The sequence below is a fragment of the Medicago truncatula genome, chromosome 4 (genome assembly GCF_003473485.1).
Source record: "Medicago truncatula cultivar Jemalong A17 chromosome 4, MtrunA17r5.0-ANR, whole genome shotgun sequence".
Classification (NCBI taxonomy): domain Eukaryota; kingdom Viridiplantae; phylum Streptophyta; class Magnoliopsida; order Fabales; family Fabaceae; genus Medicago; species Medicago truncatula.
This window is the reverse complement of record NC_053045.1, coordinates 14,657,060-14,718,007: the sequence shown is the minus strand read 5'-3', so window position 1 is coordinate 14,718,007 and position 60,948 is coordinate 14,657,060. Positions and strand designations below refer to the sequence as shown.

At 34.2% G+C, this 60,948-nt stretch overlaps 4 protein-coding genes and 1 long non-coding RNA gene across 7 annotated transcripts; 1 reads left to right on the top strand and 4 right to left on the bottom strand.

Annotated features, from left to right (window-relative positions):
• Positions 1-791: 791 nt before the first annotated feature.
• On the bottom strand, positions 792-3,993 carry LOC25491964 (MDIS1-interacting receptor like kinase 2). Its single transcript, XM_013600013.3, has 2 exons — positions 1,421-3,993; positions 792-1,293 (listed from the first exon to the last, which is right to left on the bottom strand). The coding sequence occupies exons 1-2, from the start codon at positions 3,945-3,947 to the stop codon at positions 995-997; spliced, it is 2,826 nt and encodes a 941-aa protein (XP_013455467.1). The 5' UTR covers positions 3,948-3,993; the 3' UTR covers positions 792-994.
• Positions 3,994-16,256: 12,263 nt separating this feature from the next.
• LOC112420785 (uncharacterized) lies at positions 16,257-27,101 on the top strand. The gene is made up of 4 exons (XM_039832646.1): positions 16,257-16,431; positions 26,134-26,273; positions 26,472-26,723; positions 26,877-27,101. The coding sequence occupies exons 1-4, from the start codon at positions 16,257-16,259 to the stop codon at positions 27,099-27,101; spliced, it is 792 nt and encodes a 263-aa protein (XP_039688580.1).
• A 7,688-nt stretch (positions 27,102-34,789) lies between these two features.
• LOC25491960 (uncharacterized) lies at positions 34,790-35,470 on the bottom strand. The gene is made up of 2 exons (XR_003011101.2): positions 35,311-35,470; positions 34,790-35,190 (listed from the first exon to the last, which is right to left on the bottom strand). It is a non-coding gene; the product is annotated as an uncharacterized lncRNA (long non-coding RNA).
• A 5,883-nt stretch (positions 35,471-41,353) lies between these two features.
• LOC25491959 (uncharacterized) lies at positions 41,354-42,076 on the bottom strand. Of its 2 annotated transcripts, none has more exons than XM_024782959.2 (3): positions 41,915-42,076; positions 41,711-41,791; positions 41,354-41,637 (listed from the first exon to the last, which is right to left on the bottom strand). In XM_024782959.2, exons 1-3 carry the CDS (start codon positions 42,054-42,056, stop codon positions 41,546-41,548), a joined length of 315 nt encoding a protein of 104 aa, XP_024638727.2. In that variant the 5' UTR covers positions 42,057-42,076; the 3' UTR covers positions 41,354-41,545. The 2 variants fall into 2 exon arrangements, with proteins under 2 accessions (XP_024638727.2, XP_013455462.2); XM_013600008.3 differs by having other exon boundaries at positions 41,357-41,637; positions 41,711-41,797; positions 41,915-42,074.
• A 15,024-nt stretch (positions 42,077-57,100) lies between these two features.
• LOC25491958 (uncharacterized) lies at positions 57,101-57,967 on the bottom strand. 2 transcript variants are annotated; one of them, XM_024783082.2, is made up of 3 exons: positions 57,799-57,967; positions 57,595-57,675; positions 57,101-57,376 (listed from the first exon to the last, which is right to left on the bottom strand). In XM_024783082.2, exons 1-3 carry the CDS (start codon positions 57,938-57,940, stop codon positions 57,285-57,287), a joined length of 315 nt encoding a protein of 104 aa, XP_024638850.2. In that variant the 5' UTR covers positions 57,941-57,967; the 3' UTR covers positions 57,101-57,284. The 2 variants fall into 2 exon arrangements, with proteins under 2 accessions (XP_024638850.2, XP_013455461.2); XM_013600007.3 differs by having other exon boundaries at positions 57,218-57,376; positions 57,595-57,681; positions 57,799-57,958.
• Positions 57,968-60,948: the final 2,981 nt, after the last annotated feature.

The following is a 60,948-nucleotide window of genomic DNA, read 5'->3' as shown; positions in this document are numbered from 1 at the left end:
AGTCAAGAACCTAGTGTGGAAAGCCTGCAGAGACTATTTTCCTATGCGTGTATGGTTGAACAACAGAGGCGTCAACTGTCCATAAGCATGTGTCACGTGCAATGATCCCCATGAAGATAGCTACCATATATTTTTTCACAGCAAGACATCCATTGGTGTATGGAATGCTGCTAATGTTTGAAATCTGATTGCACCATCTCTGAATCATTTTGATAATGCGCCATAAATCATATTCAATTTGATGCATCAGTTGTTTGCAGCTCAAGTGGAGTCTATTGTTTTAACAAAGGCAAAAGAGATATCACCGAGTTTGGCTCCATTATGGATAAAAGTATCCAGTTTTGTAATTCATTTTTAACATACTCTCATGTTAAGTTTATTAGAAGGCAAACAAATGAGATTGTCCATGAGTTAGCTAAGGCAGTCACATTCCTTCCTAGCTTCTGTATCAATGATAAAATTCCAGCATGCATTACTGATTTGATATTTAATAAAAAGATATAAGTTATTTTCCCTAAAAAAAAAAGGATAAATGAAGAATATGTTACAATTAAACAAGATAAAATCAGCTTTCCATGATGATAATTTTTGCAATCATTCAACTTCTTTTGATTCCTCCTAAAAAGATAGAAGTGTGAAAGGAGAAAATGGCGATGGAAATAACAAAAGGTGAGTTATAATAAAATATATTTTTAACAAAGTTACAATATATTTTTTTTATTAAAGTTACAATAAAGTATTTATAAAATATAATATAACAAAATTATTATCGCTTTAGATCTTCATAGGAATTAGAGTAAACAAAGGAGAATCATATATACCTGCAATGGCCTTACATAATTCAAAAGTTTCTAATTATTTCATTGTTTATGGTGCCTTTTGAGAAAGGGAATAACAAATAACAATGATATAATTAAAGCCCTATAATTAATAAGCGTCTAAATACCAAGCAAATGGACCAAAGGAAAACCGTAAAGTACTTCAACTAAGAACTTTATTTGGTCTCCCTTTCTAGAGATTGGGCTACACTTCTCATAGTAGGTCTAGATTGAGGATGTGTATGTAAACAAGAAAGAGCTAAATTTGCAACCAATTCCAATTCCTTCAAAATGTTCCTTGGAGGAGAAGGTAAACGAGGGTCTAAAATTTTTTTGAAGTCAATCTTTTGATCATTTGATGTTTGTCTGTAAGAAACAAGATCACCAGGGTGCTTTCCTGTTAGAATCTCAAATGCTAAAACACCAAAGCTGAATACATCACATTTTTCAGTCACTGCCATTGTGTAAGCAAGCTCTGTAGTAGCCATAAGATAGTGAAAATTAGTACATTGCAACATTTGGTATTGATAAATGCTATCATAACACACTCAAGTACATATCCAAAATAAGAATTCAAATATAAGAAAGATAAAAAATATCACCTGGAGCAGCATAACCATATGTGCCGGCAAATGAAGTCCAAATAGGCGAATTTGGCTTAAGAAATCTTGCGGTACCAAAATCTGAGACATGAGCTTCAAGATTTTTCGATAACAAAACATTCTTGCTTGATATATCTCTATGAATCAAAGCTGGAGAACAATCATGATGCATATATGAGAGAGCACTCGCAACGCCTTTAACAATATCAAACCGTTTAGACCAATCAAGTTCCAAAGCTCTCTCATCATCAACCAACATATCCTCTAAACTCCCTCTATCCATGTACTCATAAACAAGAAATGTGTGCATCCCTTTACAACAAAATCCATATAGCTTCGCAATGTTTCTGTGCCTTGTTTCTGTCATAGCTTCAACCTCACTTTCAAATGTTTTTATACTCTCAGTGTCTAAGTTTTCTTTATCACATTTTAGCTTTTTCACCGCGAATATTTGACCTCCTTTCAGTTCGGCTTTGTAAACATTTCCAAATGCACCTTCGCCAATGCAATACTTATTGTCAAAACTGTTGGTAGCTTCAATTATGTCATTATATACAACTCTTCCATTGAAGTACCAAATTGAAAATGGATCTTGTATCTTAATTGAAGACTTTTTTAAAGATCTTGATTTTTTCTTGTAGCATAACAAAAATATGCCAACAAATACCAATGAAAGAAAAAGTGCACCTCCTAAAGAGGCAACAATTGGAATCACAACCTTTTTTTTGTGTCTTGATGAAACATTACAAGGTGTCAAACCTTTGAAACTACCACATAGACCTTGGTTGTTGCTCAAGTCAAGTGCATGAGAAGAGTTTAATTTGAAAATGCCACTCTTAGGAACATTCCCCTCCAAATGATTGTAAGAGAGGTTAAGACTTGACAAACTCAACATTTCACTAATTTCATTAGGTATTTTACCTGACAAATTGTTGTTTGAGATATTCAAGCTTATCAAATTTGAAAGCTTATCAATATTAGAAGGAATTTCCCCTGAAATTGAATTGTAACTCAAATCCAAAAAGTCTTGTAATGATCCAAGGTTTCCAATTTGGAAAGGAATTGTGCCATTCAAGTGATTGTTACTCAAATTTAAATTCAGCAAATTGGAACAATCACCTATCTGAATTGGAATTTCTCCTAAAAATGCATTCATTGAAAGGTCTAAATATTGCAAATTTGAAAGCTTTCCAATTTCAATTGGTACCTTACCAGAAAGCCTATTTCCACCCAAATTTAAATGATACAAATTTGAAGCATTTCCAATTTGTGAAGGAATAGTTCCTGATAATTGGTTATAGGATAGATCAAGCTCTTGTAATTGTTCCAATTGAAAAATCTCACTAGGAATTTTTCCATTCACCGAATTACCAGCCAAATTCAGGAATTGCAAGTTTTTACAGGATCCCCATTTAGAAGATAAAACACCTTGGACCGCATTATAGCTGAAATCCATGTAAGTAAGATTTGGATAAACTCCAAAATCTTGATCTGCGTAACCGGTTAACTGGTTGTATTCAAGTCTAACTCTATACAAAGAAGGGCAGTTTCTAAGACTTATTGGAATTGGACCAGTGAAACTGTTAAAGGATGCACTGAAATTCAAAAGTTTGCCACTTTTGCAAACTTGAGGTGGTAACTCACCAATGAAATTGTTCTCAGCAAGATGTAAAACAACCAAAGATGAAAGGTTTCCAAATTCTTGTGGCACAGTGCCATTTAGGTTATTGGTGAAAAACCTTACATCAGTTAGGTTGGTCAATTTGCCAATACTTGGTGGTATTGAGCCAGATAATTGGTTTTCATTCAATCTTAGAATGCTTAAATGTTTACAGTTTCCTAAAGATGAAGGAATAGGACCAAAGAAATTGTTTCCATCAAGTGCTAGTACAGTCAAGTTTTTTATGTTCCCTAATTCGTTCGGTAATCGACCGCCCAAAAAGTTATCTTGGAAAAGTAGATTCCTGATGCTGATAAGCCCAGAACTGAGTTTATCAGTGCCATCAGGAAACAAACGATGGTCTAGTATACCAGATACGTCGTTTCGTGAAACATCAAGCTCATAAACTTGAGTCATATTAGCAATAGAAAGAGGCAAAGTTCCATTGAGATAATTTGTAGAAAGATCAAGAAATTGGAGTTTTGAAAGAACACCGATGTTTTCAGGTATGACACCGGTGAGATTGTTTGCTTTGAGATCAAGACGAAGAAGGTTTGGAAAAACTGACAAGTTTAAGTGATTAAGAGTACCTTCAAGTCCAGTAAATGCCAAGTTTATGATTGTAACACTTCCTTTAGAATCATCACAAGTGATACCTCTCCATAAACATGGTGTTTGTGTTGAACTAGAGTTGTTAATGATCCATGAATCAAGAATTGGTTGTTGAGGGAGACTTTGTTTCCACTTTAACAAGGCTTCAAATTGTGTCAGCCCTGAAGTGATTTGGCATAGAGCTAGCAACAAAGAAACCAATACAGTAGCTTGAATTGGAAATGTATGCATATGATTATGGTTAAGGTTGGACATTGTTTGGTGATTACAAAACTCAGAAAATGACTTCTTCAATTGCTTTATTTATTCAATGAAGAGTTTTTTTTTTTTTTTTTTGTGTGCAAGGCTAAAACAAAATAAGAAAAAAGAACAAAAGGAGAGCTACTCTTCATTGGAGCAGGGAAATGTTATGGTTAATCATACCTTTAGGAAAGGGAATCAATGTGCCAATTTTTTGGCCAAACTTAATTCCTCTTTTAATGTTAAGTTTCTTCAATAGGAGTCACCTAAAAAATTAAATTCAAATGCATTGATTACAACCAAATATTTCTACTTTTGACTCATTACCTTTGCCTTAAAGGTACAAGTTAACATTTTCCTTTATTTAAAATATCAACAGGTATTATTAGTATGAGTAAGTTTTGCTTGGTCACAACGTTTGTGCACACTGGTAAGTAGGGATGATCGCTGATGACAGTCTATCATTTCATATTATTACAGTCTTTTATTTATTTTTTGAAGAAGCTAAATTAACCCACCTAAATTAACATTAGATAGAATTGAACTTGAGACCTCAAGGAGGAACACACTCCCAGGTCTCAAGCCAATACCACTAGACCAACCCAAGTGAGTTCGATCTTTTATTTATTAAATCAAGTAGTGTATTATTACTACTATTGGTCAATTAGTGGTTAGTAAAAAGAATAAAACAAAAACATGGTTGTATAAACTAATGTGATTGTCCGAGGAAAAAGATTATAAATTGAAACAAAAAGAAAAGAGACCACACATGTAACATGAGGGTGTAGGAATAAATGAACCAATTGAGTCTTTTGACCAGATATGGTTATTAATGACCCGAGAGCAAAAGGTTAGGGAGAAAAGAAAGAAAAAGGATAAAAAAAAAGGGGAGAAAATTGCTTTTTTGACATCAGTTTTTTTCTAAACACACATGGAAAATACCTGAATATCTCCAGCGATAGTTAACTACCGCTACGATCAAAACTAGCGGTAGTTAACTACCGGTACGACTTTCCCACCAAAACTAGTACAACAACCCACACCCTACCTCCTATTCATCTATCACCTTGCGTCACCATACCTAAAAAACCTTCCAAAAAACATTTTCCCCCAAATCTTGGTTTCAAATCATTGGAGAATGATTGCTAGAAGGTTTCTACACACATTTGACGTCAAGAAAGGTAATGCATCATTTTAGTCTTTTCAAAAAAAGAAAGGTAATGCATCTTTTATCCCGTTTCCATCGATTCATTTTTCTGACTTTTTTTTCCTCTTCTGACATGCAGCGTAGCGCTAGTTCACTACCGATGTGATTAGAACCCACAAAAAAAAAATTGGCAGTGCTCACTTTCTAATTTTTTTTGTTTTGCTTTTACTTTATATTAGATAGATGTTAATTAAATGTTTTTGTAATTGTTGTTTATTTATAGTTATGGTTTAAAATCCGGATGATGATCTGGTTGATCCAAAACCTAGTTTTGTCGAGATTAAACCCCCCAAGGTTGAAGCTTCTGTGAAAGTTGAGGCTTTACATGTGAATTCCGGTGTGTCCAATCTTCGTGACAAAAAAGTGGACACAACTTTTTTCTTTTCAAGCCAAGATACATTGAAAGATAAAGATGAATTGCTCGGTTGGGTACGTCAACAAGCAAATAGAGATGGATGTACGGTTTTCATAAAAATCTTGTGCAATACTAAATCTGATGTTGGAGTTGGTATATGAAAGGAGTGGAAAGCACAAAGTACCGAAGAAAAAATTGAAGCATGAAGCAACGAGATCAAGAAATTATGAGTGTTTGTTCAAGGTGCATGGATATGTTATTAAGGAATTAAACGCTTGAAAGATGGCTATTCTTACTGGTGTTCACAATCATGAAATGTTGCCATATTTAGAAGTGCACCTTTTTGCGAGAAGATTAATGGAGGATGACAAGAAGATTGTACGTTGTAACACCCCGTTATCCAAAAGCAATTAAATAATAAATAATCATCAGAGTATATCACCAAAACGGGCATGTCACACTACTTTTCCAAATTTTCTTAAATAGAATATAAAACTATTTAATGAACATCCTTCATAAACAACAATAATTTGCAGCGGAAATATTTCTCAACATTAAACTCCAACATCAACATTAACTCTTGGCACAAAGACCTCAACATAAAATCATCAACATTGTTCAATTAACAATAAAAGGGCTACATCAGCATGTTCCAAAAATTGATACATAGGAATGAAAAATAAATAAAGTAATCACATCCCGTACGTATCAGAGCCCTAGACATTGAGCCACCACCTACTACTCAGGATCACCTGCAAGTTACCCATAGGAAGGGCAACATTTTCAAGCAGAAGGGGTGAGATTCACAACAATAAATATAGATATAAAAATTCATCAATTGAATCTAACACCCTAACATAATAATAATTATTCAATATAAATGTATATTTCATAATCAACACATCAACAACAATGGTATTTACAACCAACAACAATGACTCATGCAACTACTCGACAACACCGCTAAGACTCCTCGACAATGCGACAATACGACAATGCATGTGGTACCAATTTACAGGGCAGAAGCCCTCACCGGATATTGAATGGTTAAAGCATTCATCAGGGCATAAGCCCTCACCGCTTTGAACAATTAAAGTGTTCTAGGACATGAGTCCTCCCGCTTTGAACGACAAGGCGTTCCAGGGCAAGAGCCCTCCCGCTTTATATGCTTATGTAATGGACTCCACATTTGTGTATATCTACATACAACTCAACGACAACAACAACCGCTACGGAATAATGCATATCTGAATATGACTTATCATCACCATGGTCAACTATGACGCAACAACCTTCGACAATGAAATTCAACAATTTGTATAATTTATTTAAGTGTAATTATACACAAATCAACAATTAGTCATGCTCTTGGTAAATAATATAATCATATATAATCATTAGTACAGCCAAAAGAATCAACCAAACAATGCGTACAACTGGGTATACAAAACTCAAAATATGGTTCAGTTCTGGGCACTTTCGTCAGGCGAACTACTATTCTCGCCAGGCGAAATTCAACAAAAAGGCTTTTCGCCATGGCGAACCAATGGCGAGGCGATGGCGAACTAAGGCAGTGTTCTCGGGAAACTTACTGGGCACTTTCGCCAGGGCGAACCAATGGCGAAATTTCGCCAGGCGAAAATGGCTTCGCCAGGGCGAGTCGTGACAGTTCTGACTCGTGAATTCTGCATTTTTTCACCAAAAATCCCAATTTTCCCCAATTCAATCCCCAAAACTGTTTACAACATTATTATGAAATCCTAAAATTGGCCTGAACACAATCTAAGTTCAATTAACATGGTTCCTATACATTTTCAATTTAAGAAATCAAAATCAAAACCCATTTTTCCCCAATTCACCAAAACCCTCTTTGTTAGAATCAGAATCAGAATTCAATCTATACTATTGAAAGTAAACCTCACTCTTACCTTAATTCAGATGAACAGCTCTACAATCTCAGAATCTTTCTCTATTGGCTCTTCTTGGCTCTTCTCCCTTGTTCCTGGTTTTTCTCCCAAAACTGATTGTACGTGTGATAACACGCAAAATACATTGTCTAAATAGTTTAATTTTTATTCATTTTAGAGTCTTTTATTGTGTTATGCATGTCTTCTTGCTAGTATTTTGTTATGTTTCAGGTAACGAGGGTGTCAAAAGTAAAAGAATCAAGAAGAAGGTGAAAAGAGCAACTTGAGCTAGTAATGACATCATGCTGATGTCACACCCAATTGAGATCAGCAAGACAGAATGGTTACGCGTTCAGCAACAAAAGCTTCCTAAAAAAATTGAGGTTTTATCCCAATCCATTCCCACATCTTTGGGCACAAGTATGAGGAATCCAGTTGCAGATTGAATGATATAAAAGAGGCTCAGCTGATGAGAAGAAGGGTCACGTTTTTAGCTATAGTTTTACCATTCAGCTCTAGTTTTTAGTATTTAGAAACCTTTTGGCTATCGTACAATTTTATGTTTTCAGAAACCCTAGCTGCCGTAACTAGTTTCAGAACCCTTATTCCATTTTGAATTCATGTTAGCCACCACATAGCGCAATAATTTATGTGAGTGATGGAAGTCGACGGAAACCGTCGTTTTGGTCTCTACCCGTCAATTAATTAATTAAAAACCTTTTTATTCCGTGCAAATTCCAACATATTCTTATCTCACCTTAGATAAACAACATAAAGCGGTACTTGTTAATTTGGTCTCTATGGATACGATACTTTTTATACTAAAACCGACATAGCCGTGCACTTGCGGCCCTGTCAAGTTTTTGGCGCCGCTGACGTGAAACAGTTTTCTCTGACTCTCCCTTATTCTTAACTCCCAAAACTTAACTCCCTTTAATTTCTTTAACTCCCACTTAATTTCTATTAATTAAAATAAAACCCCCAAGACTCCAATTAATTATAATTCTCACATTATTCTAGTTATTATCAAAATAAATCATATAATAAAATATAACACACCTCCTAAATAACTATGATTATTTAAAATCATATAAAAGACTCTAAATAAATCATAAATAAATAAATAACGACTAGGGCGTTACATACGTGACTTGACCAAGAGTTTAGTAAACCCAAAAAATATTTTGACAAATTTGAAAGGAAAAAGACAAGAGCCCATTACAAATATAAAAGCAAGTCTACAATGAACGTCACAAATTCAAAAAGGCAATAATAGGTGACATGACAGAGAAGCAGTATCTAGTGTCAAAGTTGTAAGAGTCCAACTATGTTTATTTCATAAGAGAAAAATGTGAGAGTGATACTATTCAATACATATTTTGGGGTCATCCAGAATCGGTTAAGTTGTTTAACAATTTCTCGACTGTTTTGATCATGGATTCCTCGTAGAAAACCAACTTGTACATGATGTCATTGTTTGAGATAGTTGGAGTCACCTCACCCGATATGACATATTCGGTGGGTTTTGAATTTATGACGACTGAGAAGGAGGATAACTTTACCTGGGCTTTACAGATGTTGCTTAAACTTTTTAAGTCAAAGAGTGATATGCCTAAGGTGATTGTGACTGACAGGGATACGACTTTGATACTTTGATGAATGTCATAGCAATTGTTCTCCCTAAAACTAGTGCAATACTTTGTTATTTTCATGTTGGAAGAAATGTTAAAGCAAAATATGCATCACTGATTGTAGAGTGAAACCAAAGGTTGTCAAAGTGGATGGGAAAGAGAAGGTTGTGAACGAGGTGAAGCCAAGTCAAATGGTTGATACCATATTTAGAGCATGAGAAAGTATGGTTGAATCTCCTACTCAAGAGTGATATGCAAGTAATGTAATGGAATTTCAAGATGTTTGTAAAAAAAATTCCAAAGTTTTTGACTATGTCTAGAGTACAATTTTAGACACTGATAAGGAAAAAATTGTGAAGGCATGGACATACCGTGTGTTGCATCTTGGCTGCAGAACCACCAACAGAGTTGAAGGGGCTCACGCTAGAGTGAAGAAATATTTGAGCACTAGAGTAGATGATTTAGGTATTTGTCGGGAAATAATACATGAGATGGTAGTAATCTAGTTAGGAGAGATACAAATATCATTTGGTAGGAGTTGTACTGTCTTGGAACATAGATACAAAGACGTTGATCTGTTCGGTGAGAACAGTTGAGTTGCAACGGTGGCAGAGGATGCTGCAATGAATCAATAATGCTTTCCGGTACGGCGGTGATGAGACTTTGCGCTGGAACGAAGGGTGCCTGCAAGCACGTTATCACTCAAACGCTCTAGCCAGTAAGGGAACTGAAAGAGATTGTATAAGAAGTGTTGTGGAAAGTGATGTGTACCTTGAGGGTAAAGAAAGTTCACCCTTATATAGACGCGTCTTGACCATAACCGTCTCCGTGAGACGCAACATGTGATTAGGCAGTTACGGAACACATGTAACGTGAACCCTGCGAGGAGGCGTGCTCCTGTGTGGCACGATACATGCAAGTTGGCGTGCTCCTTTAATTGTGTAGCCATAAGGTGGTGTACCTTAGTCCACGTGTAACCGTGTGATTCGTCTCATGATCGGTCCAGAACAGTTGCCCACCCAAGTCGTTGATGCCTTTATGGCTTTAGCAGCAAAAAGAGGTGTTTAATCAAAGGTGTTCGTTAACAACTTAGCTCGGCTGCCCTAGATGAGTTTTTTTGTGGAACTTAAGTCCGCCCACAAAGAGTTGGCGTCCGTTGATGGTCTAAGCCAGACGACTGCGTTTCGTCAGGAAACTTTAATTCTGCCTGCAAGTGGGTGACGCCCGATTATGAGTTAGTGGGAGTACTTGGCATTTAATGCTTTAGGTGGGACGTTGGCGATGTGCTGGATCTTCAGTCCTACTTACCACGTGTCTGGTTCGTGTGTTCCTAGAAAAATGTTACACGCGCGCGTAACTTTGACTGTGTTACGTTTTTTCCAAGACCAATGTCAGCCGTTTCGATCGTGGCTTTTTGATTTCGCTCGATCTGGTCCGTTGATGTGGACAATTTCGAGGCTATTTGAGGAGAAGCTCTCTTTGTTTTCCTCTGTATTTCATTGTTTCCTTTGGCGTTGTTGTTAGGAAACGTTTCTCGTCTCTTACATGTAGACCCATTTCTCCTCATTTTCTCTCTAATTTTGAGTGTTCCTCTTTGTTTAGCGTTTTGAGTCCGAGCAAGTAATGACCTTCTTCTTTGTGGGCCGTAGAGGGAAATATCATGTGTTTTTCATGGTGATTTGTAGTAGTGAAGAAGAGATTGAGTTGTTTGAAGGGTTTTCCACTTCTGGGTTAGAATGGATGACCCGGGATGTGACCGTCGTCATTCTTCAAGAAGCTTCAGTTACCATTGCAGATGTCGTTGTTGAGACGAAGAATTCACCCCGTTACGACGAAGGCTCGCCTTATTTCGCCCTGTTACCCAGGTTGGCCAGAGAGTGGAACTAGGCTTCCTTCTGGCGAGCTTTGTACCCCCAAGCCGCTTCTTGGGTTTTGAGGATTTGAGACTCCTCTTGGTTAGAGGCGTCCTGCTTGGATGTGCCTAGTCTTCTTCAAATTGGACCATTTTACAACCAGACTACCTTTGTCAACCGGTGGGCAGGACGATCCAGCTCGCACTCTAAGGTCCCCGATTGCGCCCGTCCAAGGTCCGGAGTGGTTCATTCCTCAGACATTTAGATCTTGGTGGTTAGGAAAGAAGTCTATTTTTCCATCTGCCGTCGCCCGTGGTTGAAAATAAGCTTAAAAGCCTTTTTCGTTTAGAATCATTTTTCTTTGTGTAGCTCCGCCTCAAAGGCCCCTCTTGTAATTGACTTGAATGTCTCAATGAAAAGAAGCTTAAAAACCTTTTTCTTTCCTTTGTCGTTGTTTTTTTTTTTTGTTCCGCCCGGGCTCTTCCTTTCCCTTTGTGTTCGCGCATTTTATTTCATGCCACATTTTGTATTGTATGCATTTTTATTTCATGCTACGTTGGGCAGGATTATCCAAGCGTTTCATCTAGGTCGCACTGATGCATTTTATTTCATGTGTGGTCCAGTTTGTTTAGTCTGTCCGAAACATTTTGTTTCATATGGCGGTGGGTGCGATCTCCCGGCGCCTTATCTCGTTGATGCATTTTGTTTCATGCGGCAACATATTTTCTTTTGGTCTGCATTGATGCATTTTGTTTCATGCAGTGGCACCTTCTTTGCTTTATGCTTAATTGGCTGCCCGGGGGAACACGTCCGGCCAAGGCTTAGTTTCCCCTTTAAGGCGTTTAGGGGCGAGACACTCTACCTTGGGGTGGCTAGCCCTTGAGGCGGATCCCGCAATGGGTGCATGACTTTTGTTTTACTTGAGAGTAGAAGCCTTGACATCCGCTCTCCACGAGGGTGCTTCCCTTGCTTGCGGCATTGAGTCCTGTTAATCATGAAACAAAGAAGCAATCACAAGATCTCAAGGCTATGATGGCAGATATGATGTCCATGATGAAACAGCAACAACAACAGAAACCTTAGATTGTACACAATTTTTTACTATTGTCTTTGTTTTGTCTATGCTTCTGATATTATGTTTCTTACTTCATGCCTCTGATAACTTGTGTTTCTAGTACTCTATTATTTTGCTCTGATATTATTATGGTTGTTATGCACTGTTTTGATATGTTTATTAATCATTATTACAACCATGCTATGTTTTGATACTTAGGGTGTGTTTGTTTCATGGAATGAAAATGTATTCCTAGGAATCTAAGGCTGGAATTAAAGATTGCTTTGTTTGGTAGATGGGAAAAACAAAAATATGCCTAGGAATACATTTTTCCCAGGAAAGCAGCTCCCCCACGTTCTCCCCCACGTTCCACATATTTTTTCTCTCTTTTATTCCCATCTGATAGCTTGGGAAACTTTTATTCCCAGAAAATGTAAACCCATGATCTATTTAAAAAGCCATTTATGCCCCTGCAATTCTCGCTTTTCTTTCTCTGTGAACTCCTCTTCCCGCTAAACATTCCACCTTCCTTGATTTGGTGTTCATCAACTGCTTGTTATTTTGGTTCTGGATTTCACTCTTCTCTTCAAGGTACCATCAAATTTCTTTTCAATTCTTCCATTACTCAACATAGATTTGGTGATTGATATCATTATCTCATTATTTTTTGGTCTACTGTTGTTGCTTATTGCCTTCTATCAACTCATTTTTGTTCCTGTTTTGAGAAATTTAACCCACCTTTGTTTTGGTAAGCTAGTAACATGGATATTGTTGATTTTGATTCGCTTAATCTTCTCTTTTAGTTTTTTGAGGGGTTGATACTTATTTTTATTGTTTTTTGTTTTTCAATTCTTCACCAAATTTCGTTAAAAAAAAAAAAAACACTTTCTTTGAAGTATTAATTTTCATGTTTTTTTTTCGCACCTTCCAATTGTATCAATTGAAGAATCTTGGTTTTTTAAAGATAAAATAAAATAATTTTGCAAATATATAATTTTTCAGATATAGGACAAGGTTCATGAGTAGCGAGTTAGGGTGTATGCCTCAGTTCTTGCTACTCTTAAATATGCCGCAGCTTCTAAACTATAAACATGGGATAACTCTACAAGGCAAACACAAACAAGAATCTCAAAGTGCTCCTATTTTAAGGAGATTTTTAACTGATGTTCTGTTTTTCATTTGGCATAAATAATATTTAAAACACTTCATCCTTTGCAAGGAGTTGATATTCACTGTTGTATTTGAAAGAGTAACCAAAAGGAACCAAAAGTAACCAAAGTAAGTTGACAGAGAAACTCAATACTGTACAAATATTTTCGAGCAAACTTCAAGGAAATGAAACAAGTTTGTGTGCTCGTTATAAGGTGGACTGATTGGACAATGTTCCGCTAAAGAATTATTGTGATGAATAAATGGAAGAAGGATCGTAAATGCAATGAGAATGAAGGTAATTTCCTTGATGATTGAAATGATAGTGCAATGCTTAGATTTTTTAAAGTTTTTACAATAGGGGTATTTATGTAATTATAATGTTCATTCCTAGGATTCTACATCTCAAACCAACCATATTTCACTTATTCCTTGGAATTATTTTAAAAAAAGTTTCCAGGAATTAAACAATTAACCAAACACTTTTTTTTTTTATATTTTCTTGAGAATACAAGTTTCACCTTCACATTCCTGGGAATAAGTTTTGAAACCCTCAAACAAACACCCCCTTAGAAATAATCAATGTTTTTCCTACTTCACTTTTTGGTTCTTATTTTATACTTTTTGTTTGATTACAAAATGGGGAGTAGATATAGTACATTTAGGCCCTGAGTCCACTAAATTAAAATTAAAATTAAAATTAATTTAGGAGAACCTGCTTCTCAACTCTTAGGTACTGTTTGGCCCGGCTTTTTTTCAGCTTTTCTACGTTTTTAAGGAGAAGCTAGGCCAAACACAATATCAATAAAGTACCTTCGAAAAAGAGTATTTTTTTTAGAATGCATAAAATTGAATGGAACGAGCTTTAACCAAAAGTTGTTGAATGCTACTTCAAAAAACTATTTCTCCCTAATTTATTTCACAAGCACCTCTCTTCAACTCCCGCCGGCAACCTTTTGTTTTATTTTTTCAATACGCTTTTTTCATCCATTTTTTTTTTATTTTTTTTAACCGGTCCATTTAATTTTTTAATGAGGTTCCATTTAAGTTTATTATCTATTTTTTTAAGGAATTTTATTATCTTTTTATCACTTATATATTAATTTCAATATCTTTTGATCATCACAACCACGCAAATATTTGTATTCACGCTGTCAATGAATGACACCGAATATTTTTATTCCCTTTCTTCAACCACGGAAATACACACACACATTAGTGTTTGGAGTAATACTTTATGTTCCTCTTTCTATTTATTTTTTTTTTGTTATGCTAATGCGTATAATTTTTGTTAGTGTTATGTAATGCGTATAATTATTTTTATAAAATTTTGATTTTAATTAAAAGTACAAGTGTAGTTGCCTAAGAAAATTATACTTATATATAATTTACACATTTGTATTGTAACAAACTATGCATATCTTTTTCTTATTAAAAAACTAAACATATCTTTTTCAATGACACCAGCAATGTAACAAATATAATATTATATATATAAATTCTTATCTTTTTGACCAACACTAAAAATATGGTATTCTTATAACAAAATTTGTTATAGAGTATAATTGGAAAAGAAAAAATCAATTATTCTCATTATATATACACATATACATATTATAGATATGATTGAGCGTGACGAAGAAAGCAATATAAATGAAGAAATCAGTTCATATAATCCAGGAAGAGTGCAAGATGGAGGCTACATGAATAAAGTTAGAAATCAAATAGGAGTTGCGTTGATGGAGAGTAGAAATATTTGAGTTTGTGATGATTTATGTCTTTAAAAAAAAATGATTATTGTTTTTAATTTTCCAAACTACTTTGATATTATTTATGTTATTATTTGAGCCTCCTTAAATTATTTATCCTATTCAAATATTTAACAAGTCGTTTATATGATGATACAAATTTGTATTCATGTTACACAAAATAAACGTCATTGAGTAAATATAGTATTGGTAAAAATATATCTTTTATATTTTAAACATTTTTTCCCTTCAAAAAATATTTTAGACATTTTTTTATTTATTATGTTAATTCATAATGAATTCAAAGTTTTTTTATTTATAGACAATGCATAAATATATGCAAGGTCCCGGGTTCGAACCCCAGACACCACCAAAAAATAATAAATTCAAAGTTTTGTACAATATTTTGCCAAACAGCTTTTAACTCAAAAATAACTTTAGAACTAAAAAAAAAAATAAAGAAACCAAACAGCTTTAACCTTTTCCTTAAAGAGCTTTATTTTAACTTTGTTTTAAAGTAGCTTTTAGACCGAAAAAAAGTCTGGCCAAACGGTACCTTAGTCTTTAATTTCATGTGAGACTATTTCTGAGTGATTTTCTTAATATTAAAATGAATTTAATTAACATGGATAGAACTCAGGGGGAGCTTACAAACCTCACCTTAAGTTCTTGGAATGAATTTGAAATTGTTCCTTCATAGAACAATAACCAAATCAAGCAACAGATCATTGGTGATTCTCAAGCTTCTCAACGACTCTTTTTGATGTGCTGACAATCCTCAACGTATCTTTCACACCTCTATATAAAGGAGTGAAGACTTGTAGATTAAAGTGACTCACAACAATTTTACAAGTGCCAAAACTCTGCTGAAATTGTTTTCACATCAAATTTCACTTAGAATTTCCAAACAACTTTCATATCTTAGAAATTCTAGAGTCTTAAAGAGTTTGTATCTGATTTGTATTGTGAACACCACTGATTGTATATCAAGTGTTCCACCTCAAACATATTTCTGTGTAATTGTGTTTGTTTAGAAGACTCTTGCTTTTGTGCTTGAGCATAGGAAGACTATTGTGTTTGTGCTTGAGCATAGGAAACCTCTTGCTTTTGTGCTTGAGTAGTTTGAAGTCTCTTGCTTTTGTGTTTGAGCAATGGTAATCAGATATTGATTTTAGTGAACTCTCCTTGGAAGTACAAGGGGGACAAAACTACTTTCGAATTGTGGAAGGAACATGTATAATTGCTTTGTGTCTTTCTCTTCTCTCTATATCTTTACTTTATCCACTACATAAGACTCTGAACTTTGTTCATGACTCTGAACTCTATCAGACTCTGAACACTGGACTTAGTTTTAAAAAGAAGAAAAATCTAACACAATTCAACCCCCCTTCTTTTATTTTTCTCACCTTCATATTTCAACATGATAAATGGTCCAAGCTATGAAGAACTAGTTAAGGATTTCTGGGTTAGGGAAGAAGTCTATGATAAGGAAGCCGCTAAAATGGAGGAATTTGAGAAGATAGCTGGTGATGAGAGTCTGAAAGAGAAGAGAAAGGCTCAAATGGGTTTGAAAGAGTTCAAAAGAAATAGATCAGGTATGCTGTAGTGGGAATTCCAGTCACCATTATAGAAGACATAGTTGCAAAAGCTACAAGATGCTCCAATGAAGGGAAGTTTCAGTGGAATCTCAAGAAAACAAGCTCCTGGGTAAACATAGTCAAAGAGGTATTTCACAAGGATAGACCAAAAACCAAATTATGTGATATGTTGGATGAGTACATGGTACTTCATAAATTGGTATTTGAATGCTTCCTACCAAGGGGTGGTGGCATTGACACAATGTCAGTGGACCACAGTGTGTTCTTGTTTTTCTTAATCAATCAAGAAAAGGTCAACCTCCCATGATACATCTTCAACCATATAATATGGGCTATCAAAGAGATTCAAGGAACAAAGAAGAGAAGACATATACCTTATGGCAGACTCTTATCAGAGATCTTCCATCAAAGCAAACTGCTTCAGGATAAGTCAATAATTTAGTGATTTTAAGTATTTATTTTATTAAGATTTTATGTGTTTTTAATTACTTTCTAGAACTATTTTACTTCAATTTGTTGTTATTTAATTTCAGGAATAAATAAGGTGAAAGATTGAGTATTGGAGCAAAAGAAAGGGTTTTGAAGCATGGTTAAGGAATGGAAGGATCTAGAGCATGATTTCGAGCTGATTAAAACCAAAAATATGAAGATTCTATGCAAAAATATCAGGCATGGCCGTGCCTGACAATGCCCAGACCGTGCCTCCAATGATTTCAAACATGCCAAAAACCAGAGAGACAGGCACGGGCCTTGCCTACAGGCACACGGCCGTGCGCGATACTTTGTGCCCTTTTTGTTGTTTTGTTTCAAGACTTGGTGTAACGCCCTAGTTGTTATTTTATTTATTTTTGATTTATTTAGAGTTTTTTATATGATTTTAAATAATATTTGTTGATTATGTGGTGTGTTATATTTTATTATATAATTTATTTTGATAATTAATTAGATTAGGTGAGAATTATTATTATTTTGGAGTTTGGGGATTTAATCAGAATTAAGAGGGAGTTAAATGGAATAAAGGGGAGTTATGTAAATGGGAGTTAGGAAAGAAAGAGTCGAAAACTGTTTTTACGTTGAAACAAGAGTTTTTGGGAGGAGAGCCAAGGGAGAAAGATTCTGAATTTGTAGAGTTCATTCATCTAAATTAAGGTAAGGGTGAGGCTAACTCTCAATGATCATAATGTATAATTTCTGAAAATTGATTTAACATGAATTGCTTTGAGATAGGAATTGTGAATTAGGGTTCTGTTACTGATTTTGAAGGGAAAAAGTGTAGGAATCATGTTAATTATACTCAGAAACCTGTTCTGATCGATTTTAGGATGCTGTAACATTGTTGTAATCAGAATTGGGAAAGATTAGGATTGTTGGAGAATTTTGAGAGAATTTACGAGAGTGTTGAAATAAGCTGAATTGTTGTAGTTGATGCATGTTTTATGTTCCTTTAGATGCCTTATTATATACTGAACCTGTAAACGTCTTTTGGAATATGTTTTGGGTGATCAGGGGATTAAAATTGGGTTTTGGAATGAAAAAGGGTTTGAAACCCGAGAGTTTTTGCACTGCCCAGATGAATGGTCGCTTAAGCGAACGACCCGTCGCTTAAGCGAGCATTCAAGCAAGCAACCCAGAATTCTGAATGTCAGTTCGCTTAAGCGAACCATGAGCGAACCCGTAAGCGAAAAATTATTTCCTCTCTGTCAGAAGTTTGCTTAACCGAACCGTGCGTGAACCATTAGCGAGCAGAACGCCAACTCTCTGTAAGCCGGTCGTTTAAGCGAGCCAACCGTCGCTTAAGCGAAGAAGGTCTTAGTCAGCCACTTTTGAATTTTGCTTCGTGCACTAGGGAATCCTTTTGAACATTTTAAAAATGTTTCTTTCAACTTGTATAACCTTTGTAAATGCATTGAATCCTACTGAAACTCTTTGGTAATCGAATTAGTTGAATCTTGTGAATTTTTTGGATATGATTGAGTATGAAACTATGTGAATATATATGTACTATGTTGATGAATCTTGTTGTTAAGAGTCGTTGTGTCATAGTTGACTAAGAGGTAGAGTATGTCATAATTAATTATGTACATTTGTTGTTGTCGTTGAGTTGTATGTAGATATACACAAGTGGAGTCCATTACATAACATATAAAGCGGGAGAGCTAATGCCCTGGAACGCCTTGTCGTTCAAAGCGGGATGACTCATGTCCTCTGGGAAAGATTAGGATTGTTGGAGAATTTTGAGAGAATTTACGAGAGTGTTGAAATAAGCTGAATTGTTGCAGTTGATGCATGTTTTATGTTCCTTTAGATGCCTTATTATATACTAAACCTGTAAACGTCTTCTGGAATACGTTTTGGGTGATCAGGGGATTAAAATTGGGTTTTGGAATGAAAAAGGGTTTGAAACCCGAGAGTTTTTGCACTGCCCAGATGAATGGTCGCTTAAGCGAACGACCTGTCGCTTAAGCGAGCATTCAAGCAAGCAACCCAGAATTCTGAATGTCAGTTCGCTTAAGCGAACCATGAGCGAACCCGTAAGCGAAAAATTATTTCCTCTCTGTCAGAAGTTTGCTTAAGCGAACCGTGCGCGAACCATTAGCGAGCAGAACGCCAACTCTCTGTAAGCCGGTCGTTTAAGCGAGCCAGCCGTCGCTTAAGCGAAGAAGGTCTTAGTTAGCCACTTTTGAATTTTGCTTCGTGCACTAGGGAATCCTTTTGAACATTTTAAAAATGTTTCTTTCAACTTGTATAACCTTTGTAAATGCATTGAATCCTACTGAAACTCTTTGGTAATCGAATTAGTTGAATCTTGTGAATTTTTTGGATATGATTGAGTATGAAACTATGTGAATATATATGTACTATGTTGATGAATCTTGTTGTTAAGAGTCGTTGTGTCATAGTTGACTAAGAGGTGGAGTATGTCATAATTAATTATGTACATTTGTTGTTGTCGTTGCTGTCGTTGAGTTGTATGTAGATATACACAAGTGGAGTCCATTACATAACATATAAAACGGGAGGGCTAATGCCCTGGAACGCCTTGTCGTTCAAAGCGGGATGACTCATGTCCTCGAACACTTTGTTGTTCAAAGCGGTGAGGGCTTAAGCCCTAATGAATGCTTTAACCATTCAATATCCGGTGAGGGCTTCTGCCCTGTAAATTGGTACCACATGCATAGTCGCATTTGTTGAGGAGTCTTAGGGGTGTTGTCAAGTCATTGCATGAGTCGTCGTTTGTCGTTGGTCGAATTTCCATATTATTGATGATGTTATTGATTATGAGGAATATATGTATATTGGATATTCATTGATATTTTAGGGTGTTAGATTCAATTGATGATACTATATGTTATTATTATTGTTTGTGAATCTCACCCCTTCTGCTTGGAAATGTTGCCCTTCCCATGGGTAACTTGCAGGTGATCCTGAGTAGTAGGTGGTGGCTCAAGTGTCTAGGGCTCTGATACGTACGGGATGGGATTACTTTATTATTTTTCATTCCTTATGTATCACATTTTTGGATTATGTTGATGTAGCCCTTTTTGTTGATTGTTGAATTAATTGATGAGGCTTTTACGCCAAGATTAGTTTATGGAGAATTAAACGGTTGACATTGGTTGTTGTTTTAATAAAAATATTCCGCTGCAATTTATTGAGGTTAAATTAAATAGTTTATATTCTATTTAAGAAATTTTGGAAACGTTGTGTGACATGTCCGTTTCGGTGATTTACTCTGATGTTTATTTATTATTTAATTGCTTTGGGAAAACGGGGTGTTACACTTGGCACGATCCATGCTAAGCTGAGCACGGCCGTGCCAAGGTTCATGTAACACCCTAAACCCCACATATTATTTTCTAATAAAAATATAATAATTATTAAAGTACGTAAGGGTGTCACACATCTTCATCAATTCAAAAGTACTTTATTTAGATTTTAAAAAAACGTCGCAGCGGAATAATTTTCAAAAACTTTAAAGTATACATCTCATCATAGTTTCAACAAAAACTGAATACAATAGAATTCAAAAAGATAGTCTTAATAAAATAAACCCCAATCCCTAGTGTCACAGATCAGAGCATCGACTCGATAAAGACTCCCAAAAGCGATAAGTAAACGAGGCTCTAAAGCCATCCTGCAAGACTCACTGCTACTAAACTTCTTCTTCCTGCAAATCTACACCACAAGGGTGCAGGCGTCCAACCCGCCACTAGAGGGTGAGAATATATTCAACATAAGAAATGCATAAACACATGTATAAATCCAGGTAAAAGAACACTTCAATTACATTTAGGTATGTATATATCACAGACACATAATATGCACATTTAAACATGTAACTTCATTTAATAAAATCAATAGGCATTAATCAACATCTTATATAACATACAAGTATCAACACTATTTAAGTATATCAAGTATACATTTAGAAAAATACAGATCATTCACACATAATCATATAGAAGCTCATCAATAAATATCACATCTTTAAATAGTCACACATCTTTAAATCACACATCTTCAAATAGCACATCAATTTCTTATCATCAAATAATACATCAATTTCACATCATCAAGTAATTCACAAATTATATTTAGTCAAATAATTCATCATCTAAAACTTTTTCCACATGAATTATTTACAATAATTTAAATAAATCAAAATATGATATTTATTTAAAATATCACACGAGGCAAAAACTAAAATAGGCTAGCACATAATGAATCAAGTATATTCTAAAGATCAAGATTAGAATTTTTAAAGAGATTAGAATTTTTAAAGTCTATAATCACGTATAGCACTTTATTAAAATAATCGATTCATTTTAAAATAATTGTTTCAAATTTCAATAGGTAGCAGCATCATGAAGTACAAGAAATTACAAAGGTTAAATTCTGATCCAAGAATATATATATATATATATATATATATATATATATATATATATATATATATATATATATATATAAAATTCATATATTTCTAGAAGGAAATTAAAGGCATATATCCACTAAAGTTTCATTTATCTACTCTACTTATATTTTTTCGTTCCTAGTTATTATAAACAGTGCATAAACCAACCTTCCATTAAATACATTGACGTCGGTAAAATCATTAAAAAACACGTAGACATCTGTTGCATATTTTCCTTTTTAATTTTATAGGCACATAAAAAGAATAAAAATGATTGACCAAAAAAAAAAAAAAAAAAGAATAAAAATGATATCAGATAATCCTAAATTAACGACATTAATAAAGCATATGATAAAGGTTAGCATTCGTTTCAGTCCCAGCACCTATGTTAGTAAATAAGTTTGTGATTTAACCATCAAACACAACAAAGAAATTTAAAGCTTTATTTTAAGGCATCAAGCTATCATACACAAAAATCACAAATCAGTAACAAATATTGATACATAATCACATAACACAAAAGGATACAAATTTAATTATAGATTCATCAAAGGAATAAGAAAATAATGAAAATTAACGACTCTTCACTATCCACATAAATACACAATCCTTATGATGAATAGAGAATTCCCCCTTATCTCTAGTTCGCAAAATTGTGAATTCCTACGGTTGAATCTCTCATAACCTCTTCTCTCTTTGTCTCTTTTCTCCACAACCTTAGTTTTTCTTTTGCCGCTTGTTCTCTCTTTCTCCGTAACCCTTTTTCTCTGAGCTCTAATTGAGTTTGTTACCAAACTTTTTAGATTACTATATGTCCTCTAGGTTTATTAACAATCTTTTCAGATTACTATTTGTACCTCTAATTTTTGTTACTATTCTTCTCGTAACTACACCACCTTTCTTTTCACACCTTCCTCTACTTAAATCATTAAAACACTACTCAGTTCACTAACTACAATTCTTTTCCATTCAATTTTACTAATCCACCCCCGTTCGCACTCTACTTTCTTATTCTCTCTAAAAACTCTATTTTCTTCCTAAATATTATTTTCTCTCACTCTTTTTAATTAAAGCTCTATTTTATATATACTACCTTTATTAGTCCAATGTCTCTATCCCAATTAACTAAAAGAAACCCACCCAAACATGCCAAAAACTAATTTAATTCAATAAAAATAAAAATAATGTCACACAATCAACACTACTACTAAAAATAATAATACTATATTATCTAATAAACTAATTTTAAAAATTGGAGTGTTACAGTTCCAAGTTGCTATTTTGTTATGTTTTCCTACCTAAAAGCCCATGGGTTGCTTGCTATATAATTTTATGCCTTTTCTAAGGGCTTAAGTTAGCTTTTAGGCTATAAATCGAGTAGCCACCAGACCTTGTGATTCATATTTTGTTCTTGGGAATTTTATGTGACAACTATTTCCATTAATAAAAGTTCTTACTTTTCTTGCTTTTTATTATTCTTGTTATTTACTTTAATGTTCTTCTTCTTAATCTCTATGTCTAAGATGAACATGAGTGAGTAGACTTCTTTGTCTTGAGATTGTTGGATGAGTCTAATGACCTAATCCTATTCAAACCAAGCCTAGAACCCTAATTTTATGTAAATCCTATTTTTCTAATCTAATCTCATTGTTCTTAATTCTTATTTCAAATACTAACCGAAGTATCAAAAGAAGAAGGTTAGTATTGGACATGTGAGATTAGACAAGGTCTTCAAAACATGAGAATAATCTAGAAAACCTTGAGACCTTAAAGTTTTGTTCTTAATGGGTTTCAACAACGATCAACCATGAGAATATGCGTGGTTGTTGTTGAAACACACTCATTGATTTCGAGAGAAACCTTGATATGCTTTAGAGAAACCGGTCTTTAGAAATAGGTCTAACATAAAATTAGTATATAGGTTTGGATTGTGAAAGATTTGTCATTATGATGAACCAACAATCCCAAGGCACTTTTTATTATTATTTTCAATCAATCAAAAATCCCAACTTTTAAAACCCTAATCTTTCAGCTAAACACCACTAAAAAGCAAATCAAAATCACAACAACTCCCTGTTGGAATGATACTTTTTTACTATTCCGGTAAACCGTGCACTTGCGGATTTACTACATCACTTCAGACTCTTAGGTTAACTGGCTCAGTTTGTGATAAGGATCTTGGTACCTGTGTAATGCCTTAATTGTTATTTAATTATTTTTAGTCTTTTATATGATTTTAAATTATTTATGTTGATTTTGTGGTGTGGTGTATTTTATTAAATGGCTATTTTTATTATTTAATAGAATGAGTGAGAATTAGGATTTAATTGGAGTTTTGGGGTCAAATAATAATTAAGTGAATTAAGTGGGAGATAATTAAATATTGGGAGGTTATATTTATTGAGAAAATTAGAAAATAAAAGTCAGAAGCAGTTTTCACGTACAACAGAGTTTTGGGAGAAAAACCAAAAGGAGAGCCAAGAGGGGAGAATCTGATTTTCGTAGAGCTTGTTCATCAATTCAAGGTAAGGGTGAGGCTAACTCTCAATAGTTATAGTCTATATAACTCTGATTCGGTTTTAGCAAAGATTCTGGTTAATTTTAGAATTTGGGATTAGGGTTAAAAGTTGTAGATTGATGATTAATTAATGAAAACATGGGGAATTGGTGCAAAAACTGTGTATAGACCTTAGAAGATTCATAGGTTGATGTTTAGAATCAATTTTAAGGTTAGAACAATGGGATTGGATGAATTTTTGAGAAAAACTGTAATATGTCCGTACAGACATTCATCATTCGCCTCCACAAGTAGCTTGTCTCGCCTCGCGTGTGAGCAATATTCATCGTCCGCCTCACGAGCAAGATCGCTCGCCATGGCGAGTACCAGAGAAAGAAACTTTGATTTTTAAAATGTTGTTTTAGGTAGTATGTTGGATGGTTTTGAGTGCCTAGATGTTTATGGAGAGGACTGATCAAGTTTTTAGATCAAAAGGAGGATTAGGGAGCTTAAAAATGAGGATTTAGTGAGAAAAATGTCAAAACTCTCGAGAGCACCATTTTTCTGCTCGCCCTAGCAAGTAGCCTATTTTCTTGAGTTCGCCTAGCGAGCAAATGCACTCGCCTCGCGAGTTGCTCAATAGCTGAATCCGCATCTGTGTTTTTGAATACTGTTTGGTTGGATCCTCGTGTAGGACAAATAACTATGAATAATTATGCTATTTTACCAGAGCTGCAGAGTTGAATATGATTGATTGCTGATTGTTGTTTGATGTATATATATTTAAATAAATTATACAAGTTTTTGAATACCATTGTACAAAGGTTGTTGTGTCACAAATTGACAATGTTGAGGTGTAAGTCATGAATAAATATGCACTGTTGTATTGTAGTTGTTGTTGTCCATGTTGTCGTTGTTGTAGGGGAGTTGTATGTTGATATACACAAGTCGAGGTCATTGTAAACTCAAAAAAAAAACTGTTGAGGGCTCATGCTCTGGAATGCTTTGTCATTCAACCATTGAGGGCTTATGCCCTGGAATGCCTTGTCATTCAAATTGTTGAGGGCTTATGCCCTAGATTGCTTAGTCATTCAACACGTTGAAAATTGTACCACATGCATACTGTAGTTGTTGGTTGAATCTTGTTGTTGTAGGTGTTGTTGAGTAAGATGTTGTAGTTGTTGTTGAGTGAGTTGTTGTTGAATGAGCTGTTGTAGTTGTTGTTGAGTAAGATGTTGTAGTTGTTGTTGTGTCGTCATTGTTGATTGGATTAGTAAGTGTTATTAAAATTGAAGAAGTATGAACATTATTGTTGGATATATGTTGCTAATTATGTTATTGGATTAAGTTGTTAAGTACAGTTGATAATTTATATATATCTATTATTATTGTTTGTGAATCTCACCCCTTCTGCTTGGAAATGTTGCCCTTCGTACGGGTAACTTGCAGGTGATCCAGAGTAGTAGCTGATAGTTGCTGTTATTTGCTGTTGTGAGTGGACTTTCCTCACATGTGTCTTAGGAGCTCTGATACGTAACGGGATGGGGATAATTTGTCGTTGTATTCATCATTCCTTATGTATCGTTATGAACCTGTTGGTGTTTGATTAAATCTTTAAAGATATTTATGTTTAGGCCATGTGCCAGAATTTATTAGAAGTTGTTTTAATGTTGAAAATATTCCGCTGCGATGAATTATTATGTTTTACCGAAGACTATTATTTAATATTCCCTCCGTCCCAAATTGTATGACGTTTTGGGCTTTTCACACATATTAAGAAATGTAATTAATATTGTGTGGGAAAAAGATATTATGAGTTGTTTTACAAAATTATCCTCAATAATTGATATGGGAAAGATAAATGAAGGAATTGAAAGAAAAGAGAGTAATAAATAGTTAAGGATATAATAGGAAAAGTAACATTAATTTTTCATTGGTATTGTAAAGCGACATATAATTTGGGACAAATATTTTTTCTAAAGTGACATACAATTTGGGACGGAGGGAGTAAATAGTGTTTTATTCTATTTATGGATTTTTGAAAAGTAGTGTAACATTCTGTTTGTTGATTACTCTGATTATTTAAATGAAATTTTTATGTTGGGGAAAACGTGGTGTTACAATTGGTATCAGAGCAGGTCGCAGGTCCGACCAAGTAGTTGAGTCGTGTTGAGTCGTGTGTCAGTTTATACTGCCTTGTTGTTGTCTTGATTATTGTTTGTTATGTAGAATTTTGAGATGGCTGGAAGAAATGATGCTGCTATTGCTGCTGCACTTGAGGCTGTAGCTCAAGCTGTAGGACAACAATCGAATGTTGGTGCTGGTGCAAATGCTGAAGTTAGGATGTTAGAGACTTTTTTGAGAAATCATCCACCAACTTTCAAAGGTAGATATGATCCTGATGTAGCTCAGAAGTGGCTCAAGGAGGTTGAAAGAATTTTCAGAGTCATGCAATGTAGCGAGGTGCAGAAGGTGCGGTTTGGTACGCACATGTTGGCCGAAGAGGCAGATGACTGGTGGGTAGGTGAGCTTCCTATCCTTGAGAATGGTGGGGAAGTTGTGACCTGGGCTGTGTTTAGGAGGGAGTTCCTGAGCAGGTACTTTCCGGAAGATGTCCGTGGAAAGAAAGAGATCGAGTTTCTTGAACTGAAACAAGGTGATATGTCGGTAACTAAGTATGCTGCTAAGTTTGTGGAGCTTGCAAAATTCTATCCATATTATACTGCTGAGACTACTGAGTTCTCAAAGTGCATTAAGTTTGAAAATGGTTTGCGTGCTGACATTAAGCGGGCCATAGGTTACCAAAAGATCAGGCTATTTTCTGAATTGGTGAGTAGTTGTAGAATTTATGAGGAGGATACGAAGGCTCATTATAAGGTTAGGAGTGAGCGGAGGAACAAGGGTCAGCAAGGTCGTCCGAAGCCCTACAGTGCTCCTGATGACAAAGGGTAGCAAAGATTGAATGATGAGAGGAGACCTAAGAGAAGAGATGTTTCTACTGAGATTGTTTGTTACAAGTGTGGTGAGAAGGGCCACAAGAGTAATGTATGCAATGATGAGGAGAAGAAGTGCTTCCGATGTGGAAAGAAGGGCCATACGATAGCTGAATGCAAGCGTGGTCATATTGTTTGCTTCAATTGTGACGAAGAAGGTCATCTCAGTTCACAGTGTAAGAAGCCTAAGAAGGCTCAAGCAAGTGGAAGGGTGTTTGCTTTAGCTGGTACTCAGACAGCAGATGGGGATCGTCTGATCTGAGGTACATTTTCGAGGACGAAAATTCTTTAAGTTGGGGAGAGTTGTAATGCCCTAATTGTTATTTAATTATTTTTAGTCTTTTATATGATTTTAAATGATTTATGTTGATTTTGTGGTGTGGTGTATTTTATTAAATGGTTATTTTTATTATTTAATAGAATAAGTGAGAATTAGGATTTAATTGGAGTTTTGGGGTCAAATAATAATTAAGTGAATTAAGTGGGAGTTAATTAAATATTGGGAGGTTATATTCATTGAGAAAATTAGAAAATAGAAGTCAGAAGCAGTTTTCACGTACAACAGTTTTGGGAGAAAAACCAAGAGGAGAACCAAGAGGGGAGAATCTGATTTTCGTAGAGCTTGTTCATCAATTCAAGGTAAGGGTGAGGCTAACTCTCAATAGTTATAGTCTATATAACTCTGATTCTGTTTTAGCAAAGGTTCTGGTTAATTTTAGAATTTGGGATTAGGGTTAAAAGTTGTAGATTGATGATTAATTAATGAAAACATGGGGAATTGGTGCAAAAACTGTGTACAGACATTAGAAGATTCATAGGTTGATGTTTAGAATCAATTTTAAGGTTAGAACAATGGGATTGGGTGAATTTTTGAGAAAAACTGTAATCTGTCCGTACAGACATTCATCGCTCGCCTCCGCGAGTAGCTTGTCTCGCCTCGCGAGTGAGCAATATTCATCGCCCGGCTCGCGAGCAAGATCGCTCGCCATGGCGAGTACCAGAGGAAGAAACTTTGATTTTTAAAATGTTGTTTTAGGTAGTATGTTGGATGGTTTTGAGTGCCTGGATGTTTATGGAGAAGACTAATCAAGTTTTTAGATCAAAAAGAGGATTAGGGAGCTTAAAAATGAGGATTTAGTGAGAAAAATGTCAAAACTCCCGAGAGCACCATTTTTCTGCTCGCCATGGCGAGCAACTTACTCGCCCTAGCGAGTAGCCTATTTTCTTGAGTTCGCCTACCGAGCAAATGCACTCGCCTCGCGAGTTGCTCAGTAGCTGAAGCCGCATCTGTGTTTTTTAATACTGTTTGGTTGGATCCTCGTGTAGGACAAATAACTATGAATAATTATGCTATTTTACCATAGCTGCAGAGTTGAATATGATTAATTGCTGATTGTTGTTTGATGTATATTTATATTTAAATAAATTATACAAGTTTTTGAAAACCATTGTACAAAGGTTGTTGTGTCACAAACTGACAATGTTGAGGTGTAAGTCATGAATAAATATGCACTGTTGTGTAGTAGCTGTTGTTGTCCATGTTGTTGTTGTTGTAGGGGAGTTGTATGTTAATATACACAAGTCGAGGTCATTGTAAACTCAAAAAAAAAACCGTTGAGGGCTCATGCCCTGGAATGCTTTGTCATTCAACCGTTGAGGGCTGGAATGCTTTGTCATTCAACCGTTGAAGGCTTATGCCCTGGAATGCCTTGTCACTCAAATTGTTGAGGGCTTATGCCCTGGAATGCTTAGTCATTCAACACGTTGAAAATTGTACCACATGCATACTGTAGTTGTTGGTTGAATCTTGTTGTTGTAGGTGTTGTTGAGTAAGATGTTGTAGTTGTTGTTGAGTGAGTTGTTGTTGAATGAGCTGTTGTAGTTGTTGTTGAGTAAGATGTTGTAGTTGTTGTTGAGTGAGTTATTGTTGAGTGAGTTGTTGTTGAATCTTGTTGTGTCGTCGTTGTTGATTGGATTAGTAAGTGTTATTAAAATTGAAGAAGTATGAACATTATATTTGGATATATGTTGCTAATTATGTTATTGAATTAAGTTGTTAAGTACAGATGATAATTTATATATATCTCTTATTATTGTTTGTGAATTTCACCCCTTCTGCTTGGAAATGTTGCCCTTCATACGGGTAACTTGCAGGTGATCCAGAGTAGTAGCTGATAGTTGCTGTTATTTGCTGTTGTGAGTGGACTTTCCTCACATGTGTCTTAGGAGCTCTGACACGTAACGGGATGGGGATAATTTGTCGTTGTATTCATCATTCCTTATGTATCGTTATGAACCTGTTGGTGTTTGATTAAATCTTTAAAGATATTTATGTTTAGGTCATGTGCCAGAATTTATTGGAAGTTGTTTTAATGTTGAAAATATTCCGCTGCGATGAATTATTATGTTTTACCGAAGACTATTATTTAATAAATAGTATTTTATTCTATTTATGGATTTTTGAAAAGCAGTGTAACATTATGTTTGTTGATAACTCTGATTATTTAAATGAAATTTTTATGTTGGGAAAATTGGGGTGTTACAACGTGCACTGGAAAGATCATCAACGAAAGAACATTAAAGTATGTGCAAATTGTGGATAAGGTGACATTGTTAGTCTCTGATTTGAAGGAATCTGATGTGTAATCAGACCTTATGGTAGATTTTCCTCCTATCTCAAAGGAATACAATCCAGAGGTTCTGGCTGCTTATGTACTTTCTCATTATGAAAGTACTAGAGACATCATTGCATACAACTCAATCCCTCCTATTACGGATAGTGTGCCTCTGAAGATTGCTAAGAAGAGGAAATCCATGAAGGACAAGTCTGATGTTGAGGAAGAGGCTGAAGTAAAGCCTAAGAAGCAGAAGAAGGACAAGAAAGCTCCAGAGCTTATAGTGTCTAAACCAACTCTACCAGGCATTCAAGAAGAAGTGGCTAATCTAGGACCTATTGAGGTTCTAGAAAAGAGAACTAGAGGTGGTTCATCAGAAGCTACTTCCCAGTCAAAACCAAAGGTTCAAAAGAAGAAGGCCAACAAGAAGATCATGCAAATGGTGGTCTCTAGATACACTGAAGAAAAAGATGCTGAATTAGAAGCTTCAGCATATAAACAAAGACAGAAGACCTAATTCAGCTGTCTTTGTGATTTGTGAGCCATTCGTGTGTCATATCGATACTAGAGCTGGACTATCTTTGGCTTGTATTTTTGAATTACTTGTAAGCTTTGAAGCAAGAGTGAATTATGTATTTCACGGAGTGTGTCTCCTTTATCTTTGGTATTAGGACGATCATTGGGTTGTGATTAAGAGGAGGTAAGTAGGGGATCTCATATCTAGGACTACGTGAGTCTTAGGTAGAAATTGCATAAGTAGTGATTAAGTGAGAAGCTAGTAGACCAATGGTTTTATGTATTCTTTGAATTGATACTACTATAGTGAATTTCCTTCCTGGCTTGGTAGCCCCATATGTAGGTTAAGTTGCACCAAACTAGGTTAACAAACTCCCTATGTCCTTTTACTTCTTGTACCTCTTTTATTGTTTGCTAACAATGTTTTTACGAAGTCTTGACATCTGTCTGGACGTCGTACTCGTACATAACATCCTTATTGTGTGCCGAAATTACAATTGTTATTAGGTACTTCTGCAGCAACATAATCTTTTACCCGTGCCTCCCCATTTACTTGGGATACCACCAACCATGAGTCGGTTTTTACTATAACTTCTCTGTCGCCAAGACCTCGGACGAGGTTAAGCCCTACTATCACCGCCTCGTACTCTGCCTAGTCTTTTATGGTGGAAAATCCAATCCAGAGAGATAGTTCCACCACCAATCTAGAGATCCACCACCAACCCTTCCATACTTCCCCCCCCCCCCCCTTTCTAGTGTTGGAGGATCCATCCGTAAACACAGTCCATATTGAGCATGGTTCGGAGGTAGGCGGAGTAAATTCTGCCAAGAAATAATCTATGAATGTCCATTCTTTCAACTTCTTCCTTGCATCAAAGGTTATATTGAATTCAGACAGTTCTATCGACCACTTGGTCATTCTTCCCTCCAAGTCAGGGCGAAATGAGACGTGTTTTAACGGTTGGTCTGTTCTGACTACGTAGGCTAAGAAGCACCTTCTCAGTATCCTGGCCGCCACTTTGAGTGCGAGCACCATCTTCTCGATCTTTTGGTAACGGGTTTCGGTACGGCTAGGGCCTTTGAGCAAATAGATTCTGATTGTTCTTATTTCCCTCAGTAGAACGACGGTGACTGCCTCCGCCGAAATGGCTAAGTATAGGAAAAGGTTTCCCCCGCCATGGGTCTGGACAACACAGGGGGTTGTGACAGGATGTCCTTCAACTTGTTGAATGCCTCTTCACATTTTGGCGTCAATTCGAAATTCGCTTCCTTCTTTAAGAGTATGAAGAAAGGAAGGGCGTGTTGAGCGGATTTGGAAATGAACCTGCTCAGGGCCGTTAGTATCTCGTTTAGTTTCATGATTCACTCCTTCTGGAAGGAGGTTCCATTTCCAGAACGTCCCTGATTTCGGGGTTTGCTTCGATTCCTCTCTCTATGAGGTAGAATCCCAATAACTTCACTGCCTTGACTCCAAAAGTGCATTTCTCTGGGTTCAGGCGCATGTTATACTGGCGTACGTGAGTGAATACCGTCTCCAGGTGGTCTTTATGTTGATACTCTTCGGCTGACTTTACGATCATATCATCAATGTAGACCTCTACCATATCCCCTATCTCGTCACGAAAGATTTTATTCATCATCCTCTGATAGGTGGCACCCACGTTCCGCAAACCGAAAGGCATAACATTGTAGATATACTTTGCGCCCTCGGTCATGAACGATGTATGCTTCCTATCGTCCTTATCCATGGGAATCTGATTGTAACCAAAATAGACGTCCATGAAGGACATCAGCTTGTATCCACACGAGTTGTCCACTAGTTTGTCGATGTTGGGAAGTGGATAGGCGTCGTTTGGGCGGGCTTTGTTTAGGTCTGTGTAATCAACGGACATTCGCCACTTTCTACTTGCCTTCTTCACGAGGAGCACATTAGAGAGACACTAAAATTATCTTTCAAGTACTAGTGGCTGATGTATTTAGTACATTTAGAATATTACAAAATATTATCTTTCAAATATAGGCTGTTAATGTAGTAAAATTGGTGGATCAAATTAAAAATATTGTTTGATTCTGGTTCTTAGGCATAAAGACTCTTTGTATGCTTTTCCTAAATGGTGAAATAACCATTGATTTGCATAAAGTGGATGTAAAACTTCGTTTGCAAGGGTTTGAGTAAAATATTTCTATTAGAGAGACACTTTTTTAGATTAATATTAATGAGATTGTCTAATATGGATTCGGAATAAAGTTGGACTCATCCATTTTAATAAATTCTAATAAAATAATAGTTTTTATTATTATATAAAATAAATAAAAAATCATTTTTTTACTAAAAAAAATCTTTGGACTATTTTTAAAAGGTACGTTCATTAACACATAACTCTCTCTCTCTCATTTGTCCCTTTAAAATACTATGCAAAACTATCATGAATAAATAAAAAGGAAAAATTATTATCCAATGTCTATTTATTTTTTAAAGTTAATTTACAATTTTTGTCTCGTAAATTATTTTCAAATTTCACGGCATTCTCTTAATTATTTTTTTATCTCTTAATTTATAAATGTAACACTTTTTTGCCTTAATTTCTTTTCGTATAATTTTCATGCATAAAGTTTGGCAACTTTAGTTCCTTAAAGTCAAAATGTAGTTTTCAGGGCAGTGGATTCTCGCCCGTTACTCAAGCTAACATTCTCACTTCTGCTTCGTCCAATCATGCTTGTGCAGGTATTCGTTCTAAGGCTCCCCTACCAATTCATTGTGACATCTCGGTAGATCGCCTAGTCCTCGTTCCTCTTGGGCGCTTTATCTACTTACCCCATTAATAACTAGCCGTTTTGTACCCATTTGGGGTTGGCCTAGTGGTTTGCTTGGGATCTTGGAGTTTGCTCCTTCAAAGGTCTCAGGTTCGATTCCCTCTGGTGCCAATTTCGGTAGGCTAAGTTCATACAGAGTTTGCTCTAGCTTCAAACAGGGCCCCCGCAAGTGGGTGGTGGAATTGATCCTCTGGGATTAGTCGATTAAACTAGCCGTTTTGATTTTTTGGAACAATTCGATGATGTTGTAGATCTTTTTAGGAGGCTGATTTGATGATACCGGTTGGATCAATTATGAAAGCTTAGTCTTTTTCTTGATGTATATAACCTGACCTGATTAATTATGTTGTTAGATGTTAGTTAGAAATTTAATGAGATTGTGGTGTTTTGACTTATAAATTACTCCATCCCTTATGTGGCTCCCTTGTTCTTTTGCCTTGACAACAAATTGAAACCTCGGGTTAGTGTTGTCAAACAGTGACTACAACAACGCTATAACACTGCAGCATAGCGGAATTTGTGCAAACTGCTATTTTCTACAATCCACGATTGACCATGTCATCGATTTGACTTTGATCGTTATGGACTGTACCACGGTCGAGTCCTAGGCAGGCAGACCTTATTTTAACAGCGGGCACCGTAACTATGAAAATGCTCCTTCTTTATATTGATTTTGTATGCAGACATATCAGCATCAACACAACAAGCAAATGAGCTGCACTGCAATGGCTCAGATACTTTCAAACACACTTTATTACAAACGGTTCTTAAATTGATTTTCTTGAAATATTTGATGCTTTAAGGGCTCGTTGTTATCGATTATAAAAAAGTGATTTTGACATTAATAATTTAGAGATTTTTTTTGGACATTTTTAAGGAAAACATAAGTTGTTGTGTTTGTTTACTATAATGAAAATCACTTTTAAACAAATTTATAAAAATGATTTTCACAAGAACCTACCAAGAACAACTTCTCATTGAAATAGTTGTAAGATTTTTTTTCTTTCATATTCTAATTTTTTTAATGAACTGATGCAAACTTCCAAAAGTGATTTTTTTATATTTTTTTGGCTTAAATATGTCTTTCGTCCCTGCAAATATAGTCTATTTGAATTTTTGTCCCTGAAGTTACTAATTCTTCCAATCTGCCCCTGCAAATATTAATCATTTGACTTTTGGTCCTAATTACATCTGATTAGTAACTTCAAGGATAAAAATTCAAATGACATATATTTGCAGGGATGAAAGACCTATTTAAACCAACCACTTCACCCAATCATCACTTGCCACATGGGCACCACGTCGCTAATGACAGCCCACCTCAGCAAAAAAATCTAATTAGGACCAAAAGTCAAATGATTAGTATTTGCAAGGGCATATTGGAAGGATTAATAACTTCATGGACGAAAATTCAAATAACCTATATTTGCAGGGACGAAAGACATATTTAAGCCGTTTTTTTAAAAAAAAAAAATTCCTAGCAAACAGGCCCTAAACTGTGCTTAACTAAGGCCCTAAACTGTGCTTAACTAACACCTCTACATTAAAATATGATTTATTGCAGGATGTTGTTACTCCACTGTCTGAAACAGAAGCAGTTGAATTGGTCAAAACAGTTTTTGCATCAGCAACTGAGAGAGATATATACACAGTTAAACCTGCCATATTTTTGCATCAGCAATGCAGGATTTTATGATTTCTGCCTCCTCTAAAGGAGCTTAATTCTAGAAAAAATGAATTTTCTTGAAATTGTTCGTTTAGAAATTTATTAGTGGTAAGTATTTGTCTCTCTAATTATATTAAAAAAAATTATTTGTCTTTGCAATTTCTAATTATTTAGAGTGTTCAAATCTGCATAAATGATTTTCAGCCCTTTTTAAAATTTATCAACAATCATGTGAATTGTGTTAATCACATTTTAAAATGCATTAACCATATTATTTATCGTCAATTTTATGCTTAAATGTATTCGGACTTTTACCATGCAAATCAATAGATGAACACATTAAACACTTATATAAATATTTATAATTATTTATTAACTAACATATTCTTAACACATATTAGAATCTAACCCGTGCAACACTCGAGCTTTCCACTTAGGGAAAATAAATCAAACTAAACAACAAGCATATTTTTTAAAAAAAAAATTCGGTATCCGATCTAAGAATCGACTAATCCAAAAGGACCAATCCCACTGCAACAACAAGCATATTTAATACAACATCCCATTATTTATTTTTTTCTACCAACTTCATCCCTAAATTGATACAACCTAACTCGTCCATATCATTCATAGATAATGGTGGCATTCTGGATCAGCAGCACTATCAGGATGTTGTATCCTTTTCCCACACTTTTCTGCTAAGAGGAGTCTCTTCTTATTCAGATCTATTTCTTCTGAAACTATACAAAAATACCATATATTAATACAAGAAAAAACTTAATTATTATATCATTAATGATTTCTCCAGAATATTGCGCAAATGCAATAACAAAATGGATATTATGGGGAAGTTCACTTACATGGATAAGGTTTCGAAGCATTCGCAATGTTCCTTGCTAATGCCTTTGATGAAAAACTCAACAGACAAATAAAGAGAACTACCAAAATAAGAGAGCTTTTCTTTGAAGCCATTTTTCTTGCTACAATGGACTCACTACATATGGTAATTTATATAATCTAAAATTGGTGGTTGTTGATTTCCTTTCAATCATATTTAATTGGCACTAGTAATAAAGTTTTTACTTTTTTTATGCGGTGTAGACTATATTTGCTTATAAAAAGCGCATGTACATTATAGACCAAATATCTCTTTGGATCCTTTTAAGTTTTACGTTTGTTTCATGTAGGTCATTTAAGTTTCTAAGGTTTCATATAGGTCCTTTAAGTTTCTAAGATTTCAGATAGATCCTTTTAAGTTTCAAGTTTGTTTCAGATAAGTCATTTCTATCAAATCAACTTTGGCTTAACAGAGGTTGATAGAAATGACCTATCTGAAACAAACTCGAAACTTAAAGAACATATTTGAAACCTTAGAAACTTAAAGGACCTATTCGAAACAAATTCAAACTTAAAGGACCTATCTTAAACCTTAAAAATTTAAAGGAACTATCTAAAACAAACATAAAATTAAAAGACTCAGGGAGATATTTGGCCTAAAGATGATACATATGGTAATTTATATAATCCAAAATTGGTGGTTGTTGATTTCCTTTCAAGTAAATAAATCATATTTAATTGGCACTAGTAATAAAGTTTTTCCACTCGGTATACACTATAGTTGCTTTAAAAAAGTGCAAGTACATTATAATATGATTTATTTACTATTCTTTTCTTTTTTGTAGGAATGATTTATTTCCTATTTATTAGCATTTCATACACCGGATTATATAGAGGCCCTTGGATTGGGATCGTTTTTTGAGGTGTTCGGACCGTTTGAACTAAAAAAAATCAATGCGAATAGAAATATTTACTTAGGCGTAACCTTAAATCAAAAATATTTTTGCACGTGCACGTATAAATGATAAAATTTAAAAGAAAAATAATAACATGACACCGCTTAAATTATTTCATTTTTAAATTTTATGATCCATGTGTATGTGTCGAAATGAATTTTATTTAGGTTTATGTCTATATAAGAGTTGCTCTAACGGAATTGTACAATCATTTACATTATACATATAAAATATTTTTAACAACCGACTAAAAGAATCGTTAAAAAAAACCACTAAAAGAAGTGGGGTAAATTTCCCATATGTGTAGTAAAAAGTATAAACATTCGTCCAAGTGTTTCCCACATATATATATATATATATCCTTAACAACCCACTAAAAGAAGTGGGGTAAATTTCTCATACGAGTAGTCAAAAGCATAAAGATTCGTTCAAGTGTTTCCCACATTTTGTTGTCGCCTAAAAAGTTTAGGAGACTTAGGTTTTAGGGCCTCACAAGAATCAGAGAATATTTTAAGATTCAGAAAATGTTTATGGAAATATTTACATATCATTCATTTTACTTGCGGTGAGTACAATAATAAAATTTAGGGTTTAGACTGTTTATGAGATGCTTTGAGAATGATCCTAAGGGTGGTATTTATAGCCCTTTGTGGGCTTGTGTTAACGTGACTTAAGCCCCAAGCAAGCTGGAAAACTATAACCGTTGAAAAAATGTTTAAAATCTCGCAAAATAGACCTATAATTGAATTATTTAAATTTTTCGGGTGGACCACTGCATCACTTTGCAGAAATTTGGATCAGCCGAAACCTAAAACCGACACAAAATGATATAAAATCTCACAAAATAGACCTACGTCATTAATTTTTTAATTTTTTCAGATGGGCCGTGGCCCACCCTAACCCATGAAGGGCTCCGCCACTGGAAATATAAGTATAACACTTAACTAAACATGTAACTTGTAACACAACGTTTTTTTGCCAGGATTATTTATTTATTTATTGAGTTTAATTTCTTGTTTATGTGTTTGATTTAGGATTAGTGAATTTTTAGACGAGAAGGGAATTTTAGTCATTTTATAACTAAGGGAATTTTTAGACGAGAAGTGGATTTTTCCACACAACTAATAAAGATTCGTCGAAGTGTTTCCCACATATATATTATATTCTTAACAACCCACTAAAAGAAGTGGGGTAAATTTCCCATACGAGTAGTCAAAAGCATAAAGGTTCGTCCAAGTGTTTCCCACATTTTGTTGCCGGTGGCATTTAGCATGGGACAGTAGAGTTTTTCTCCATCATGAATTTTTTTTTAAAATTAAGAACACTGTCTTATAGTACACTCTCAACACTAGATTATCTTTTTCCACTATTAATCGCCATTATCTCTCTCCTTCAATGTCATATTCTACTTCAACCTAGAACATAAAAACTTAAGTATAAATGGTGTAGCATTGTAGCGTTTCCTTTGTGGAACAAATTGATTGGTGTATTCTAAACTGATCGTGATAGACCTTATGCAGTGTGATCCAGAAATCAAGTTAAAAACTAAACAACTCAAACAAAATAAATTCATGTTTTGTTATAAAAGAGTGAGTGAAGATTAAGATTATTGATGAAATTGGTATTTCATCTCACAATTGGCTAAGATGATTGAAGTTTGATAATGGCTGATGTTGGGGAGGGAGGGAGGGAGGGAGGGAGGGAGGGAGGGAGGGAGGGAGGGAGGGAGGGAGGGAGGGAGGGAGAGAGAGAGAGAGAGAGAGAGAGAGAGAGAGAGAGAGAGGTATGTTCTCTACTTTATCTAATGGTCAAGATTAGCTTTCCGATGGTGGGAAACAATATTCTTTTTCCATAATATACCCCACCTTTATTGTCACCTAAAAAGTTTATGAGAGTAAGGTTTTAGGGGCTCACAAGAATTAGAGAATTTTCAAGATTCGGGAAACGTTTATAGAAATATTTACACATCATTTATCAAAGAAGGTCACTATATGAACAACGAAAGTTGAACCCTCACGATCTTGCGAGTGAACCCACTTTACATATGTACTTGTAGATCACCCCATACTATTGTGATTAACAAGTGTGTAATTTTTAAAATTAGTAATTTATTTTAGATGTAAATATGTTTTTCATCCATACAAAAAATCAACATTTTTGGTCCTTTGAAAGTTAACCAGCAAATAGTTTTAGAATTCTGCTCTTTATCCAACATAAAACACTCACGTCCAACTGATTTTTCAAATATACCCTTGTGTGAGTAAAGTCACGCTGCGTGACTTAACTCATGCACCTAATAGCTCAGCATGACTTAAGTCACGCACCACTAGCCGGTGCGCGAGCTAACTCACGCAAGTTGGCCGATGGTCTGAGCCAAGAACACGCGTTTTTTGGATGGTGGTCAGCTTTTCAACCTTGATTTTACACGTTTTTTGACTATATTTATTGTAGTTATAACCTATGTTACCATTCCCACCTATAAATACTCCTCCAAACTTCCCCATTTCCTCACACCATCTCACATTCTCTCCTCCTCACTCTACTCCCTCCTCTTCCTTCTACAACAACAATGTTGTTCTTCCATACTTGGCCTTTCATAAAAATAGGCATCTTTGAAGATTTCGAGAGGTTGCTTTGAGTTTGAGTTCATTGGTGCGCAGTCTTCTTGGGAAAAAATGAAGTAGATGTAGTTTTACCCCAAGAAGGTTGGACAACCTACCTGGGATAAAACTAAATCTGCAGATTTAGTTTTACCCCAGGTAGGCTGATTTTTATGTGGTTTTTTTTTCTTCCGCATATTTAGTTTTACCCCATTATAAATGTAATAAGAATTATATTAATAAAATGATATTTTATTTCTATTATTTTTGTTCCTTTATTTTTGTTTATATTTGCATTTATTTTATGATTATGTATAGAATAAAAAATTTCAAATAAAGACTAATTAAACTCAGCGTGAATTCGAATAAAGTAGCGTATTAAATAAATTCGAATAAAGTTGCGTATTAAATAAATTTGAATAAAGACTAATTAAACTTAGTGTGAATTCGAATAAAGTAGTGTATTAAATAAATTTGAATAAATTAGTGTATTAAATAAATTCGAATAAAGTATATTAAACTCAGCGTGAATTCGAACAAAGTAGCGTATTAAATAAATTCAAATAAAGAAGCGTATTAAATAAATTCGAATAAAAGTTGTGTATTAAATAAATTCGAATAAAGTTGCGTATTAAATAAATTCGAATAAAAGTTACGTTGCATTACATTACATAAAGTTCCTAAATATGTCATATCATTACATTACATTCGGGTAGAGATATGTGCTACAACAATTATCTTACCTCTGAAATTGAATAAATTCAAACTTGTTAAACAACGGCTCTCAAGTATTCACCCGGAAGTTTTATTGTTCCTTTCAAAACAACATGTATTATGCAGAATCAACTATATATGTTATCACATCGAATTTCCTCATATAAGACGAGTCATCACATAAAGAATGAGGTGCATTCTGTGACACTCATCTTATAAGGAAGGAATTCGATATCATAACTTATATAGTGGATTCTGCATAATACATGTTGTTTTGAAAGGAACAATAAAACTTCCGGGTGAATGCTTGAGAGCTGTTGTTTAACAAGTTTGACCTTATCCAATTTCAGAGGTATGACAATTGTTGTAGTTGAAAGGTGCATTCCCTACCTAATCACGGTCTTCTGGCGGAATCAAACTGTTGAGAATATCTTCAGTTGATCTCAGCAACGTTACATACATATCAATCCACGGTAACATGTTGTGCTCCCAAAACATGTTCGTCACGTCGTCGTCGTTTGTTAATTCCATCCAACTGAATGATATTCTCCCATCGTCAAATGTTGGACGTTTATACCAAACGCATTCCACCCTCCTTGTGTCTCTGGGGTTGACTCCTTAGTTGAATTCATTCAGTTGATCCTTGAGACCTCTTAACGTGACACCAAGGTACCGAACCTTCAACCTCTGAGGTTCTCCACCGTTGAATTGTGTTTGAACGTCGAATATATCGGCCCGTTGCTTCAAATATACACAATAAGAAATTAAATACAATCAATGAAAAACTCATTCAAACATTTGGAGTGCAAATTATACAGAAACCCTAAAACTCATAACTACAACATAAGCATGCGAACATCTAAACATTTAAGCAACACAAATCATTTTCATGTAAACATTATATGATTTTTTGCCAAAAAAACCAAAATTTAAACAAACCTAAATCTAAACAAAATCTAATTTAAGAGAAAAAATCTAACATATAAACATAAAAGCTTAATGGTGTTTGATTATGAAAACTTACTTGTTAATGGAGTGATGTTTGATTTTAACTTGAAGGAATTTTGGATTTGGGTGATTTAAGAGACATTTTGGAGATTTTAGATGAGAAGTGAGGAAAGTTGCGCAGATTTAACACCTGGGTGAGTTAAGTCACACAGGAGTATTTTCGGTATTTCAGTTGGTCGCGGAAAAAATGTGTTACGTAAAGAGCAGAATTCTTAGTTTTATACTCTATTGTTAAATCAACATATGTTTTTGTTCTGAATTGGGCCTCCTCCCACAAAGACGTACCAACAAGCCCCATTGCCCCAAGATCCGAGAGACGTGTGAAGGGGAGTCGCACAATAAGCTTTGTGCGGCTTACCACTTACAAGTTCCCCATGAGGCAATCTCCATCGTTGAAGCCCTCGCTAACGATTCTCAGATGTGGCGTTGTAGATCAAGGAGACAGTTATAAACCTATTCGTCTATATAAGCGTGACATCACACTCAAGGTACAACTAATTCACCACTTTTTAGCACAAATTTATCTCTTTTTCTCATTGATTTGAGAGTCATAGTGCTAACCTACTCGCACGCACCTTCATCCATAAATTTATCAACCGTCATGTGAATTGTGTTAATCACATATTTAAAGTGCATTAACCATATAATTTGTTGTCAATTTTATGCTTAAATTTATCGAACTTTTACCATGTAAATCAATTGATGAACATATTACACACTTATATAAATATTTATAATTATTTATTAACTAAAATATTCTTAATGCTTCTTAAAAAAAAAAAAAAATCTTAATAAATCAAGCTGATTATTTATTAGAATTTATCCGTGCAAAACACAAGCTTTCCACCTAGGGAAAATAAATCAAACTAAACAACAAGCAAAATTTTTTTTTTGAACAAACAACAAGCATATTTAATACAATATCTCATTATTTATTTTTTTTCTACCAACTTCATCCGTAAATTGATCCAACATCATCTTCATAGATAATTGTGGCAACGTGGCCTATCAGCATGAGGTTGATGTGTCCTACTCCCACACTTTTCTGAAAGGAGTCTCTTCTTATTCAGATCTATACAAAAATACCATATATTAATACAAGAAAAAACTTAATTATTATGGATATTATTATGGGGAAGTAAAACCTGCATAATTGTGGCCACGTGCATTATCAGGCTTAGGCTTCACACTAGCAAGGAGTCTCTTCTTATTCAGACCTATTTCATCTGAAACTATACAAAAAAAACCATATATTAATACAAGAACAAACTTAATTATAAATGAAAAACTTCTTCATAATATTGCGCAAATGCAATAACAAAATGGATATTATGGGGAAGTTCAGTTACATAGATAAAGTTTCGAAGCATTCGGAATGTTCCTTGCTAATGCCTTTGATGAAAAACTCAACAGACAAATAAAGAGAACTACCAAAATAAGAGAGCACTTCTTTGAAGCCATTTTTCTTGCTACAATGGACTCGAGATACATATGGTAATTTATATAATCCAAAATTGGTGGTTGTTGATTTCCTTTCAATCATATTTAATTGGCACGAGTAATAAAGTTTTTACTTTTTTTACACGGTATAGACTATATTTACTTTTAAAAAGCGCATGTATATTATAGGTCAAATACCTCTCTGGGTCTTTTTAAGTTTCACGTTTGTTTTAGATAGATTCTTTAAGTTTTAAGTTTATTTCGGATAGGTCCTTTAAGTTTCTAAGGTTTTAGATAGGTCCTTTAAGTTTCAAGTTTGTTTCAGATAGATCATTTCTATCAAATCTACTTTGGCTTAACGGAGATTGATATAAAGAACCTATCTAAAACAAACTTAAAAGACCTATCTGAAACAAACTCGAAACTTAGGCGACGTCTCCGGTACGCAAGTCATATGGGTCTCGCACGGTACATGAGTTTTCATCACCGGAAATTTTAGGTTGTTGTACTATGCTTACCTGTTGTAGTGGGTATTATTTATTATACTAATTATATAAATTATTATTGTTCATATTTGTTGAGAACAAAACTACAGGGTCAATTTTGGAATTTCACACCACACAACTCAAGCAATCCATTAAAGATCTGGAATGTCATCCAATTTTCTTCATGTTCTTTTATATCAATTTTGTGTTTCATCAGCTGTAGAGTTTTCATCAATTTTCCCGTTTCACACAATTTTTTCTTTTATAATCTTCACTGTTAGTTTCTCAATTTTAGCAAAAAAAGAGTTTGTGCAGATTAGATGAGTGAAATACTCATTTTGTTAAACTGGCTTTTTGGATCAGAAATTTAAAAAAAAATAACATAACAAAGAGAAAAAAACGAACATGCAATTCATTCTGGAGATGGGTGAAATACCTATTATTTGTCCATGGAAGCTCAAAAGGAGATGGAAAAGAAAAAAAATAGAGAAGAAGAAGATTATTTGGAACTTTCTTCTTATTTTTACGGTTCTTATTTAATGATAGAATACAGCAGAATCAACATTGCTAAAATTATAAAGGATGAATCTGCAAACAAATTCACAGCACCCAAGTTATGAAACAAACGAACACCACACAAGACGATGAACAACACAACCCCGCATTTAAAAAATGATTAACAAAATTTAGTTTTAAATATATACAAAAGGGAAAAAGGATGCAGAGGGGAAAATTCTAAGTCAAAAAATGACCTAAAACCACTATTACTACTAAAACTCATTTAAATTATTAACAAAATTTAGTTTTAAATATATACTTCTATTAAAATCCATTTTGGTAATTAAAAATTTTAATATCAAATACCTAGACAAAATCAATTAATAAGAATCACTTTTGCATTCATGTATCTAAGCATAATCAATTTATATTCAACTCACTTTTGATGAAAATCAATTGGCAAATGTTTTAACATGTGCCCCAAGGGCATATGTTAGGGAATTTAAAATAGAAATAATCAACCTGACCGTTGAAAATGACCTAATTCGATTAAGAACGAAGTATGAAGTGAAATTTCGACGATCAGAATCTTCGACATAAGTAAATTCAACAAACTATCCCTTCAGAAACCTAATCAGCAAAATCTTTGGTCTTCCGAATACTGACTTTCATTCTTTGAGAATCTTCCTATAACTAGCTTATGTTCTGTGAGAATCTCATAAATACTAACTATTGTTCTATGAGAATCTTTCAAAGACCGACTTTCGTTCTATGAAAATCTTTCAAATATTAATTATCATTCTATTTAGAATCTTCCTAAGACTAACTTTCATTCTTTGATAATCTTCCTAAGAATAACTCCCGTTCTACGAGAATCTTCTAAATAATAAATATTGTTTTGTGAGAATCATCTAAAGACTAACTTGAGTTCCAAGAGAATCTTCATAATACTATCTTTCGTTCGAAGAGAATCTTCTTAAGACTAGTTAACTGAACACAAGTGAATTGGATTGGAAGCTTACGTCATCTCCAACATAAGAGAGAGTAATTTAATCCTTTGTATGTGGTTGATTAGTCTTGTAATTTATTTTTACTATAAAATGATTGATATAACAAATGAGTATTATACTGAGATCATACAACTGTCTCAAGCGAAAATTGTCTTATCCAGGTAATCTTTTTATTTTGTTGAATCAAACGCAAAAAAAAACCTTTTAGTCCCAATTCCATCAATTTATTATAATACAATACAAATTTATTTTTTAGGGTATACAATACAATTTTTTTATTAATGTCAAATTAACAACATCATATAACCTAGTATTTCGTTCCTTTAAAAATCCTTAAAAAAAAAAACTAACATTTCGTCATAATTTTTTTTTCCAACAATATAGTAATGTTATTTACAAAGGTTAATGTGAGTTAATAGGTTTTTTTTTAGATTACACTCTCTTGTTTAGGAGGTATTTACTTCCTCATGATATCAACCAATCAAAATGTAATATACATTGACAACATTAAATATCAAATAAATGAGTCAATTTTTTTTCCAAAAAAAAATCAATTTTAATCATAAGGTAACTTTTAATATTTTTAATTTTTATTTAATTATAGACAAGATTACATTATAGGTCCTTTATTTTATTTATTTGTAACACTTTGGTCTTTTATCTTTATTTTTTTTCTGTTTAGGTCTTTTATCTTTCATAAAATCACATGTATATCCTTTTTCTCATTATTTTTATTAAAAAATACATAATTTTATTGAAAATATTATATGTAGTGTTCTGGACCGGCCAAAAGGATCTTTGACTCATTTACTTAGGCCCAATACCATCCAAAGCCCAAACACCACGTCTGGTAAAATTACTCGCGACACACCCCTTCCACGCGAGGGGGGTGCACGGAACGAAAGATACCGGTTCAAACGAACCCCAACGTCTCTTTCCACGTTCCCGCAATAAACTCACAGGCAGTTACACTTCCCACGATTTCGTAACTGTTAGAGTAAGGTGTGCCATTACAACGGCTTTGCAGCCCTCCACCTCTATAAATAGGGAACTCAATGCAGTCCCCAAGGTAGAATCTTTCTTCTTCTCAAACCCTCACTCTCTGGTCTCTACTGACTTGAGCGTCGGAGTGCCTGCAGGTACACACCCTCATCCACTCCAAGAAGCATTCTGACGTATTCAACCACCGTCACAACCACCACATTCACGACACCGGCAGTCACCTTCTGATCAGGTACGATCATGTCGTTTGTTGAGATATTTCTGCAACATAAAATATTAGAAATTCAACAAAAATTTAAATAAAATATTGAGCGGATAAGATCAAAAGTTTGTTGAAATATTTTTGCCAAATAAAATATTGATTTTAAAAGATAGAAAAAATAATAAAAATATTGAGAATGAATGTGGAAGTGACATGTGGCATAAAAAACCTTAGTTTATACATATACTATACTATTGAAAAAGAAGAACTAATTGAATGATACGGTGTTAAAAGATTACTTAGTAACTAATTGAAGCTTCTTTTTCTAAAAAAATAAAAAACAAACCAACTTGAGCCTTTTAATCATAAAATAATATCATATATGTAAACTTTGTTGAAAGTATTATATGTAGTTTGTTGAGATATTTCTGCAACATAAAATATTAGAAATTCAACAAAAATTTAAATAAAATATTGAGTGGATAGGATCAAAAGTTTGTTGAAATATTTTTGGCAAATAAAATATTGATTTTAAAAAATAAAAATATTGAGAATGAATGTGGAAGTGACATGTGGCATAAAAAACATTACTTATATACTATTGATTATTGATATTGATATTATTGATTGATTGATTATACTTTTTAACAACTTTTTCAGTGATAAAGATCGTTGTTGGTGTCATTAAAAAAAAAATAAGAATTTAGATTGTATTTTTTTGTTTTTGTTTTTGAAGGAAGATTATATTTTTTTGTTATATTGTTTGTTTCATTGAAATAAATAATCATGGTTAGTTTGATTTGTTATAATTTAAAATAAAAAAAAAAATTTAAATACTATATTTACTCAATGACGTTTATTTTGTGTAATATGCATAGAAATTTGTATCATCTTATAAAGGATTTGTTAAATACTTGAATATGAGAAATAATTTAAGGAGGCTCAAATAATAACATAAATAATATCAAAATAGTTGGTTTTTTCTTTTCCAATTACACTCAATGACAAATTTCGTTATAAGAATACCATATTTTTTGTGTCATTAAAAAAGATAAGAATTTATATTATATGATATTATTATATTTGTTGCATTGTTGGTTTCAATGAAAAATATATATTTAATTTTTTTTTAATAAGAAAAAGATATGTATAGTTTGTTACAATATAAAGGTGCAAAATATATATAAGTATAATTTTTTTAGGCATCTATACTTGTACTTTTAATTGAAATCAAAATATTATAAAAATAATTATATGCATTATGCAACACTAAAAATAAATTATACGCATTAGCGTAACAAAAAAACATACAGACAAACATAAATTATTATTCTAAACGCTAATGTGTGTGTATATATTTGCGAGGTTGAAGAAAAGAAATAAAAATATTTATGAGGTTGTGATGATTAAAAGATATTGAAATTAAATATATAAGTAATAAAAAGATAACAAAATTCCTTAAAAAAAATATAATAAAATTAAATGAACTTTCAAAAAAATAATTATATGGATCGGTTCAAAAAAATTAAATTAAATTAAATGGAAGAAAAAAACAAATTAAAATATAATATTAAAAAATAAAAGAAAAGATTGCCAGCAAGAGTTGAAAAGAGGTGCTTGTGAAATAAATTGTCGAGAAGTAGTTTTTTGAAGTAGCATCCAACAAGTTTTGATCAAAGCTTATTCCATTCAATTTTATGCATTCTAACAAAAGTATTTTTTTTAAGGTACTTTATTGATATTGTGTTTGGCCTAACTTCTCCTTAAAAATGCAGAAAAGTTGGAAAAAGTCGGACGAAACGGCACATAAATAACGTAATCTCATTTTAGTTATGAATTGAATTTTAACTATTAAAAAAAACTATAAAAAAAAAAAAAACTTAATTTCACTTTAGTCATATTTTTTGCGGCTCAATTTTGCTTTCCTTCTACTCCAATAATCAAATTTTCCCTCCCTCCTTGTTCTGACCCCTTTTTGTCCAAAGCACCCTTTACAGTATTTAACTACAAGTACCATGACATTTTCAAAAAAATCAATTAAAGTTAAAATACAAACCTTTTGTCAGGTCATAATATCATTAAATCTCAACCATTCACTTCAATCCATATATATCCAATGGCTACAATCCATTTGGCAAAAAAGTCAAAAAAACCAGCTCAAGTACGGTACGTGACCCATGTCACTCGCGTATCGGAGATGGAGCTTGAAACTTAAAGAATCTGTCTGAAACCTTAGAAACTTAAAGGACCGATTCGAAACAAATTCAAACTTAAAAGACCTATATGAAACTTTAAAAATTTAAAAGATCTATCTAAAACAAACATAAAACTTAAAAGACTCGGGAAGGTATTTGGCCTAAACATGATACATATGGTAATTTATATAATCCAAAATTGGTGGTTGTTGATTTCCTTTCAAGTAAATAAATCATATTTAACTGGCACTAGTAATAAAGTTTTTCCACGCGGTATACACTATAGTTGCTTTAAAAAAGTGCAAGTACATTATAATATGATTTATTTACTATTCTTTTCTTTTTTTGTAGGAATGATTTATTTACTATTTATTAGCATTTCATACACCGGATTATATAGAGGCCCTTGGATTGGGATCGTTTTTTGAGGTGTTCGGACCGTTTGAACTAAAAAAATCAATGCGAATAGAAATATTTACTTAGGCGTAACCTTAAATCAAAAATATTTTTGTCCGTATATATAAATGATAAAATTTAAAAGAAAAATAATAATATGACACCGCTTAAATTATTTCACTTTTAAATTTTATGATTCATGTGTATGTGTCGAAATGAATTTATTTAGGTTTATGTCTATATAAGAGTTGCTCCAAGGGAATTGTACAATCATTTACATATACATATAAAATATTCTTAACAACCGACTAAAAAATTTTATAAAAAAAAACCACAAAAAGAAGTGGGGTAAATTTCCCATATGTGTAGTAAAAAGCATAAACATTCGTCCAATTGTTTCCCCTATATATATATATATATATATATATATATATATATATATATATATATATATATATATATATATATATATATATATATAATTTCTTAACAACCCACGGGTAAATTTCTCATACGAGTAGTCAAAAGTATAAAGATTCGTCCAAGTGTTTTCTACATTTTGTTGTCTCCTAAAAAATTTAGGAGACTTAGGTTTTACGGCCTCATAAGAATCCGAGAATGTTTTAAGATTCAGAAAATGTTTATGGAAATGTTTACATATCATTCATTTTACTTGCAGTGAGTACAATAATAAAATCTAGGGTTTAGACTGTTTTTGAGATGCTTTGAGAATGATCCTAAGGGTGGTATTTATAGCCCTTTGTGGGCTTGTGTTAGCGTGACTTAAGCCCCAAGCAAGCTGGAAAACTATAACCGCTGAAAAAATGTTTAAAATCTCGCAAAATAGACCTATAATTGAATTATTTAAATTTTTCGGGTGGGCCACTACACCACTTTACAGAAATTTGGATCAGCCGAAACTTAAAACCAACACAAAATTGTATAAAATCTCACAAAATACACCTATGTCTTTAATTTTTTGATTTTTCCAAGTGGGCCGTGGCCCACCCTAGCCCATGAAGGGCTTCGCCACTGGGAATATAAGTATAACACTTAACTACACATGTAACTTGTAACACAACGTTATTTGCTAGGATTATTTATTTATTAATTGAGTTTAATTTCTCGTTTATGTGTTTGATTTGGGATTAGTGAATTTTTAGACGAGAAGGGAATTTTAGTCATTTTATGACTAAGGGAATTTTTAGACGAGATGTGGATTTTTCCACACAACTAATAAAGATTCGTCCAAGTGTTTTCCACATATATATATATATATATATATATATATATATATATATATATATATATATATATATATATATATATATATTATATTCTTAACAACCCACTAAAAGAAGTGGGGTAAATTTCCCATACGAGTAGTCAAAAGCATAAAGGTTCGTCCAAGTGTTTCCCACATTTTGTTGCCGGTGGCATTTAGCGTGGGACAGTAGAGTTTTTCTTCATCGTGGAAAAGTTTTTTAAAATCATTAGATCAAATAAAGAACACTGTCTTATGGTACACTCTCAACACTAGATTATCTTTTTCCACTATTAATCACCATTATCTCTCTCCTTTAATGTCATATTCTACTTCAACCCAGAACATAAAAACTTAGGCTTAATTACACTTCTGGTCCTACCATATTGACCAACTCACAAAAATGATCCTATCTTTTTTAAATCGAACAAAATCGTCCTTAAACTATATGTATTTTGCAGTTTTAGTCCTATCTCCCTATTTCCAACTCCAGAAACGCACAGAAATGACAGTTTTAGTCGAACCACCTATGATCAACCATGAAATAAACAAAGAATAAAACATGTGGGTACAAGGAATCTACTTTATTCAACACAATTGACTGATGAGATATATATATATATATATATATATATATATATATATATATATATATATATATATATATATGGTGTTGTCTATGATAAAGGTATGTTCTCTACTTTATCTAATGGTCAATTTTTCCATACTAAACCCCACCTTTATTGTCACCTCAAAAGTTTATGAGAGTAAGGTTTTAGGAGCTCGCAAGAATAAGAGAATTTTCAAGATTCGGGAAACATTTATAGAAATATTTACACATCATTTATCAAAGAAGGTCATTATATGAACAACGAAAGTTGAACCCTCACGATCTTGTGAGTGAACCAACACTTTACATAGGTACTTGTATATTACCCCATTCTATTGTGATAACAAGTGTGTAATTTTTAATATTAGTAATTTATTTTAGATGTAAATTTGTTTTTCATCTATATAAAATTACGAAGTTTGGTTTTTCATCCATACAAAAAATCAACATTTTTGTTTGGTCCTTTGAAAGTTAACCAACAAATAGTTTTAGAATTCTGCTCTTTACCCAACACAAAACACTCACACCCAACTGATTTTTCAAATATACCCATGTGTGAGTTAAGTCACGCTGCGTGACTTAACTCATCCACCTAATAGCTCAGCGTGACTTAAGTCACGCATCACTGGCCGATGCACAAGTTAACTCACGCAGGTTGGCCGGTGGTCTGAGCTCAAGAACACAGGTTTTTTGGATGGTGGTCAGCTTTTCAACCTTGATTTTACACGTTTTTTGACTATATTAATTGTAGTTATAACCTATGTTACCATTCCCACCTATAAATATCCCTCCAAAATTCCTCATTTCCTCACACCATCTCACATTCTCTCCTCCTCACTCTACTCCCTCCTCTTCCTTCTACAACAACAATGTTGTTCTTCCATACTTGGCCTTTCATAGAAATAGGCATCTTTGAAGATTTCGAGAAGTTGCTTTGAGTTTGAGTTCATTGGTGAACAGCCTTCTTGGGGCAAAATGAAGTAGATGTAGTTTTACCCCCAACAAGGTTGGACAACCTACCTAGGATGATTTAGTTTTACCCCATGTAGACTGATTTTTTTGTGGTTTTTTTTTCTTCCGCATATTTAGTTTTACCCCATTGTAAATGTAATAAGAATTATATTAATAAAATGAGATTTTATATCTATTATTTTTGTTCCTTTATTTTTGTTTATATTTACATTCATTTTATGATTGTGTATAGAATAAAAAAAATCGAATAAAGACTAATTAAACTCAGCGTGAATTCGAATAAAGTAGCGTCTTAAATAAATTTGAATAAAGTAACGTATTAAATAAATTCGAATAAAGACTAATTAAACCCACCGTGAATTTGAATAAAGTAGCATATTAAATAAATTCGAATAAAGTAGCGTATTAAATAAATTTGAATAAAGACTAATTAAACTCAGTGTGAATTCGAATAAAGTAGTGTGTTAAATAAATTCGAATAAAGTATATTAAACTCAGCGTGAATTCGAATAAAGTAACGTATTAAATAAATTCGAATAAAGACTAATTAAACTCAGCGTGAATTCGAATGAAAATTGTGTATTAATTAAATTCAAATAAAGTTGTGTATTGAATAAATTCGAATAAAAGTTAGGTTAAATTACATTACATAAAGTTCCTAAATATGTCATATCATTACATTACATTCGGATAGAGATATGTGGTACAACAATTGTCTTACCTCTGAAATTGGATAAATTCAAACTTGTTAAACAACAGCTTTCAAGTATTCACCCGGAAGTTTTATTGTTCCTTTCAAAACAAGATTTTTTTTTTAAAAGGCAAAATTTATTAAATGCGAGTAATCGCAAGACGCGAAAAACTCGAGGAGGAAAAGATCAAAACAATCGACGCCACAAATATACGGAACACCTCAACCAAAACAACCACCCAAAATAAATGAATAACGAGGCCAAAGTATACACATGTATTAGGAAACCACATGCATACCTAAGCCTCACTATCCACAAAACAAGTAACCTGATCAGCCCAAAATAAGACACAGTGCCGCTGCCAAATAGTTCCTAGGAAGCACATTACAAAAACAACAGCTACCTACCCCACCCTAACAACATGGATACTGTAACAATAACCAAAACAGCAAAAGATGGCCACTAACACAGAAGAACCGATGCAACAGGCAGGGACAAAAGCAGCAGCACCGAGAGAACACACCTCCCCTCATCTCAGTAAACAAAAATGAGGGTTCCAACACCATTCATAAAAAAGACAAGCCGGAATTTTAGTCCTATACAACATCCATCTCCACGACAAAACTTTAATCTTCTCCACCAAATCATCTACCTCGCAAGTAGAATTGTTAAAAATTATATCATTCCTTGCTTTCCACAATAACCAAACCGCGGTATGCCACACAAGCCGCAGCCCGTTGATCACCTTCTTGTTTCGACTCTCCCCACACCAACAATCCCAATGAACAAATAAATTCGGAGGGGTTATAAAGGAACAATTCATCCACACCATCAATCTCAACCAAACCGACCTCACCACCTCACAATGTAGAAATAGGTGACACGTTGATTCTTCATCCCTATTACACAAGACACACAAATTTGAGGCCTCCGGTGGAATAACATTCCTAATCACGAGGTTATCTTTTGTTGCTATCCGGTTACGAAGTGCCTTCCAAGTAAACGCCACCACTTTTGACGGCACGGGGCTCTTCCACATATCTTCAAACACTCCCTTTTCCTCTTCACCCCACCCATCCTCCCTTGAAACCACCTCCTCCAACCTCTTATACGCCGACTTCACCGAAAAAACTCCACTATCTTCCAACTTCCACCACCACACATCAAGCTCTTGAGTCCACCTCAACTCTTCCAAATCCTCATTAAGACTAAGCAACAATTCGTCTTCCCACACAAACAAATTCCTTCTCCATATGAACCTCCAATCCACTCCCTCCTCCACTCGCACCCCAACTTCCCCCACCTTTGCCTCCTTTTGATTTGAAATTGAAAATAGGCGAGGATATCGAAGGCGAAAACATCTATCCCCTCGCCATTTATCATTCCAAAAACTAGTATTCATCCCATTCCCCACTTTTTTAACGATCTCCGAATTGAACCAATTTTGCACCCCAAATTCATCCAACTTGACTAAATCTTTCCACCATGATGAAGCAAGTCTAGGCCACATCACTCCACCTACCTCCAACAACGTATCTAAACAAGGGCCATATTTTTCCCCCAAAACTTCTTTCCATAACGTCTTTTCACCATTTAACAATCTCCATCTCCATTTCGCCAACAAACTCACATTTACCACCCTAACGTCCCTAACCCCAAGACCTCCATTCCTCTTTGGTTGACACACCGAGTCCCATTTTACCCAACTAATTTTTTTACCTCCTCTCACGCCACCCCAAAGGAATTCTCTTTGGACTCTAACAATTCTCTTCCACACTTGTACCGGCATCTTAAAAAACGACAAGTAAAAAATTGGGATTGAATTTAGGACCGAATTTAGGAGAACTATTCTTCCCCCAAAACTAATATATTTATGCCCCCAAGAATTCAACTTTTCGGTCAAAAGATTCACCAACGGTTCCCAAGTTGCTAAACTCCGCGGATTAGCCCCCACCGGTAATCCCAAATACTTAAATGGAAGCCTCCCTTGACTACAATTCAAAAAGTCACAAGCCATCCCCATAAATTCCTCCGGCACATTTACCCCAATCAAAGAACTCTTAAAAAAATTAATCTTCAAACCGGACACCATTTCAAAACCTCGTAAAAGCGCATTCATAGCCCAAAGGTTCTCCACCGTTGCATTTCCTATACAAAGAGTATCATCGGCATATTGCAAATGAGACACCACTAGATCATTACCACCAATACGGAAGCCTTCGAACAAATTGAGATGCAACGCGTTCCTCATCAAACCGCTAAAACCTTCCGCAACCAACAAAAACAAAAACGGAGCTAAGGGATCCCCTTGCTTTAGTCCTCTATGAATATTAATCTCCTTCGTCGGACTTCCATTAACTAGAATAGACATAGTCCCACCAAATACACACGCCTTCATCCAAGCGATCCACTTTGCACACATACCCACTCTACCCATCATATATTCCAAAAAGCCCCAATCCACCGAATCATAGTCCTTTTCGAAATCTACTTTGAAAATCAAACACTCCTTCTTCACTTTCCTCGCATAATCCACCAACTCATTCACCACCAACACCCCATCCACTAAATTCCTTCCTTTAAGAAAAGCCGATTGCGTTGGAGAAATAATTGAGTTCATAACTCCTGCCAACCTCCTTGCCAACACCTTTGCTAATAATTTATACAGACACCCTAGCAGTGAGATTGGTCGATAATCCTTCAACTCCAAAGGTGAAGACACTTTTGGAATTAAAGCAACAAAATACGCCAACATGGACTTTGGTAGCACCTCATTAGCATGAAATTGATCAAACATGATTCTTACTTCATGTTTCAATAATCCCCAAAATTCCTTCACAAAAGCATAATTGAATCCATCCGGGCCTGGACTTTTGTTCCCATCACAATCTCTAACCACCGACTCAATTTCCAACAAGGAGAATGGAGCAACCAACACACCATTATCACCCTCGGAAAGTCTATCGAAATTTACCCCATCCAACGTCGGACGCTCCCACCTGCAATTTGAAACATGGTTAGTAAAAAAATTCACCACTTTCCTCCGAACATCAAATGGTGACACCACCCAACCGTCTCCATCCTTTAACGCCTTAATTGCATTCTTACTTGACCTCAACTTAAGACATTTATGAAAAAACCTTGTATTTGCATCCCCTTCCTTAATCCATTTCGATCTAGACCTTTGGACAATCATCGCATCTTTTGCCTTAAGAATACGCCAAAGCTCTTCAAACTTTTGTTTACGGTCAAGTAGTTCCCCATCGCTCAAAACACCCTCCTCCCCTTTCTCATAAAGACCTTGAATTTCCACTACTAGTTTTTCAACCCTCGCCTCCATACCTCCGTACTCCACTTTGTTCCACTCTTTTAAAGTAGCTTTGAGCCCTTTCAATTTTTCTTTTAGCACAAAGCCCATCCACCCACTCACATTTTGGTTCCTCCAAGAATCTTCGACCAACCCCATGAAATTTTTTTTTTCTAACCAAAAATTATTAAACCGGAATGATTTTGGCCCCCAATCCCACCCCCCATTTTTAAGCACCAACGGGCAATGGTCGGAAACATCTCTTGGTAACACCCAAAGGTAATTATCCCCCCAACATTGAGACCACTCATCCGAGATTAGTACTCTATCAATACGGCTCATTGATCTCCCATTCGGATGATACCAAGTAAATTTACGACCCAACACATTTAAATCTTCCAACTCCATCTCACCAAGAAAGCTATTAAACAAAGACATCTCCAAAAGTTGAGTCGTTGACACTTCCGCATTAACCCCTCTCCTCTCATCCCTCCTTCGCACCGCATTGAAATCTCCAACCACACACCACACTCCTCCGCCTCTACTCTCCTTTTCATGTACTAAATCTTCCCACAATCTTCTCTTGGCCTCCAAATCACATTTAGAGCATACATTTACAATTATCACTCTAATTTTCGTGACACTCATCTTATATGAAGGAATTCGATATCATAACTTATATAGTTGATTCTGCATAATACATGTTGTTTTGAAAGGAACAATAAAACTTCCGGGTGAATGCTTGAGAGATGTTGTTTAACAAGTTTAACCTTATCCAATTTTAGAGGTAAGATAATTGTTGTAGTTGGAAGGTGCATTCCCTACCTAATCACGGTCTTCTGGCGGAATCAAACTGTTGAGAATATCTTTAGTTGATCTCAGCAATGTTACATACATATCGATCCACGGTAACATGTTGTGCTCCCAAAACATGTTCGTCACGTCGTCGTCGTTTGTTAATTTCATCCAACTGAATGATATTCTCCCATCGTCAAACGTTGGACGTTTATACCAAACGTATTCCACCCTCCTTGTGTCTCTGGGGTTGACTCCTTGGTTGAATTCATTCAGTTGATCCGTAAGACCTCTTAATGTGACACCAAGGTACCAAACCTTCAACCTCTGAGGTTCTCCACCGTTGAATTGTGCTTGAACGTCGAACATATCGCCCATTGCTTCAAATCTATACAATAAGAAATTAAAAACAATCAATGAAAAACTCATTCAAACAATTCATCAAACATTTGAAGTGCAAATTATACATAAACCCTAAAACTCATAACTACAACATAAGCATGCGAACATCTAAACATTTAAGCAACACAAATCATTTTCATGTAAACATTGTATGACTTTTTGCCAAAAAAACTAAAATTTAAACAAACCTAAATCTAAAAAAAAAATCTAATTTAAGAGAAAAAATCTAACATATAAACATAAAAGCTTAATGGTGTTTGATTATGAAAACTTACTTGTTAAGGGAGTGATGTTTGATTTGAACTTGAAGGAATTTTGGATTTGGGTGATTTGAGAGACATTTTGGAGATTTTAGATGAAAAGTGAGGAAATGAGGTGTTGTCTGTCTTTAAAACAACACGCAACGTGAGTTAAGTTGCACAGATTTAACACCTGCGTGAGTTAAGTCACGCATGAGTATTTTCGGTATTTCAGTTGGTCGCGGGAAAAATGTGTTACGTAAAGAGCTGAATTCATAGTTTTATACTCTATTGTTAAATCAACATATGTTTTTGTTCTGAATTGGGCCTCCTCCCGCAAAGACGTACCAACAAGCCCCATTGCCCCAAGATCCGAGAGACGTGTGGAGGGGAGTCGCACAATACGCTCTGTGCGGCTTACCACTTACAAGTGCCCCATGAGGCAATCTCCATCGTTGAAGCCCTCGCTAACGATTCTCAAATGTGGCGTTGTAGATCAAGGAGACAGTTATAAACCTATTCGTCTATATAAGCGTGACATTACATCACACTCAAGGTACAACTAATTCACCACTTTTTAGCACAAATTTGTCTCTTTTTCTCATTGATTTGAGAGTCATAGTGCTAACCTACTCGCACGCACCTTCATCCATAAATTTATCAACCATCATGTGAATTGTGTTAATCACTATTTAAAGTGCATTAACCATATAATTTGTTGTCAATTTTATGCTTAAATTTATTCGAACTTTTACCTTGTAAATCAATTGATGAACATATTACACACTTATATAAATATTTATTAACTAAAATATTCTTAATGCTTCTTAAAAAAAAAATATTCTTAATTTTTTTTTTGGTACATAGAAGAAATGGCAAAGTCATAACAAACTCCCACACACAAAGTGGAGGTGTCGGGGTTCGAACCCCGATCAAGACGTCTGACCTAACAATTTCGACATTTTTGTCAGTTGAGCTAGGACTTATGAGACAAAAATATATTCTTAATAAATCAAGCTAATTATTTATTAGAATTTATCCGTGCAAAACACAAGCTTTCCACCTAGGGAAAATAAATCAAACTAAACAACAAGCAATTTTTTTTTTTTTTTTAACAAACTAACAAACAACAAGCATATTTAATACAACAACATTTCATTATTTATTTTTTTCTACCAACTTCATCCGTAAGTTGATACAACATCATCATTCATAGATAATTGTGGCAACGTGCCCTATCAGCATCAGGATGATATATCCTACTCCCACACTTTTCTGCAAGGAGTCTCTTCTTATTCAGATCTATACAAAAATACCATATATTAGTTGAAAATATTCATCGAGACGAATCTAACGACATCTTATATGATGTTATTTATCTTTGTATATTAGTTGAAAAATACGGTTAAAATCAGTTAGGTCAAAATTAAAAAAAAATCAAATGAATTAAGTATTAAAGGACGGATGGAGGTACAAGAAAAAACTTAATTATTATGGATATTATTATGGGGAAGTAAAACCTGCATAATTGTGGCCACGTGCATTATCAGGCTTAGGCTTCACACTAGCAAGGAGTCTCTTCTTATTCAGACCTATTTCATCTGAAACTATACAAAAAAAACCATATATTAATACAAGAACAAACTTAATTATAAATGAAAAACTTCTTCATAATATTGCGCAAATGCAATAACAAAATGGATATTATGGGGAAGTTCAGTTACATAGATAAAGTTTCGAAGCATTCGGAATGTTCCTTGCTAATGCCTTTGATGAAAAACTCAACAGACAAATAAAGAGAACTACCAAAATAAGAGAGCACTTCTTTGAAGCCATTTTTCTTGCTACAATGGACTCGAGATACATATGGTAATTTATATAATCCAAAATTGGTGGTTGTTGATTTCCTTTCAATCATATTTAATTGGCACTAGTAATAGGAGCCCCTAATATGGACCTCAAATTAAAGGGACCATGAGTGAACCTCAACAAATGACCTACACTAGCCAGTCATATTTTTTGGGAAAACAAAACCTTACATCTTCTTCAAACACTCAATTCCTCCATCTTCTACTGTCATGTTCCCTTATTCTTGTGAAATTAAAAGTTGCATTGGAAACCCTCTTCCTCTTTGATGTGAGGATTCAAACTTTTCCCTTACAATTGTCTCTACTTCTCCTGAGCATTCAAGAACAAAACTGATTCTTTTGGTGCATTAACACGACTTTATTGGATTCTGTATTGTATTAGGATCAGTTTTAGGAATAAAAGGCTCCACTTTGGTTCAACAACAGGGACTTTATTCGATCTAGTGACTCTCATAAAACCAACCTAATATTGTGGAAAGAACAAAAATTTGATTTTGTTTGTGTGGCTGTTCAAGCTTATCTCTAATGGTTTTTCAAGCTCCAATTTTATTTCAAACACTAGATTTTAATTAGTAATTTTTTAATGGTTGTCTTTCTCAAGTGTTTGATCGAAGATTAGTAAATCACCTCCTGAATAATGATTAAGATTTACAACTTTAACAAAAAAGATCGAATATTTTGAAATTTCCCATCAATAAATTTTCTACAGATGAAAAGGAGTTTTTGTGTTGTCAGTGTTTTTTTTTTGGTTACATGTTGTGAGTGTTTACATGAAAGAAGTTTTTTCCCTGAAAAAAAAAAAACAAAACTCTGACCGGTTGGTGTAAGTCATTTGTTAAGGTTCAACCATGGTTCCTTTAATTTGGGATCTATATTAGGGGCACCCTCTTTGAATTTTTATTTATTAGATTATTTTATTAAGTTTAAGGGTCTATTTTTAGTATTTATGAGATTTAAATGATTATGTGATGTGTCATTATTTTATTAAGTAGTGTTATTTTATTATTTATTAGAATAAGTTTTGAAAATAGAAATAAGATTAAGTTGTGGGGTTGTTTTGAGGATTTAGAGAATTAAGTGGAAATAAGATAAAATAGATGGGAAGAGATAAATAGGAGAAAATAGCTCAGAATAGTTTTCACGTGAAACAAGTTGCTTTGGAGAAAAGAGAGAAAACCAGATAAGAGAAGAACCAAAGAGAAGAAGCTGTCAATCGATTAACCTAAGGTAAGGGTGAGACTAGCTTTCTCTAATAATGGGTTGTATAATTCTAAAAAATGGTTTGTTGTCCATTATTTTTCATGAACTTTTGATGAATTCATGTTAAAATTCGTATTTTAATGTGTTAAATTCGTGATTTAAAATATGATTATGTTCTGTTTTAAAGATTACAAATAAAAGTGAGCGAGTTTGTATATTCTTTGAAGTTTCGATTATTAGGGTTGCTATGGAATATTTGATTTGGTTTCACCTCTATGTTTTCCTCCTGCATTAGAATTTTTGGATTCTGCTTTTGTCGGTTACCGCTGATCAGAAGATTATGTCATTCTCTATCATATGCTAAGTTTAAAAAGGCATGTACATTATAGGCCAAATACATCTTGAGTCCTTTAAATTTCACCTTTGTTTCAGATAGATTCTTTAAGTTTCGAGTTTATTTCGGATAGGTCCTTTAAGTTTCTAAGGTTTTAGATAGGTCCTTTAAGTTTCAAGTTTGTTTCAGATAGGTCGTTTCTATCAAATCAACTTTGGCTTAACGGAGGTTGATATAAAGGACCTATCTGAAACAAACTCGAAACTTAAAAGACCTATCTGAAACCTTAGAAACTTAAAGGATCTATCTGAAACAAACATGAACCTTAAAGGATCCGGAGAGGTATTTGGCCTACATTATAATATAATTTATTTACTTTTTTTTAGAAATGATTGATTTACTTTTTTTTTTTTTTTAGGAATGATTATATAGGCAGACACTTCAGTGCCTTTGTGGTGGGAAAGGTATGTGCCTTCGAACAAATCATATTATGCCATGTGGCTTTGCCTCTATTTTTATTAAAATAAATAGAAACACCTGATTATTAATTAATTAAATGAGAAGAAAAAGAAAACTTAACAAGTGTGACTCCCATTCAAACCTTTCTGCAACTTAACTCAACCACCGGCCATCGCCGCCTCTACCCACCGCCGCGATGTCTACCCTCATCGTGTCACGCTTGTAGAACCTTTCAATCTCAACGGTTCGTTTTACCGACGGTACAATAACAACCGTGGATAGGTAGCTTCCACGACCGCTGGAACCAACCACCGAGAAAGCTTACACGGTAACCGATCTGCTTCCACCTATAAAACTACCAGATCCACCGCTTTGTTTCTCCAATGACCCTCACCGACGATTATGTAACATATATGGTTGATTGTGAAGACGTGGAATCGGAAGCGAAATCTCTCATACTTCAAATCTACCTGATGAATGCTTAGCAATTGTGTTTCAGTCGTTAATCCATTCGATTGGAACCTACGTTCACTCTTGCAGCGGTGGCTTCACGTTAGCACTAGCAGTGTTCTCTATTTCTCATTTAACCAGCTTTTTTCTATTTATTTTAATAAAAATTAAGGCAAAGCCACATGGCATAATATAATTTGTGTAACGCCCTCTTTAATTATTTAATTATTTTATTAAGTTTAGAGTTCACTTTGATGATTTAAGTGATTTTATATGATTAGGTGATGTGTTGATATTTTATTGATAGGCTTATTTTAGTATTTAATAGAATAAGATTTGAAAATAAAATAAATATTGAGATGTGGGTTGTTTTGGAATTTAGAAGAGTTTAGTGGAATAAGAGGAATAAGATAAAGTAAATAGAGGAGATATAAATAGGAGAAGACCTAGTTTAGAAAAGAAAAAGAAAAAAAAAAAAAAAAAAAAAAAAGGGAGTACGTACGATCAATTTTTGGAGAAAAGGGAGAATAAGCCAAGAGAAGGGAGGAAGACCTAGAGAGTTG

Bases quoted from the DNA above. Each gene is read 5' to 3' on its own strand.
- LOC25491964 (XM_013600013.3), bottom strand. From the start codon at position 3,947: ATGTCCAACCTTAACCATAATCATATGCATACATTTCCAATTCAAGCT. The intron at 1,294-1,420 runs GTGATATTTTTT...TGGCTACTACAG, and splicing joins ATATGGTTATGCTGCTCCAG to AGCTTGCTTACACAATGGCA.
- LOC112420785 (XM_039832646.1), top strand. From the start codon at position 16,257: ATGATAAATGGTCCAAGCTATGAAGAACTAGTTAAGGATTTCTGGGTT. The intron at 16,432-26,133 runs GTATGCTGTAGT...TTGAGGCTGTAG, and splicing joins GTTCAAAAGAAATAGATCAG to CTCAAGCTGTAGGACAACAA. The intron at 26,724-26,876 runs GTTAGGAGTGAG...TGTGGTGAGAAG, and splicing joins ATACGAAGGCTCATTATAAG to GGCCACAAGAGTAATGTATG.
- LOC25491959 (XM_013600008.3), bottom strand. From the start codon at position 42,056: ATGTATCTCGAGTCCATTGTAGCAAGAAAAATGGCTTCAAAGAAGTGC. The intron at 41,798-41,914 runs GTAACTGAACTT...TTTTTTGTATAG, and splicing joins TGCTTCGAAACTTTATCTAT to TTTCAGATGAAATAGGTCTG. The intron at 41,638-41,710 runs GTTTTACTTCCC...ATTTTTGTATAG, and splicing joins ACGTGGCCACAATTATGCAG to ATCTGAATAAGAAGAGACTC.
- LOC25491958 (XM_013600007.3), bottom strand. From the start codon at position 57,940: ATGTATCTCGAGTCCATTGTAGCAAGAAAAATGGCTTCAAAGAAGTGC. The intron at 57,682-57,798 runs GTAACTGAACTT...TTTTTTGTATAG, and splicing joins TGCTTCGAAACTTTATCTAT to TTTCAGATGAAATAGGTCTG. The intron at 57,377-57,594 runs GTTTTACTTCCC...ATTTTTGTATAG, and splicing joins ACGTGGCCACAATTATGCAG to ATCTGAATAAGAAGAGACTC.